We start from the raw sequence: 72,089 nt of genomic DNA, 5'->3' as shown, positions 1-72,089 counted from the left end.
CATCAGGATGTAAATATTACTACCAATTTATTTATTACTATGTATTTTTGACTTTTATAATAAAGAAGAGGGCCACAAGAGGAATTTTCTGAAACAAAAAGTGTGATTAAATATTTAGTAGTTTAAGTTGATTTCGAATTAAAGAAACTGTATAGAATAAATATAAATTAATCAACAAAATTAAATAAACTATATGTTCGTAAAAATATTTCAAATAACGATCCATTAAATAACCATGTTATTCTATTGCATTTGGTATTTATAAAAGATGTGACGTTACAGACAAAATGATAAAACTTTCTCATAAATGAATAGTTTCATTGCATTTTTCTTATTTTGTTTTATTTTTTCTGATTGTTCTTTGTTTACGTAAGAAAAACTCGTAGATTTGATGACATTTTCAACGTAAGTTTTAGCATTTTAGTCACTCAGTCGTAGGCAAGTTTAATCCGGCATTAGTAAGGTATCGAGTGAGTACCTTCAATGTTTTGCGACTTTTTTAACACAAAATTCGTTAGTAAACCTATGTAATTCGATCATTAAAAGATTAGCAGCGCCAAAATTTGCCTTCGATACTAAACTTTAAAGTAATTTTTTAACGAAAATGAAAACTGTATATTCATACCTGTATATCAACGAGATATAATTGAGATTTGTCTAAAATATCTTTCGACAGAGAAGTCTGAACTCCTACAAAGATAATCATCTAAAATCTCTTATTTGTTTTGATTTATACGAATTGCTTTTACTGATAAATTTAATTCTATTCAGTCGTGAAAGTATTTTTATTAAACAAGTGACATACATGACAGTAATATTTTTATTAAAGTTTCTAAAACCTAGTGTACATTTGAATACAGACAACCACTGCACAAACTAACAATCTCACTAGAACTAATTTCTATAATATAGATATTGTATAAAAGATAGAGGAATGTGTATGTTATACACACATTACAATGCTAACGCAAATTCTTTATTAATAAAACTGAAAAGAAGGTGTTACACATTATATTTTAGATTTAAGCTCACTGATAGAAAAATATATTAGATGAAGCATTTCCCTAACTACTTTAATTAATATGCTTATTAAGTTTCATTATGTGAATTCATTGTTTTTAATACTGTATTCCCTGTCTTTATAAATTAATGAAGATTTTATTGCTGTGTATTCAAGTCGTCTGTTACCAGTACCAAAATGAAATTTAAAATAATAATAATAATAATAATACATTTGTAAGTATGGCTTTCATAACTTAAAACTAACTTAGTTACCCTTCCGGCTGTTTTATATAACAGATGAAAACTACAGCGATCGGTCAAAAATTGACTTCTTCCTTGAAAAGTTTTACATTTACAGACGTAAGAAACCTTTGAAACGACGAGAAATGCAAAAACATACGGAGGTAATTTCTATATATATGAACGTTGTGTTTGGGAGAAAGCACGATTTTGTAGTGTACATCCTGTTTGAAGGTAAATAACTCCTGTGCTTTTCGCCGAAACTTTCTGAAATTTTGCAGGGAAATTTGCTTATTAGGAGGATTGACACAGTTAAATTTTGGTGGTTAGAGGTCGATGAGGTAAAGAGAGAATGGGAGTCGTGTGTATCTCGAGTATGGTGGGATTTAACTACGATTTTACTCGTTATCAGCATATATAATTTATTTTTGTAAAACTCATTCCTACTCTGAAAATTAAGCTTTTTGACATTATATAATAGTTAAAAATATAAAATGTTTTTAAATAAAATTAGATAACAGATGGCTCCACCAAAATTTTAAATCTGGCTGGGAAAGTTCAGCATTTCGTTGCTGTTTTTTTTTTTATGGTGATGCGAATTTGCGACCTGATGTATGATAACTTACGAAAAGCATTACTGGGATAAATTTTCAGATAAGTTTCCGTCGTCACGCGGTTAAATATATCATCAAATACAACGAATTTAAGAAGAAAATATAACAAAGGTTACACAAACATTATATTCACTTGCTGGAAAGTCATTATTTCAAAATATGTTATATACATACAGCACCAAAAGTACGATTTAATAATACAACTTACCACTGGTAGCTCTTACCAAGATAGTGCATGTACAAAAAAATTGTCAAAGATATACACTTATATAATTAAGTAACTATTACAAAATCTTGTATTAAAATACGCGTTGACTTCATAATTAATAACTTTAAGATATCAATTTTTCCTTTTCGTAGCTGTCCCAAGCTTTAGCAAACCAGAAAATACAGAATAAAGTGAACTCGCCATCTGAAAAATTTCAAACAAAAATATATTAATGGAATATTTCCATAATTATTATTATAAAATGTAAATAAATATACTTTAATGGGAAATTTCTTGGTAACGTTGAAGTAATCATTCATGGATATGCATAGAGATACTTTGCCAAATCTCTTCATAAAATTCAGCATCTGCACATAATTGATTGTAATAAGTGTATGTTAATTTTACAATAAAACTAACAGATATTTATAAAAAGAACAAATTTAAAACACTCTACCTTCAATTTCTGTTCAAAACTGAGATCGCAATCAGCAAATCTTCTTATATCTTGAAAGGATGATTGCATCTAAAAGACAAAAAGAAAGCAAAACGTTTGATTAAATCCATAAATTAAATTCTTTTCATTTTAATAAAATTTCTTTCGTTTGACGTAAAAACAGACATCAGGAATCCAAATAAAATACAGCCAAAAGTTGTTATAGCACAAACTAGAAAAATAGAGACTTTAAATGCGAATTCCACTTTGGAGAAAATGGCAATAAAATAAATTAGACACGTTTCTGTTAATAAATTAGCATACAGAATTGTTAATACATAATTGAATGGTCCGTTGAATTGATTGGTGTATGTCCAAATTTCATGGTGCTGTGTCATAATTTCTTCCAGTTCAAGTTCTAAGTTTGGATTATCTTTTCTCATTAGGTATAAATCTTCTGATACTTTTCGGAATGCATTCATTACAATAACAACAAGCAAGAAAAGAAAGTAACCGAGGTATACGAAACCGCCAATCACTACAATAATCCACATTCCAAGTTCAATAGTACAAACAAACGCTTCTAGCTGGAATAATTCCTTCTTTTTTACATTGTGATAAAAGAAAAATACGTTTAAAAACTGAAGCCATAGTGTAATAATTATTGTCGAAGTCAATGTGGTAATTCGAATGTGATTAATGATAGAAAACAACTGATTTTGGAAAAAGTAATTCGAATTTCTTACTTTAATTTTCGTCTTTAATTTTACTCTTTTGAGGATGCTGAAAATTACGGCTAACACTAAGGCAAAAATACAGACGCCCACTTTGACAAAGATATCGTTGTCGACGATCGAATACCAGGAGATGCAGGGCGTTTTACTGGACAGAGAAGGAATTATCATGCAAAAAGTGAGAAAGAAATGCATCCAGTACACAAATTCGATGAAAAATAAGTAAAACCTCTTTAAAATCTTGTGCAAATAATTGTGGTTTCGTATCACACATGAACAAGGATTGAAGAAATTCCATCCGTAAATCAGGGACATTGAGGTGAATGATGAGAGAAAATATTTTAAACATATTTCCCGCTGAACATTTATAAGTTTAGGCGTAATACTTAGTGAAATTTCCATTTTCCCTTCTCGGATAATTTAATAATCTTAGCGACGTAACAACGCGTATATTTATATCTGCGAACAATTATTAAAGGAAAAGAATTATCCGTTATAGAAAATAAGCAAACTTCCCGGTTTCCACGATGAGTTGTAGGTTGCTTTCTTGTACTCACTTATATAAACGTCATCTATCTCTATATCATTATTTGAAGTGGAATTTTAAGAATTCCATTTATAAAATCGAAAGTTTCGTGATATTATAATAGCACTATAAGTCTAATCAAGCTAATTGAACTTTAAGAAACGTCAACAGGATTAAGTTCGAGTAAACATAATAAAGTGGAATTGATTCGTTCGCTTTCAAAAGTGATGCAGCTACGTTCAGTAATAATTAAACTATAAAATACCCATTATGATATTTTACTAATTACTAAATCTACTTTACATGCATTACCATTATAGAAATCCATATTATATTAAAATTGTATTTTTATGGCAATACGAACGCTATTTTCATAAACTCATCAAACTTAAATATGGTGACTTTTGGATAAGCCTTTCGTTAGTTCTTGCAAATATAAAAATCATAAAGCACTCTTTATAAACATATTTCATATTTCAATTCAAAAAAGTATCAAAATATTATTAACAAGAGCGCATTTGTAACACAATAAAATGCATTTCTGGAAAATTGTTCAAAAACGGTTCATAGAAAAATGTACAAATACAGTTTATAACATAATTTTTCTTATTGATATGTTAAAATTTTCTACGAATTTATTAATTTGACCAAGTAGAAATTTTTGAATTTTGTCGCCTCAAAGATTCGAGGGTATAGGCACCTGCCTCCACTGACCCTTCTACCACGTCCATGAATGTTATTTTATAATTGCAGCCTAATGAGCGTCTTGTTTGCTTGTCCTATTACAATCACGTAGAGTTAAGTAGATAAGGAAGGTTAAGAAATTCTTAAAGGTGTTGACTCATTCATTCATTCATTATTCTTTATTAACACACCCATTGGTACATTCCGGGTTCCGCAGTGAACTCTATCCGGTAGTAACAAAATACAACTATAAAGATACAATTAGATAAATGGTAGTAGAAAATACAGAATTACTCCACGCATATTGGCATATATTTACATTATAAATGGTCAAACCTCTTAATCTGGTGTAAGTAGATTACTTAATGCATTCAGCAGAATAACAATACAAAAGCTAATACAAATTGGATTAGCTTTACAAATGATATTTTAAATCATCACATATTACCAAATAAATGCTGCATTTCAATAAGGTTCAAAGTACTAGTGTGTCTTTGTATTGTTACTGTACACGATGTATTAAAAAATTCTTACAAGTAATGGAATTAAATTTGTTTTAAGCAGGATAACAAACTAATTTTTTTAGGTACTACAGTACATATAAATGTTTAGTTTTATTATAAATAATACTTTTCTATAGCAATATTTTTATGTTTAAGATTTGTGACTATTTCTCTTTCATCTATATAATTTATTAGGTTAGAACAAAACTACAGTACGGCATAATTATTACAGTACTTCAGTCAGATAACCTTCTTTCGCTCGAACACTAATTTTTAAATTATTCTAACAAAAGAAACATGCAAAATATAACAATTTATGCTTAGTTAAACAAAAAAGTTTTTTTAAACATACATGCTCTTCGTGGATAGACGGTTTTCTAAGGAGCAATAATTTCAGAAAAATTACTAGAAAATTAAATTTTCGTTATATTTTGCTACCTTACACTAATTTTTGTACTTCGTTTTGTACAATACAAACAGTTTATATATATATTTTTTTCGTTTTAATAACATCGCTTAAGCGGATATCGGATCAAATGTAAACAGCTACGCTAACTATAGATTTTTTCATTTGTTGCCTTAGATTAAATCTTAAAAATGAATGTAAACATGAAAATATAGCAAATCCATGCCTATCCAGTGGTGATATTCGAAATAGTTAACAAAGGATTCGCTAGCAGAAAATTTTTTCCCTGACAATCACCGACAAACAAAATGGAAGTTTTGGCTAGAAATAAATAAATACCTTTTCTTGCGATATAGCTAATAATCTGTGGCGTATTTGGAACGTAACAAGCCCTGGGCGAAGACCAGGTAACAATAGTATATTATTGCTGTCAACCTTTTTTTTTATTATTTTTTTTGGCAGAGAAATTTTTTACCCCGAATGGCACTACTCATAGTAAACAGATGTCATCATCTCTCGTAATACAATATCCTTTTTATTTCGCTGTCCATAGTCCGACACGTGTTCCACGGCTATCTTGTATTATCTTGCGCGCGTGGGATTGTAGGATCTCTCTTATGACTGGATCTAGTTTCAAGAACTCTCTTGAATCGATCGCGATTAAACCTCGTTTCAGTCGAAATTGAAACGGTCGAGAGAGATCGCACCAAGACATAGTCCCCGACCTTGCTCACAATCTAGATTGAAATGCTCGGTGCGAACGGGGTATAAGGCTCTAGTTTAGTAGTATTACAAAGTATAATACGTATATTTTAATATATTTTTTTAAAAAAACAAAACCACTGAGAAATGTTCCGTGTGTTTAACAAGGTTCGGAAAAACTGAAAATTTTAACAACGGGTTCGGCCGAACCTGTGCGAACCCGCTGAATATCACCACTGTGCCTATCTGTTATCAAATGTGTTCGAAAACCTATAGATTTCTTTATAAACGACTATAAAGAACACTTAGCATTCAAAATATACAGAGCCACGCGCACTTTTTGACAGAACATGGCGGATTTTAACCACGTGATACAACTAACCAATAGAAAATTTGAAAACCCATTGTCGCTGCTCTAATAATCTAGGTACTCTACATTTTAGCATCTGCGTGGATGGCGGGATCGATGACTCAATTCTTAGATTATGCGATAAATCTAGTTTTGTTTGCCCCATGATTATCAGCAAACGGAAACTAACTTAAAATATACGCGTGTGCCGTAAATGGGTGCATGTTTAATGTTAATCATACGCGTCACTTTTCATTTTCCCTTCTCTCCTCTCGCATATCGATCGATATCTCACCAACAAATCGTCCACTAAGAAATTTAAAAAAGAGAATAACAGAACCAGGTCCAACTTTATCGGAAGGGTGCCAACACCTCACCTACTCTCGGATGCCATCCCACTACTGCACCACGCGGGAGCTTTTGCCTGCTACGTTTCCGTCCTGGGCCGATTCGCTCCTCCTTAGGCAACCTGGTGACCCTGGGTTCCCCCTTGGCCACCATATCCACGTGGTTCTCAATGCGGACATCCGATCGACATAGCGCAACGTGAAAGCCTTTTCCCAGCCTCAAGTCGTCCTCTGGTTCCGGCCTCCAGTAGCTTGATTACAGGAACGCGCCACCATTCCCGGCCGTCAATAAGCTTTTCGGAACCGCTCTACATGTCTACTTTTGAGTGATTTTTATCGTTTCTTCTATTTTCTACTCGAAGGTGAATGCGTTTAATAATATCTGGCAAAAGGACGGGCAGATGCTTGGCGACTGGCAATTCTAAATTTTTCTATTCGCTGAATTTTAGTAATTATTTGTGTTCCGAGATGGCGCTACGTGTTACATCTAAGAAACGAAATATATATATATATATACAGGTATACCTCACCTTACGTCGGTAATTGGTTTCAGGAGAGGCGACGTAAGTCGAATTTATTTGTCACTAGGCTAAACCACAAATCACCATTCCCAGTTCTGTATTTTATTTATAAATGCATTTTTAATAATGTATGGTTAATAGGAATCTATTTTAAGCTTACAAACAAATAAATTTTAGTTTTTAATATAGTACAGAAAAAAGTAATCTAAATTTACGGATAAATGTACGTACGGTACATACTTGTAATTGTACATGTTTACAATTTGGTGATGTTTACAGTACATCGCGGACTTTTTATTTGTGAATGTGGTTTCTGTAAGACATTATAAAATAAGATGATTTTTTAAGGTTAAATAACAAATAGAGTTATTAAAATTATTTTGCGATAGTAGAAAATAAACTAATTTATATTAAATTTACCAATATCGAGCAAGGTCTATATAAGGTTAGGATACGCGTGACCTACTTCTTGAGCCGCCATTTTGGGGTATTTTGAGTCGCATGTTTTAAGCAAATTTGTACGAGCAGTCAGTTTTATACGACATTACTTAAACTAAGATTGCATAAATCCAGTGATTTCCAGTCAAAAATACAATAATAATTTCAACCCCAATTTTATTTAACTTTTCGATCAAATAGTTTAAAAGAAACAATCATCCATATCAATTGCTGTCGTGATTGAAACTAATTCAATATGTGCTAAAACTGATGCAATTACGTATATAGGTACTACGTAAAGTATTGTAATAGCATCAAAGAAAATTTAAAGCACGATAAAGAATATACAATGAAGTTATCCTAAATTTTGTTTTAAAGCATTTACCAATACAATATTAATGCATTAAAAAATAAATACCGGACTAACGAACATTTTTGGCTTTACAAAGACTTAAACGTCATATTTTCCTAATTACATAAAATTTAATCAAAAAGGATAGTATTAAATACAATTTAATGATGTTTTTAACAGCTTATCTGAGACATAACTTCTTTCTCTGTAAACACACAAGATACAAATATAATAAAACACTATTTTTGAGGTCAGCAGAAATACGCATAAATGAGCTTTTACTTCCATACAGTTTTTTTTTACATTCAAAGTACTGTTCATATTCAAAAGTATGTAATCTCACTGACAGAAAAGTTGACATTAACAAATCCTTGATATTGTGCTGACAAAAATTTTGTATCACATGAGTTACCAACCTTGAAGTGAGTTGTAACAGATTTTCCTGTAAATTGTCTTTGTTTAGGAATGAATTAATATGCTTTCTAAATGTTTTTTTCACTTTCCAAAACAATGTTGAATGCAATCTCTATTGGATGAACCAAATTACCTTTACTTAGAGTAGTGGTCCATTCATGAGGTAATGTTATAGAAGGCTCTACGGTACAAATAGATTGTATGCAATTATTACAAGTAATTATTTTTGACTCTCTTACAAGCTTATGAATTATCCATCCTGCTAAGTAATAAAGTCCTGCCATCTGCAATTCGTTTAAAGACACATTAGAATGTTCAGTTGTCCTCCACTTATCCCGTCTGCTGTTCTGTACCATTTCGTTTTCCTCTGCTTATTTGCAGGAAATCTAAACAATCGAACGTCGGTAGAGTTACTTTTACAATTAGGTGCCACACAATAACCCATTGTTTAACGTTTTGAGTACGTATATACGTAATAATGGCGACTCACGCATGAACCACTTGTAGCGAGCTCTATGGATAAGTCCCAAAATGGTCGCTGCCGCATAGAATCACGGGAGCGTGTCCTGACCTTTTTATACAGACCTTGATATCGAGTGGCGCTGACAACAACGCCAAACGGTAGATATTGAAACTACCGTGGAAAACGCCAATAATGAGCACTTAAAGACCGCTAAATAAGACGACAACACAGAAACACAGATGTTTTCATGTTTCGTTCTCTAGGATTTACGATGATTATATGATCATTTACTGTAAATGTACATATTTTAATATGATTTTATGTGCTTTTAACGCTTTTCTAGTGATATTACGACTTCAATATTTGTGGTGGACGGATGTAAAATTGAATAAAATGACAAACTTCATTTTTATTTTTCCATATACTTTTTTGACAAACGACGTATAATCGAGAACGACGTAACTCGAGGTATACCTGTATATATACTGTACATATATGATATTTTACAAGTAAAACTTGATTATATTACAATATTTTCTTGTTTTAGTTGGAAGTTTCATGTCAACAGATACCGCATAAATTTGTGGATTTTCGAACACAAGCATGTTTATCCTTATATATAAATTCATATCCTTCCCTATGAAAAGCTATGGTTTATTATTAAATAGTTTAAATTCTAAAGTAAACAAAATTTTTCAAATATTCGTACTTAATATGAAATTATAATCTTAAAATCATATTCTAAAATAAATAAACAGACACATGATTTAGTTATTAACTTAAAAAAATCAATGAATTTTACTACTAATTTTAATTGGTTTTAATTTATTAATTATTTTCCTTTAATTCAGTCATTGAAATCTGGCAACTATAACTAGACACTATGTAATTCCAAGCGAATGCAGAGTCATTAATGCAAACCATTTAAAACTTACAGAGAAACCTCAAAATATGAAAAATACATTTTATTACATTTTTACTGTATATACTGAATTCCATGACAAAAAAATGCAGCAAAGAGTTGCTTAACTTTTCCGGCAAAAGATTTAAAATTGTAATTTTGGTGTCATCTGTTATTACAAACTCATATTGTAAACGTCATTTTGAATCAAATTTCAATTATATTAATTTTATTTGCCTTTTTTAAACCTACGAAACCTGAAAAACGTGGCACAACGAAAAAAATCAACAATTTATGTTAAAAATGTAAAGGGATTATCAAGCTGAGCTATCTGAAAGTTATATGCCATCTGATTGCAAGACTTTCCTTTGTTTCCAAACCTGGAAACCAAATGTAAAAACTAAAATTCCTTGACGACACAATCTTATTAAACTAAATAAAACAAACCTAATTAGCTTAATCACATTTAGAAAGAAAAGATAGTAAATAAAAAAAGATAAGATTTATAAGAGTCTATGTACATTTGCTACATCTCTATGAATTAAATGCCGAACTTAACTATTGGATAGAGGGGCCTACGAGGCCTGGATTCTCTTTCTTTTGTAAATAAATAAATGCAAAAAATTCAGATAAGAACAGGAAAATGCTTTGAATGTGACAAACGACGTATAAACAATGTTTAAGTGTTTACTCTTCACCCACAGCACTAGTGCCTACATCAATGTTAGTATAGGAGTTAACATAAGTTTTCACATTCAAATTTGTGCCTACAGTTTTTAAACATCTCTTAACATGAAAAAACCACGTTACTTTCGGTCAATATCGGAAGTTCGCTTACAGTTAACCGGGGAGAAAGTCCCAAAATTCTATTTAAATAAATCGCTTCTTTATAAGTTTATTGACTTTTTTCCATTAAAAAATATTTTAATCCTTTCATGATAGTTTATTCTTCGCAATATCATTTAATCGTTTTGTAAAACTGACGTTCATAGATGGAAAAAACGTCACACTAATGACATTTACACTGCTAATTTATAAAATTAATAATAATTAAAAATGTTTTTCTGGCAAAATGCTTTCTGTTTTCAGTGTAAACATTTATTAATTTAAATTTCATATATACACAGACACCCTAAGATCCGCATCTCGTTCAAAATCATTCTTAATCGCATCTGAAGATTAGAAGTATCTAGGTTCATGTAAATTGAACATTAAAGAAAGTTCCATAAAAATATGCTCAATTCATAGAGGAAGCAGTGTTATATTATAGAATAAATGTCGCTATTTTCAATTTAAACAGGTGTCCAAGATTTAGTGTTTCGGAATTTTAATGTATGGGAGCTTTCAGTAATAAAGAATCTAAACGTTCGTATACATATAAAAATTGCACATACATGTAATAAATAAGCAGTAGAAGATTATATAATGCATTTATTTTGTAATATATTTAATAATACAAACACTAATATCGAATACGTTAATCCATAATAAATTCTATTCTTACATAGAAAATGAAATAAATCATATTAATAATTTTATATTAAAACATGAAAACACGTAGGACGGTAATGTACTATCATTTATCGTTACGTCGAATCTTCATTTCTACGAATGGCAACGAATAATGCACACCTTTCCATTTGTACCATTCCACTCCGTCGCCATATGATTTATGAGGGCCGTTCAAGTACAGGCCGTTCAAATTTGAATCATAGCAGCTATTGTACCACCAAGCACCTTTGTAGTAAGCAGCGCAATTGCTCGATGAAGCCTCGTCATTGTCTTTATCAACAGTACTAAATTTTCTTCCATTATGATGCAGTATTAATGAATCACCTGGAAAAAGTGTGATATAACACTATTAAGGTAATAAAATTATACAAACAATAATACAATTTTAAACACGAATATAATCAAAGAGATATTTCAGTTTCATGAGAGGATACTTGAATGTCTGTACTTAAAATTTATTAAAAATATACCGTTACATGATAACGACTTACTAATAGTTAAAAAGTGTACTCTATAATCGAGAAAAGTATCTGAAACTCACCAGCGTCTCCGCTGTATCCCGAAACATGCAATTGAAACAGTTCTTGCTCATTTCCAATTTTGAACTGCTTATATTGAGCGTATCGACTGTTTCCTTCTTTGTCTTTCATGTCAATTCTAAGGGAATAACTACCTTGGTTGGTTAGAGCATGCAATTTCTCATTACCTAAAACCAGATTTTAAATTAAAAATTACATCGTACTCTCTTACCTTAAATATATTAAAAACTTTTTATTTAAATTTATGATATTTACCTAACCAGAAATCTTCATCCAAATTGCCAAATCCTCGCGAGTATTCCGTCCAATTTTTTAAGAAATAATTTTGAGGATGTCCAAAATCGCCTCTTCTCTGAAACACCTGCAGATTTCTTTTTATTAAACTAAAATTCATTCATAAAATATTTACATTTTTTCTTATCTTACCGTCCATCCTCCTCCGTCAGTTTCCATGTCACAATATACGTTGAAATTAAGTTGAGTTGTGCCGTTCAAAGGCCATATCTCGTAAATGCCCGATTTACTGACTCCGGTTCCTTTAATCTCGGTACAATCCTTATATTTAGCAACAACTTTTGGAATAATTTCATATTCGGGTGTGATTTTAATTTTATATTCGGGTTTCGTTTTAATTTCATATTCGGGTGTGATTTTAATACGATTTCCTTTTGATAACTGTTCTAAGACTAACAATTACATTTTCAAAGATTAATACTTTATAAAATAAATAAAAAAAACCAACAAAAACAACTTACGATTGTGGATAATTTCGTCAATTATCTTCAGTTTAAATTTAATATACGAATTAAGCTCTTCTCCTGTAACTTGTTCTGAATAAAACACAAATAAGGCGCACAAGTAGTAGTGCATTACTCTCATGTTGAGAAGTTAAATTTACACTTCCTTATTATAAAAAGTACTGCATTATTTTTATAGGAAAACGAAAGGAAAGACAAGAACAGGTGTTGATAAAGATATCAAAAGACTGAATTTTCTAAGAAATTATTACATAATAAAGTTAAGAGTTAGTTTTAAAATATATTTTAAAACTTAAATGTTTATGTTGTAATAACTAAAACCCCCACCTTTTATGTATACAAAAAACTTTCACTTTAAATTAATTTTAATATTAGATAGTGTATGTATAATGTATAATATATATTATATAATATATGCTGCGTACGTGAACACGTGTTATCAATATTACGTAAACGTTTTTTACAAAGAAACGATAAAGTTTCATCACTGGCTGAAAGGGCAAAATGATGAAATGTGTCAGCATAACTCTTCGGGGTACTCGAGACCAGCGCCGTAGCTAGCCTTTTATGCTCCCGATGCGAGCATCTGTAACTACGCCCCAAAACTATGACACAAAACTTGGTCCAGGTCATTTCTGCGCCCCTCAGGGGCTACGCCCTGTGCCTAGGCATCGACTTATCTACCGTGTTATAGGGGTCTACTGTATAAAACATTTCTCAACACTTACTTTTCTTATTGATAAAGCACGTAAATAACTATACTCCAGATTATCTTTCAGCAGAATATCTCTTACGTCTTACAAAAATTGTAAAATTTCTCAGATATAAGCATATTATTCAATCTATCAAAATTCTTTGTTGATAGATTGAATAATATTTTGACCGATGTCAATTTTTGAATTAGGTGATCGAGTTAAGCCTAACACACGACTATATCACATTAAAAATTAAAAATAAAATTTATGTGTAAAAATCTAACAGAACTATCTGTTAAATCTTGAAGAAGACATTTTAATGAGTAAAACAAAATAAAACAGTTGTCAATTAGTCGATTTGAAACTCAGAAAAAAGCATTTTTTAATAGAGCCATAAAACAATTAATGTTTATTGACTCTCGCGATAGGGGGTAACGCGAGGTCTATTATAAAAATTTTTAGCAGTAGTACTGAATTTCTACTGACTTCACACGAATGAGTGATCTTTCTTCCCCATTTGCAAACAAACCCGATGATTATCGGTGAAACGTCAGATAACTTACAGCGAGTTGAAATTTGATATGTTTATTATTTTGTGTTTTTTTCATCAAATTACGTAAAAATAAATATTGAAAAGACAATTTTGTCAATACAAAAGTAATTTATACTACTAAATAGAGAACAAAGCGTAGAATTTAACGGAAAAATTGTAGTTCTTCTACGCGATAGAAAAAATTTATTAATTTCAAAATAAAAATGGCGGGTCTGACAGACCCATGCGACCAAAGTAAGAAAACGATTCCTAGCGATTCACTCAGGGTTAAGACATTAACTTTAATTACATATATAATAAATAATTCATTATAAATATTGTAATGTTTCGAAATACAGTAGGAACTTCATTGGACTAAGTGCCTTCTGGATAAACGAATTTAACGATTTTCTATAAGCCTTCCATACTGTACATCGAGATTCTCCGTGATTCCACAGGATATGGTAAAATAGAGTATTCCAGATCGTCACATCGACATCTAGAAGAGCCTATGCCACAATTCTCACTGCTGCATTCGAACAGATGACGGGATGATGAATTTCTTCGAAAAAGAAACTGGGTCAGGCAAAAATTTTCTTTGTCTCTCTATTTTGCCAGGTAGTGCTGTGATAAACCTAGTGGAACATTTGTGCCATTAAATAAAAGTTGTAGTAATATTTCCTTTGTTGTTGTCGCTGGTAATCAATTTCGTAATGAAAAATGCTATGCTCAATACCAACCTTGGTTTTTATATTGTTTCTCCGTAGATAGAGGTAAATTATTCGGACTTTTCCAATGACGTCTCATTGATTACTGAGGAAAACGAAACCCTCCGTTGAATTACTAATTTGGGAATGAAGGCAGAAAAAGTTGGGCATGCAGTAATGAAGCGACAAAACATCCTATTGCTTATCCAGCATAGGAACAAGTACTCATTGTCATCGAAGACCGGTAAATGGAATAAATGGATTGTGCTCTGCCAAACCTGGGATCCATCACAGACAGGTAGAAAAACCTGAAGTGTACGCCTCCCCTTCCGGCAGTCCTATTGTAGACTTGTCGCACCCGCTAGAGCATTCATGGCAGGAAGATCAGGTTTAGGATTATTTGGTTACGGCAACTCGACGCATGAGCGATATGCTAAGGAGGATGCCGTGAAGACTTTTATAACAATATGGCTCCTATTTAAGTGTTAAGTAGTTTTTTTAAACTTTAATATATTTCCATTATTTTTTAGTTCGTTTCGTTTCTTATTTCTTTTTAAAATGAAAAGAACTTTAATCAAATTCTAACTTATTACAAATACGAAACGTTTAATTGTATTTCCACTTTCAACGGAAACAGTTTTCAATATCTTAATTAGTAATTTATACCGTAGAAACTCTGATATTAGTGAGCTATCGGGACCGAGGCCGTGATAGATAAGAGAATTCCGTCTTATCAGTACAGAAAAATTAATTTACGATCTACAATTAATACACAATTTTTCCTATACAATAAACCAACTGTATATTTAGCGTACAGTGCAATATTTGTATGCGGTGACGCACCTTAACTAACATACAGTATTAAAGTAGATGCATACGTAAAGTATAATTCAATAAAATACTGCACAGTGTGTATTAAATTATAGCAATAGCAGAAAGAAAAACATACAGTAACTATACTACATTCTCCAAAACTGAATTTAGAACTTTAACGGTTAAAAGAGTGACATATATACACCCTTATTAGCTATAAAGGACGAAACACAACATTTATCAAGACCGTCATAACATAATTAGCAATTTCACACTAAACATATTTAACTTATAAATAAATTGCGCTGTTTACATAACATAAAACCAATAAATTACAATGTGACAAAAAATTAAATCTGTTTGATGAAACTGTGTCTCGTTCTATAATTTAGGCTTAGTAAACACTAGTGTTGTGTGTTTTCATTTTAGTTGATAACTAAAATGAATAAAGATATTTGATGAAAACTTGCCAAGTGTCTTTGGAAAACACACAACACTAGTGTTTACTAAGTTTAAAAAATTAAATATGTACTAACGATAAAATTTTTTATTGGCAAATTGCGACAAGGAAGCGAAGTGATCGTTAAGTTGCACTGAATTCACTTCAAAGCAAAAAAAGTTCTCTTATTCTGTTTTTAGGACACACTTCATAAATTCCAGATTCCAGAACGCCTTTTTTCATTAGTTCTTGGCAGTCGATTGCTCTCACAGGTGCACCTAAAACAATTCACAGTTTATTTATTTGATTGTTCATTAGGAAAACTTAACATAACTTACCGTTGTCTCCATTATCCGAGGCATCTCTTTTCTTAGATCGCAAAGAGAAGCCAAAGATCTGTTCAGAAATAAGTAATAAAATCAAAATCAGGCTGCAGAAAACTTTCATCTTAAGACAGTTGAGTTTAAATTAGAGAAGGAAGTTGGTAAATTTTTATCTTAAAAGTTAGCAGGAAATGTTATTTGCTGTCGTAAAAAGATAAGGTAATCTAATTGCTAACATTAAATAATTAACTTGGGAGAAGTATTTGGAATTTACGATTAACTTATCGAAAAGGAAATTAAAAGCATAAGCCTTATTTTAAGCAATAAAATTATAAAAATTTATTTACAACCATACTAATTTCTTGCCTTTTCAATTTTGTATTTATTGGTTAATTTCGGGATCGTTTTAATTTATCATTTTTTAAATGAGCCTACTAATGGATAAAACCACTAAACGCTGGTAGTTAGTCGGTCGTGGGTTCGCACTTGCCCATTGGGCTGGGGTGAGATTTCACATACACTTCGAATCTCGTCAAAACGTACAAAAATTTAATTCATTTGAAAAAACATTTTGTTATAAAAAAATGTATGAAATAGATTTGTCGCGAAGGTATGAAATAAACAATACGGTCGATCCCCGTCAGGTCGCCAACTAACGGTTTGGAATGTTTACAATGTCCATCGGAAAGTCCGAGCATTGACTTCAACGGTCGTAGACTTGATAAAATTTAGAAAAAACGAGAAAATGTAACATTATTTTAATAGAAAACACCATCGCGTGAGTTACGAGCGAAAGTTGTAAAATTCGAATAACACTTGGGGATGAAGTCGAACAAAGGTGTCAAACGCGGAAAAGTTCGTTCTGCGTTAGTCAAGTCGAACAAAGGTGTCACACGCGGGAAAGTTCGTTCTGCGTTCGATCTAGTCGTCTAATTTCACTTGAAAACAGGAAACAGACCAATCGAAAGGTGAAGATAGAAGGGAACTATTCAAATTCAGAATTTCAGATAGAAATACTTTATAAACCCCGAGATTGAAGAACGAGAGTAGTCGCTTCTCTCTTTTTAACCTGTTCGTCCTCTGTGTCGGTTTCCTTGTCATCTTGGACTTAATCTTCGTACGCTGACTTCCAGCTAGTTTGGCCCTGGTCCGCCGATTGCCATCGAAACTCCTACAGATCTCTGTCAGATCGCGTGGAGAAAAGACTGTGAACAGACTGAACTTTGTATATCCGTTCAAGAGAAGAAATTCTCGAGTGGAATTGTATAAGCATTGTCTTTTCAAATAAACGGATTATGTTGTAAAGGTGACTGTCTCAGTATCGACAACCACACCCACATGACGTTGGCACCTTTCGTTCATTTGATAAAAACAGGAAAAACTGCCCTTCCTTCTTTCTATCAGCAAAACTCACACTAGCCATATAGTGTTCGTGTTTTTTCACGTGTCTAAAGGTTCGTTCAGTCACATTGTTTAATTTAAAATTGTGGGAAATACAAAAAACGAGACCTATTCACCGACAAGATTAGAAAAGTTAAAAACGAAGCATAAAAAATGAGTTAATAGACTAAATAGATTTTATACTTTTGAATATGAGTTAGAATTGTAACCTGAAAAATGCTCGGAGATGATTTGATTCGGATATATGGACTTTCACTCTTTATTACTTTTCCACTTTCATTGTAGTTTGCCACACCCACATCTGAATTTCCGGAAGACCCGGGATCATATCCAGAAATTTGAAAAATCTCAAAAAATTTTTTTGGGCAGTTTTTCCCGGATAAATCTGGTCTTATTTCTAATCCGTGGTGTGCCTACAACGGCTCTGGAAAAGACCCTCACAGTATCTTAAATAAAAACGCTCATTATGGGATATTTTAATGAATACGATTATAATAAATTAAAGGGTAATCAAAAAATGGAATTTACCAGTTCCAGAATGAATACAACTTTTACTGTTTTCCATACACAGTATCGTGATATAGATATAGAGGGAAGCGGATGGACGGTGAATTGTTTCACATAATTTATTTTTTAGATGATTACAGAAAATATATTTATAATCGCAGTAAATGTTATTTATTTTATTTACTTTTAAGTTTCTTGAGAGAAGACGTAATTTTGGATATCTTTCAGATTACTTCTATCGAAATTGGCAAGATTATTCACAAGGTTTTGGTGACTTGGATAAAGACTTTTGGTTAGGAAAATATATTACGTTAATTAAAATTATATTCCTAAAGACGTTAATGTAATTGTTAAAAATAATAAACATTTTCATTTAGGTTTTGATAAAATGCATTCTTTAACAAAAGAAGAAAATTACTATCTGAGAATTGATATGAAAATTGGGTCTGGAAGGGTGATTAAGACGTCTTATCACAATTTTAAAATAAGAAGTGAAGAGGAAAAATATCCACTAAGTTATTATGAGTATGCTTATCTCAAATATCCGGAAGGTAATTCATTCTTTTTTTTTTTTTTAAATTTAATATTGAATGTCTTGTCTTGGCAAGCTTTCAGGCTATGGTAAAGTGTGACGTAATTGTCATGATACAATAGTCTGAATGTTATCAAAATGCAATTATCGAAAATCTTAAATTCACAATTGTAATCATAATTTAGTTTTAAACGTAATCAGCCCCTATTCAAACATACAAATGTGGAGAAAACCGGAAAACTCCACGTGATCAGCCCATTGGCCAGGCGCGTACCCACGACCAACTACCAATGTTTGGTGGTTTAATCCACTTGGCTGGTGGGGGCGCGAATGTAACAAAACCAAAATGATCTTAGACTTTCGCTTTTTAACAATTATATCATGTTATAAAATAATCCGTTTATTTTCCTATATAGCATTATGATTAACTGTATTTTGTTGACTGTTTCTTTTGTGGCATGGTCATTTCGGGTGCAGCCAGATCCACAGTGGGACAGCCGTGACTTGAAGAATAAGGTCCGACATATACGAACGGACCACCCTCCAAAAATTTGATAAGAGTTTTCGGCCTGTTCCGATTTAATTCCGGATTCCACAGAAATGTTGGCTGTCGCCATAACTGATTCAAGATGAAATTATGATCTGTCTCGAGTCTTAGGAAAATAGTCGAAACTTAGTGTGTATATATATACTTATATTTCTTTTTTACACGTAATCCTTTGAATCTCGGAAAGCTTAACGAAATCCGTTGCATTTTATCAAACTTGGCACATTATTACAACAAAAAGAGAAATTTCTGGTTATATTTGGAAAAAATCCATTAAACGTTTGAGTAATTATCGCAAATAAACATCTGAAAGTCACTACAATCTATATTTATGTGAATAGATAGCGGCACAGTGCTTTGATAGTTGTGTGGATGGATACTGTCCATATCAAGTAAATGACACGCTCACAAAGGTATATATAGAAGGGTAGATACAATAGAGATAGAAAGGCTCGTGTATCGTATCGCGAGAAGAATAAGATTTTATGAAGATTTTAGCATTTACAAATTTTTATGAAACTCATCGCTACACTCAAAACTAAGCATTTTGCTATTTTATAATCATTTATAATATAAAAATTTTTATAACAAAATCTTATAACAGATGGCGTTACAAACAATTTTATGTGTCGTGATTAATAATATACAGTAGAGACTCGTTAATCGGAACCCCGGTAATCGGAATCGCCGGTAATCGAAACGATTTTCAGTCGGATTGTGTCGTGCTGAATCGAACGTTTTTGATACTAAATTTACTTCTAAAGTATAATTTTCATATTTTTATATTGTTCAATATATTTATTTTGTTTGTACAAAATGCAGAAATAATTTTTAACGATACAATAGCCTCGATTATTATTATAAAAATTTTCGTTAGACTTAAAATCGACGAAAATTCAACACGAAGCGACATGCAACGGAGAAAAATTCAACACGAAGCGACACGCAACGGAGAAAAATTTGAACATCGGACAGGTTAATATATTTATTCGTACATAATCGGTAATCGGAACAAATCACTAATCTGAACAACCCCAGTCCCCAATTGATTCCGATTTTCGGTTCTGTACTGTAATAGTTATTTATAAAATAAAATCTCATAACAGCCGGGAAAGTTACGCAACTCGTTGTTGGATGTTTTTAATTAGTAAAAAATCGAAAAACAAGTTGTGAAATTTGCGAATTTTCGACGAAAATTCGAAAGAACAATGTAACGCGAATTTTTTTGAAAGATTGTAAACATCCCCCGAGAAAAAAACTATGGAATAGTTTCCGATCTGATGTCACCCTCCGATTGTCAGCAATCAGATGGGAAAGTTGACACATGGGTGTCAGAAAATGAGCTGTCATCGTCAACATGGACGATCACGTAAACCTTTTCCCACGACAATCGAATAAAAGCGCGAGCCCCCCCCCGGAAGCTCAGGGCTATCCTAAGGAAGTTATATTTGTTAATGTGATACATTCGTCTCCCGGCTCAACGAAAGGAGAAGACTCAAGATCACGGCTTCGAACTTCCATACAGCTCGCCATATGGACTAGGACTACGATTCCTACGAACTTACCGACGCATACCGTTCGTTTCCTCATAGAGGTACAGTACTATTGTTAGGGAATTGTGAACTCTCTCTCCCCAGCTAGGAGAATAGGCTTAGCTAAGAGCTGCCCTTTTATATATATTTAGTATTTAATCACATTTAACCGAGTTTAGCCTTGTAGACCTCCTGTATGTTAACTTTACATATTAATAAATGCTTTGTTTATTTGTTAAACCTGTCTCCCGTCACTTCAAACCACCTGTCGACTTTCTCAACTCCCTTGCCACTCGATAAAAAGCCATCCAAAAGGCAAAGTGTGCGAGTTTTACCAACTCGACGTGTAAGTGGCAATTAGGGTACTGACCCTGTGCCTTCGTAATCTCACAAAGTAATTTATACGTATAATTTAGGATGAAATGTTTATTTATTGGCGGTTCTCCAAAGTCATGTATTTAAAATGGCAAAAGCAAAACAACTCACGACCATGGGCATGTTTTTTGACTTTGACATTTGCCTCAATACTTACGATATCAACGACGACTCACAGTTTATCTTCTTACAATATTTATATACTTTGAACAATTGAATATTTATTGATACGAATTGCATAATCATTTATTATAAAAGTCGTGCAAGTCCATTTCCCATAGTCTAATTAAGCACTGGGTAAGTTAAGGATTAAAACTGGTGGCTTCTTGCAATGCGACTCACAATGCAATAAAAAATCTACGTGTTTATGAGGAAAATATTTAATTTTGTATTCAAAAGTGGCGAAATTTAAAACTACAATTATCATAAATCAGACGAGGACACCACCAGCAGGTGTCCCTCGTCTGATGTTTCCGTTTGGAAACTTCAAACTTACACATATAACACCTTTATATAAAAATGCTAGTCATAAAGAATTTTACTAATTCAAATGAGTGTAAATAATATAATTTATTAACAGTATATCATGTAAAAAATTTCTAATTTATAGCAGCATTTAAATATAGTAAAGCTTACCTTTATAACTTCTCGCTTTTACACTTCTGTAAGTTTTTTCTGTTTTATTTTTTGTTCTTTCCACCTTTGAGAGTACTAAAACAGCCCTTTTAAGACCATAGTAGAGTCAGCATTAATGGGGTGGCAAGTAACGAGGTACAGGTCTGGTCGTATCCAGGATGGATCAATCGCTATAACCCCTGGAGAGGTGCCATTCCGGGTTCGATCCCGTATCCCTTAGAACAGTAGGGTGACAAATTAACAGCCTCGGTTATAGGAACAGATTTCTATTAGACCCACTAAGCGTGGGGCTAGGGGCGCAAAAAATTCAAAAATAATTTTACGTAGAAATAATTCATAAAGAAATCAGTGCAAAGTAAAGCTTATTTAGACACAAAATCAGATATATCTGTTGGTAGTAGTACTAACACATCCCGTAAAAAACTGGTGAAACCAGGTCGGAAAAATATAGCTCAGCAAAAACGTATAAACGAAGGAAACTTTTGAAAGTTGTGGTATAAGAATAGTGTAAGCAGATTTGACAGTAAGTAAGACTCAGCATGTGAATAAAGTGCATATTACACAGACTACAATTATGATATATGAAGTTTTCGATACAGCAATGTCATCGTGATAATAACACGTAAAATAAGCATTGTCACAGAAAAAGGTTTCGAGCTTTATGCCTGAGACTCGTTGCACCCACATTAATTTGGCTAAACGTTAAAACATATTGCATTCAACACAATCTAATACTTCAGAAATTATGCAGGTGAAACACATATGTTTCACCTGTATAGTTTGATATGCATAGGTCAGCGCTATCAAACACAAATATTAGTCCATATTTGTAACATTCATAATTTAATTGTCCAGCAATCGATGGTGTTTTAAACTTATAATAGGCATATAATTAGTTATCTTGGTTATACTGTTCAGTTCTTGTGGCTGATTTACAAGGCTTTGGAACAGATAGTTTAAGATGAATTTGTATTGAAAGAAATCGATAATTATGAAATATGGAATACTAGAATATAAATTTATTAATTTTAGTATATATTATCATTATTTCAATATTCGCCATATTCAAAAAGTAAAAATTCATTTAAATTTATAAGAAAAGTCGAAAGACTTCTGCCTTCAACACAGCAGCTTCTTTTTACACAGTAGCTGTTCTCTATACGCGTGACTGGTCCGCATAAGTACAGTACATTATGATGCCAACCCTGTCACCCACGCCTGTATTTGTACGGGGTTTATGTGATGGGGATTGGCGCGATGATGTCATCACTCTGGGCACTCGTTTGTGAGCGGACCCGCCTGGAGACGGATAGAGGAGCGGTGTCTCGATTCCTAAGACCACCGCAAATATGTACAAAGACCCTTTCACAGAGGTCTTAGGCGATCCCTGTGAAAGAATTTTTCGACCCCCAAAGGGATCGCGCCCCATATGATGAGAACCGCTGACTATAATATATCTAATAACAATAATAAATTAAACAATTAAAATTAATACAATAAGAACAATTGTTATTAATTTAACAATAAAATTAATAAATAAGTGACAATTCCAACCGAACAATTTACAACTTTATAATAATTTACAGGATATGCCAACTTCTACTACGGAAGGTGATTATGTTTTTCTCAAAAATATGGAGAGTGATCAAGTACGTGTATTAATCTCTGATGTGAGAATCCGGTCTCCCCTATTTAATTTGTATTTTTCAAACGATCCGCCCATAAAACCTTTTGTTATATACTTAGCAGTCTCAAGTCAGGTAATATTTACATTACAAAGGTATGTTGTTTCTTTATCCATCGATCAATTACATATTTTCATTCGTACAATATATATGTTTAGATAGTACTGAATTAGTGCAGCAAGACTTTTAAAGTAAATATTTTATTATATTTTTAAACTCTATATTTTATTTACTACAGCTTTTTATCTGGGGAAAACGTGTCATTTGCGTCGGTAGGAGTTGCAATTGAATCATATATGTTTAGCGATGTCTACAAAATGAACGATCTGAAGGAAGTTTGTAGAAATTACATCAGGTCAGAAATAAGTCTTGAAGATGTGTGTTCGGTCCACGATTTTGCGTGCGAACAGAACGACAGACTTATACAATACGAATGCTGGATACTTTTCGATCGCCATTGGAATGAAATATTTCATACTCAGGATTTCTTGCAATCCAAAGAAACAACAATTACGAGATTTCTCTCCCGTCCCATATATGATTCTTTAACTGAAGTAAATCTGTTTGAAGCCTGTTATAGTTGGGTGAAGGAGAGAGTTATGAGAGAGTTTCCTGACTTGAAATATAGAGAGTTGGAAGAAAAAATTGGCAAAGAGATACGACCATTTCTATCGAAAATTAGGTTTCGTGCCATGGCAATAGATGAAGCAGAGACTTACGTTTTCACTAAATACGTCTTGACAGAAATCGAAGTAAATTCTATTCGTAGTTGTCTCCAGAATCACACTTTCTACAACTACCCAGAGTACTTTTGCTTGTATGCAGACGAAAGAACTGAAAAAATGTATGATGCGTTGTTCACATATCAAAACCAGCTTAATCTTATAAATGAATTAGAAATCACAATCGATTTACACACCCGGTTTAAATGCGAAATATTTGTGAGAGAAGATTGCTATATAACAAGTTTTACGCTTCCAATATCACTTGATCATTCACGATGGAAAAAAGTACATTTAATTGGCTATTCGAATTCACAGGAAAATAACATTCCTTGGGATACTTTCGACTGTAGCTATCACGGAAACGTCAGCTTACCAGATCCTATATTTCTAATAAAGAATTCAACTACTTATCTAGAACTGCAAATTTTAAACAGTGATGACGTACGTATTACCAAGCCATTTAGTTATTTCTACATCGGAAACAATAGTGACATTCAACCAGAAGATATCGATCCTCGTAATAATTACTACTTTGATGTTGTCCTCTACTTCTAAAAATTGTAAACTGCATTCACAAAATTTTAACAAAATTAAAAATAAAATTTTATTAAATACTTTTATCGGATCGGTTGTTTTTAATATTATCTACTCACTAGGACAGTGGTGTTTAATTGAAGTTTAGACAAAATGCATTAGTCGTAAGTAGGTGGGCCACAAATACTTTGTATATTTTACATATACAAAAAGTGGGACTATTTCTATCATTTATAAGTGTCATGTTACGCTGTTAACCCATTATTAAAGAAAAGGTATGATGTAATGGAGCAAGCCACTACGAATTTGAGGTGGGAGCATATATTTTAAATAAAATTAATTAAAAATGTGATTAAAAATTTGCATTCCGGAATTGTGACAAACGTCACAATAAATAATTGCTTGCCTTCTGTAAGAAGTCCAATCCAGGGAAAAATCGGATGTAATCCAGTTTTATTTGCAACCAATTAGCATTTGGCTCTTTTTTCGCGTATAGCTTCTATTCTTCCTATCCCTTTATGTAATCGTAGCACACTAGTGATGGTTTCACGTTTTACAAACAGTTGCTATTTTGTATCTACAACCTACCTGCCTTTTCAAGATTAGCCGCTTAAACGTGTACTATGAGCAACCCCTACTCCTACAAGACATTAATTTTTCCACATATTACAAACATTATCGTTACTATGTTTCTAATTTACATTGCTGCTGTGCCTTGTTACATTCCTTTAGTTTCACGACATAATAATCAACGGTTACTAATTAATTATTTTTCAAATTGACTGGTATTTTATTAGCTCCATTGAGCATTAATTTTCTACTGGTACGTTATGTCTATGCATGGTTTTTGGTTTCAATGTGAACAGATGTAATAGCAACGTGACGTATGACACGGTGATTACAAGTTTGCGTGTGCACTTCAAAGTATTAAGTTTCAGAACTTGAAAGTTCTGAGATTCAGAAGACAGGAAAATACAGAATAAAAAGAGCGCATAAAAACAGGTTTGACTGTAATTAAATACATAAATTTAAGATTTCAATAACTAATTTTACACATTATATATAAGAGATTTAACAACAATTATGTTTATATCTTAATGCAATTGTAATTGAGAAAAATTATTGAAGTTAGAAAATATGTTGGCCTTACAGTTCAGTTTCTACGATGATTTTGTTGCAGTTTACCACACTCATAATTACGTAAACATTATGCAACTAACACTAATCGAATCTAAGTGATTATCTGAAATGGAATTGTCTACGAAACTAAAATATGTCTGAAATGGTAATGGATTTATTAATATAAAGAGGATAGTAATGTATAAGAGAGATGGATATGATTATATATCGCTAGGCATTATGATTGGTGTGCTTTCTATATTGATGAAATTAAGTATTGTAAATTAGTAATTTCTCTACTGGTAGTATTCACTGATTACTAAATGCAGTTCAGAAACGTTACCGTTATCAGTAAGCATATTTTCTTACAACCTGCGTTTTTAAGGCATATCTTTTTGTCTTTTTTCAATTCTAGTATATTTTATATTATCAATATTAAAACTGAATGGATACTTCTTCTCATTTAACGTGTAATGTTAGTAATGCCCGTAATGTTTTGAAAGATATTTAACTGATATTTTCTTAATAGTTTTTTTTCTAGCGGAAAATCGAAAATACTCCTCTATTTCAAAAAATAATACACATAAAGTGACTTCTACGCAGGGTCGTATTAATTAATGCGATAGCGTACTCAAAGGAACCTTACTCTCCGAGTAATGTTTTTATTGCTTATTACTGATACATACATAGAAACATATATTATATCTCTATCTGTGTAATATGTGAAAATAAAGTGATAGCTGAGTGCTTAAAATTGCGTTTTACATATGATATAATCAATTATATAAACATCATGAAAGGATGTTGTGCAATAGTGTATTTTCCATGGTGATGTTACTCTACTTCAAATTTGTTCTATATTTTATTTAATTTAACTTAAATATAAACACGACACAAATAACCCAATTCGGTAAACAAAGAGTTAGGTTTTATCAAAGGTTTATATAAATATGCTTCTTTGTCTATGCAATTTTTTTATTTATTGCAAAGATATAAATAAAAACATTTCATCACTTAACCATTGACTGTGAGCACAGTGAATGCTACGAACTTTCACAACTGAAATTATGCAAAAAATCAGGCCTTGAAATGTTCGCATATACTGAAAATCCCGCTGAATGTAAATTACAGTGACGAAAGTAAATACACAAAGTAATCAATCTGAATTCATCTTATAACATTGCGGTGTGTCCGAAGTTAAAATAATTCATGCGGGCTTTTACACGGGTTAATAGATTTTATTAATAAAATATGCCGTATGTTAAGTAATAAAGATATAGTTCTTAATAAAGATGTAGTTAAAACGCATCAATTTGAAAAGCAAACAAATGAGCTCGGCCTTATAAATCTGGTAAAATTACACGATATTTTAATTATCTTCTGTAAAACTAAATTAGTTAATGCTTTTAATTTTTCAAAACAACCATAATTTAAAACATTCCTGATTTTCAGAAGGAATTTTTAATTAAATATAATTAATCTTATATAAATACTTCATCCCAGAAACTGAACAACAGTCTTCGGTAATTTTAATCATTAGACAAATTTTCTGTACGATAATTCTTTCGCAATACAAAGATAACGGTTGTCACAATCATGCGAAAGGATTATAATGCAAACTTTGTGAAGTAATATACGTATACTATTGTGAATTTTGAATACGAAATTTGCCTGCAATGTTTTCAGATATTCTTTACCTAAATGTAAAGGATTTACAAACAGAAATTTTTCATATATAAACAAAATAACTTTTTGTTTGTATATGGACTCTTTATTAATAAAACTTATTATACTGATGTAACCGGTAAAATCCGATCTCACCTCGCAGCGCCGGCTGGATGCCCAACCGACGGGCTCCGGTCTTCAGTGACAGGAGGTGCGACACGCTGGCTAAAGTACCCATGGTCGCATCAACATGCAACTGTCTCAATCAATGATACGTCTAACTATTACGGCGTACCCCATAAATGACAAATGTGATAAGCGTCCCAGTGATTTGACAAATGCATCACGGTTACCTGCCAAGAACGGTGCAGGCTAATGAAGCAAGTCCAAAAACTACTTAAACACGAAAATTGCAACTACTGCGATTAGGAACCCTCAACATAGGATCACTCACAAGCCAGTCTCGTGAACCAGGTAGCGTACTGAAAAACCGACGGATCGATATCGCCTGTCTTCAAGAAACAAAATGGAGTGGTACAAAAGCTAGGAAAATTGGAGAACGCTATAAACTTTATTACTATGGTTCAAGCACTAGAAGAAATGTTGTAGCCATTGCTGTCAGTGAACATATACAAGCAAAAGTCACAGAAGTAAATCGATTCTTTAATCGTTTAATATCTATCAAAATCGCTTCATCTATCATTACTGTCCATGTCATCTCGTGTTATACACCGCAAACTTGATGCACAGACACAGAGAAAGACGACTTCTGAAACAAACTGACCACGTACTTGCAGTCTGTGAACCGAACTGATTATATCATAGTTAGAGGAGTTTGAATGGCCATGTATGACAACAAAGAGGTGGATATGTGCAGCAACACGTTGGAAATGGCTTTAGAACTGGAAATGCTGATGGAGTCATAACACTTGACTGTGCAGTTGCACATGATTTAGTCCTAGCAAATACCTTCTTAAAAAAATGGTTGACACACATCGCCACATATACTGGTGGTGGTTACACGACCCAGGTCGACTAGTGGATGGTGCGCAGACAAGATCTGAAACTTATCAAAAAGTGATACCTAATGAAAATATAGCTCCACAGCATCAGCCACATATCATGGATATTCAAATGAGCCAATTGAAGAAAAAGCAAATAATATTAACTGGGACTATATGCTTCAAATGGTGGAAAATCAAAGCATGCAACAGCATGCTGAGTACTGCTTTGATAAATTTCAAAGTGGATCCAGACGGACTAGTCGAAAACATGTGATAGGAGGCAGTACAGCAGATTCATCAGGCAGCAGAGAAGACAGTTGGAAAAACAAAATTTGGGCGACAGTATCTTGACAAGCAAACATGGTGGTGGAACCGAGAAGTACAAGCTGCAGTAAAGGAAAAGAAGCAAGCGTTTTTGCTGTGGAGGAAACTCAGCTTAAAACTGATCTGGATGAACGCAAACGCTTGAAATCAGCTGTAAAAAGAGCAGATGCCAACAGTGACTACTACAGGATATGTACTGTACGACCAATTAAACACACGAGGGGAAGAAAACATGATGCATCGTCTTGCCAGATTCCTTCAGAGATTGACTCAAGACTTTGGTCATGTTACCCAAGTCAAGGACGCAGAAATAAAAATGCTTAACAACCATCAAGCCATCCTCAAACGCTGGTGTGATTACTTCAAAAAACATAAGCAATAGTGAATTTAATAATCCACCAATAATATGTCACCCACCAATTCTGGGCCCAGTTCCACTGATAACAACCATCGAACTAAATACTAAAAGAAGCAATCCAGAAGATGAACAATGGGAAAGTGACAGGGCCTGAAGACATCCCAGTCAAAATCTGAAAGATGTTTGGAGAAAATGGAGCCTCATTCTTAGCCTCACTTTTCAATCACATTGTAACTGAAAACAGGCTTCTTAAGGACTGGACAACCATCACAACGATATCAGTGGAAGGGCAAAGGTGACATATGTAACTGCTCAAACTACAGACCAATTCGCCTACTTTATCAGGCTTTAAAAATATTAGAAAGAGTTCTGGACCAAAGGCTGAAAAGCCATATAACAGTCACAAGCAACCAGTGTGGATTTGTTAAAGGCTCCAGTACAACAGATGAAATACATGCTGCTAGTCTCTTTATAGAAAAACATCGTAAAAAGAATAAAGTAATACACCTGGCTGTCTTAGACCTTGAAAAAGCCTTTGACCGTGTTGCAAAACGCTGGAACCTCTCACTATTCAAAATAACTGTTGGTGTGCACCAAGGATAAGCACTCTCGCCATTGCTATTCATACTTTGCTCGGACACTGTCACAACTGACTGCAGGCAGCACACCCTTGGACATTACTGTACGCTGAGGATGTAATGCTTTCACATCAAGAAAGTACAGCTCTCCAGGAGATGGTGCAAGCATAGAGAAACTGACTTACTGAATATGGACTAAGCCTAAATTTAAAGAAAATAGAATATCTCGAGTGTGGCCCACAAACTGACATAGCAATCCAAGTGAAAGACCAGACAATAAAGAAAGTGACTTAGTTCAAATATTTGAGCTCCGTGTTATCTGCAGATAGTGAAACAGCACCTGATATCGTGACACGAATAAATGCTGCCTGGCTTAAATGGCGACAAACCACAGGCGTTCTGTGTGATAGAAAAATGCCTAAAAGCAAAAATTTATAAAACAGTGGTTCGCCCAACAGCTCTTTACGGAGCTGAATGCTGGCCCACAGCAAGAAAATATGAACACTCTCTCCAAGTAATAGAGATGAAGATGTTAAGATAGATGCCAGGCCTAACCCAATTAGACCCTGTAACAAACTACAACATTCAACAAAGATTGGGAATAAAAAAAATCGACAAGAAAATGCGACAGGCCCGCTTAGGATGGGATGGATATGTCCTAAGCAGCGAAGACACATCAATCGCAAAGACGGCCATGCAACTGAACCCAGAAAGGCGCCGCCCACGAAGGCTCAAGAAATGATGGATGGATACCATCAAGGAGGACATGCACATCGCCAACCTCAACCCAGAAGATGCCAAAGACTGTGCCAAGTGGAGACAGTTGCAACAAAGCTAACCCTTACTACGGGAAAAGGCGAAGAAAGAGAAATATATATTATACTAATGTAGTTTATGATTAGCAAAAGAGATCTTAGTTAAAAGTCAAAACAAAATATCTTTATTTTTACCTGTACACCCTTTTTGTGTGTTTTTCGTACCTGAAGGTCCCCTATTCAGCACGTTAAAACATTCTATAATAATTGTACAAAAAAGTTTTGAAACAATTATATTACACCAATAATAATATATAAGAAAATATAACATTAATTACATTTTTTTATCCTCCAATATTAATATAACACTAACAAAACGCCATTCATATGGGTACTAGATTCTAGACCAATGTTTCCCAAAGTGGTTCCTACCTACTCCTGGGAATTCTTGAAACCGCCGATGGGATTGGTAAGAAATTAAAATTAATTTGGGGTGCGAGGACAACGCCATGGGGTCTGCGAAAGGTTTAATAGAAAATAAAACGAATGTGACCCATTTTCGTTATTCTGAAAGTTAAAAATAAATAGTAATAAATAAATTTGGTAGTCATTTTTACGTCCTGACATAAATGTTTATTCTGTGATTAAAGTTGATGCTGGAAAAGTACGAGTGGTGTGCTTTTTATTTTACCGTCGAATCTCAGGTTATTTGTCCAAAAAAATTATTTAATATATTTATTTAATTTTCTTTCTAAAACAGTGATAATTATTGGTTGTCTTTCATATTTATAAAAACTAAATGTACATAAAAATTTATTTATTTTAATCAAAAATATATTTTTTCTTATGAAAATTCGATACATAAAAAACAATAATTTTATATTTTTATAATGTAATTTATAACCCAATTAGAAATAAACTATAGAGATTTTTTGTTTTCTTTACATTATACCCGTTTTTAAATGCGGGCAAGCTTTAGCAAGCCCGCTTACTTTAATATTTAAAGTAATATATATTAAAATGTTTTATTTATATTTTATTTTAGTCATATTTATATTTAAATTTAATTTTGATGTCTTAAATGATGACGTAAAAGTCATCATTTAAGACATCAAAATTAAATTTGTAATTTTGCCATTGTGTAGTTATTTTACTTGAAATTTCTGGTCAGATTTTTGCTATGAAAAGGGATTTATAGGCATAATAAGTTTAAGAACCATTGTTTTAAACAATGACGTGTTTGTTATAGTCTCTGTTTTAAGAAACATTAATGACTTTACATTCCAAATGGATAGTTGCATTCACTCAGTTTTAATCTTCATACGATATAGTTTATGCACTTCTAAGAGAACAAACAATTCAACTACGTGTCTTGGAAATCAATTTGGAGTAATGAATAAAATAACAGGAATATTTTACCATTACAGCGATAACTAAAGCACTTAACTACGTCAATTTAGAAAGTGTACCAATTTATTGATTTTACGTTAATTGCAGTGTGGTATGGTAGATGTAAATTAACTAGTTTAGATTATAAATTACTGCTGCTATGATTTCAGGCATTTATTACTTTCATTAATTAAAGTTATATAATTCCACTTAACAGAACTGATTAAAATCGCATAAATTAAGACAAGGTTTATATAAGAGATTGTGAATACAGCATAGCGCAATTCATAGTTCTAATGAAACTGAATAATAACGTCTTAGGACTTTATCCATTCTAAAATTTTTGTGTGCAATAATTCTTTTAATAAACGAAAATAACCGTTTCTACGTGAATTGTTATAATATCTGAGAAGAACAAAATGAAAACTTCATCACTTATGAGAACTACATTTGTAACTTTTGAACATGAAATATGTCTGCAATGTTTTTTGTCATCATTCACCTCTATGTCAAAGATTTACGGATGGAACTTTTTCATACCGTGTTCATGCGTTACAAGAAACTGCAATTATTTGAACAAACGTCTGAAGCGATTTTACTTGTTTTGTGTTGAGTGCATTCACTGGATACATTTCCTTCTTAGTTTTTGCATGCTGGTGCCTTTACTTTCAACTAAAACTCCGTGCATTTCATGGTACTCGATTGTTAACAATGATGTCTTTGTCAAAGTAGGGGTTACTATTTATACCTTTGTGTTAGCCGTAATATTTAGTATTGTTAAAAGAGTAAAATTAAATACAAAAATAAAAGTACGAAAATCGAATTACCTTTGGCAAAATGAGCTATTTTCTATCATTAATTACACACGAATTGCTGCTGCAATTTTGACAATAATTATTACATTATGGCTTCAGCTGTTAAATATATTTTTCTTTTATCACGATGTGAAAAGAAGAGAATTATTCAAACACGAAGCACTTTTCTGTAGCATTGAAGTTGGAATATGGATGACATTGATGAGTGGCGGTTTGGTATACCTCTGTTCCTTTCTTTTCTTGCTTACTGTTAGTTTAACAAAGGCATTTCAGAAAGTATCCGAAGATTTGTACTTATTAACAAACGATAATACAAACTTGAAATTGGAATTGGAAGAAATTATGGTACAACACCATGAAATTTGGACATACACCAATCAACTCAACGGACCATTCAATTATGTATTAAAGATTTCGTATGCTGCACTATTAACCGAAACGTGTTTACTTTATTTTTTCTCAATTTATTCGAAAATGGAATTCGCATTGAAAGTATTTATTTTTCTAATTTGTGTCGTAATAACTATTGTATGTATTTTAGTTGGATTCTCGGCGTCGATTTTTACGTCAAACGTAAGAAATTTTATTAAAATGAAAATAATTTCATTTACGAATTTAATCAAATCTTTTGCTTTCTTTTCTGTCTTTCAGATGCAAACATCCTTTCAAGATATAAGAAGGTTTGCTGATTGCGATCTCAGTTTAGAACAGAAATTAAAAGTAATGTTTGAAATTTGTTCTTTTTATAAATAACTGTTAAGTTTATGCAAAATTTACATACAGTAATGATAATCAATTATTGTACAGATGTTGAATTTTATGAAGAGATTTGGTAAAGTGTCTCTATGTTTATCCATGAATGATTACTTCAACGTTACGAAGAAATTTCCAATTAAAGTATATTTAACAAAATTTTGTAATATTGCTTGTTGAAATCGTGTTTTGATGCATTTAATTTTGAAATATTTCAGATGGCGAGTTCTCTTTACTCCGTATTTTCAGGTCTTGTGAATCTGAGGACAGCTTCGAGACATAATCCTTTGTATTTGATATGTTCAATGTAGTTTTTTCCAAATAAAGACATATTTTAATATAATAATATAATATTTATTTAATTACGTATTTTACATGCATTTTTACATGTATAAAAGATTTTCAGACCGTACGAATGCTGGACCATATCCAGATATGCTCAAGAAAAAAGTACTCACAACATATCAGATTATCCTTACTGTAATATATATAAATAGTTATTTGGGGGCTGATGTATTATTAACTAGAATCAAGAAATATATACAATTTATTGAAGTAATCTTGAAATCAGCTGAAACAAAAAGAATTATACATCATTTTACACAATTTTTACCCAATGATTCATAATTATTTTGAACATAACTTACATGTTAGTGTACAAAATGATATAAATATAAATCAATGAAGGTATACATTTCTTGATACTGACAGTTGATACTCTAAAACACTTTTCTGATCACAGTGTAGAGTTGTTGCCGTGGCTACCACATTTCTTAATCTTAAACAGGTTTAGAAAATTAAGGAGCGAAATGTTAAGTAATATGTACCGAGGTAATAGAAAGTTTGACAGTAATGCTCAAATCCAGAATGCTGTGTAATATTGTTATGAAACAATACAAACAAAGTGGTAATGTCCTCGTGAACAGCGCGATGATATTAACGCAGAGGTGTTTTGTTGCAGTTATTCAAGCGAATTGTGTCAGAATATTTTAATGAACTGTAATTTGAAAAAAATTGTAGACCTAAAAATTTCCACTGCCGTCCACGTGTCTGTTTGTCTTTTTTTAATCTCGAGAACGGACTTAGATGAAAGTCAGAACTATATATGGAAAGATTAGGGTAAGGCCTCGATTAACTATATAACCTATATATGAAATTTAAAACGCAAAGCGGAAATCAGGTTATTTCAATTCAAATATTTCCTCTGAAAGGTGTTAGCGTGAGAATCCAGTGGCTGTGTTTTTATAATTTTTAACCAAAAGGCGCGTTTTAGAATCTCTTCTTAATTCTTAATTTCCATTCCTTTTCCACGGAATTAAAAACGGGACAATATAGAATATTAACTTATCTGCCAATAAGTCGTTTTCCCTCCCATCGACCAGCGGAAACGAAAATATGTTAAAATAATCAACTGTTAAAATGTGAGAAAGTTGACACTTAACTAAGACTACGGAGAATCGAAAAACAAACGGAGAAAATAAGAAACCTTCAAGTCGAAGTTTTTTAACTTTCATCGTCCGGCGACGCCACCTTTGACGTGTCTTCACTGCCAAACAAACGATCACCTGACCAAATTCCCACACTGGATGGGGATGTAACAGCCAGCCACCTATTAGTCAGAGCCAACATCTCCAGAAGCAATGGTAATTGTAGTCCTCAACAGATTACATTGATATTTGCTTGTGCTTTGTGCAAAGTTTCTTTCCCAGTCCTCCGCGGAAAATCTACAGTGGAAGGACAGACAGAACACTTAAAGGGGTATGATAATTGACGGCTAAATGTAAACTCTTTCTTTCTTGGTTACATTAGCGTTTGCATATGGTCTAGGTCATTGACCTCCAGCTTAGTGACGCATATCTATAATTGTATCTTACGCTTATATTTTTGCTTTATTTTTTTTTATTAAAGTGAATCTGGCATGGACTCATTTTTTAAAAAACGGCCATCCTATGGGCGAATTCAGCGCGACCTCCACGCTCGAACAATGGCCCTTTTAGCCATTCAGTGACAGTGATTGGGTTTTACCAGCCCGTCGCCGATAAAAGGGGTTTAGAGTTTGACGCTCTAAACCCCGGCTTTTCACAATTGATAGATACCGGCACGACTCTATAGTTAAAGAAGAAGTGTGATATACAGGGGTAAGTTAATTTGAGGGCGGAGAGCATATATTTTAAAGTAAATAAATGTAAAATATGATTAGAAATTGCAACCCGGCATTGTGATGATGTCATAATAAATAATTGCTCGTTAGTATTACATTTCTATCTCAAATTTTACAGTTGTAATAACTGCACGTGTACTTTTTGTAAAACTCGTAACTAAAAGGTTTATAAACTATTTTTAGTTTTTGTTGTTTTGTATCTAAATAATAGTAAGAAAACATTTCTTTCAAAGTTCTAAAGTGTTCTATAGCAACAAGGTAATTTTTTAGATTTAGAATATCACGCATAAAAGCAGACCTTTAATGGAACTATCATCTTCTTACACTGTACACTTAACAAAAAAATCCATTAAAATATTTATATAATAAAATTCTATTAAAATATGAAATGCGATGGTTCAAACACTATAAATTATAAAACGAATATCTTATTGTTTGTCTAATGAGATTATTGCAAAGATTAATTATCAAATGCAATTGATTTCATTAGATAAGTGAATGGATAGAAATCGTCCTTCATCTGAGAAGTTCAGTGATTGTTTACTAGTTGATGAATATTCTAAACTTAATCAACGGAAATCGATAACTATTTTGCGTCACGACATTTATTACCAGAATATAATTACAAAGAAATGAATTTCTTTTGTTAGCCCTGTGTTTCGCATCGGAATACAAATCGGACGAAATAAAACGGTGTTCGTTGGAATAAATAAAATTTACCGATCAAGTTATATTTTTATGTTTCAAAATCTACACGAAAAGATCCAAGTGTTTGCCTAGAATATAAATGAATATTGTAAGTGAGGTTTGGCTTCACTCGGCTTTAGCGAAGAAACCAAAGCAACACTTGATTGAACGATGTGCCAAGTGAGGGTGTTTTTTTATAAGAAAATAATCCTAGCTTCTGAAGAAAACTTCTAAAATTTTAGGTGGCCAACCCGTTGGTGAAGTATAAACACAGGACAAATTGCCAAAGTTCAGTTCTTTTATCTGCTCGGCCACGGATAAGTAAGTGTGAGGTTCCTTCTTAAACTTGAACAAGATAATTATTTAAAATGGATGTAATTTGTTTAATCGAAACAATTTCGCGACTGATTGGAATCGAATTTATCAATAAAAGCGATTCCTATAAAATAAAAACAAATAACATAGTTTTACAACATTTATCAGAAAATGGTAGAAGTTTTCACATTATCGGCACTACTTTTAAGTAGTTCCGATAATGAACATTTATATGAAACTTTAGAAAAATGTAAATTTATAACAAACAGTAATTAGACGGTTAAAGATATATGCCGTATTTGATTATCTTCAGAAAATTTCATAAATTTCCATAAAAATTAATAATCGCCGTTTCTTTTCTAAAATCTAAATACTTTTAAATTACTTGTTACCATTTTACTTCTAATTTTCCAATCTACCTAGAGAGATAAAATATTACTTCACGAGCAATTAACGAAATTAGTAAACTTCATTACATTCTACTACATCGATTAAATCTAAATTTAGAAACAATGTTAAGCAGTCATTATAAAATGGATAATAATCTCGGAAACATACGGTAAGTAGGGGTTGAGAATGAGTGCAAAACAGTACAGGTACTGTCGAGAGAATCATAATACTGCAACGATCTATTGTAAATTAAATGAATAAATAAATTTAGGAATTAATTTTTAATCCATAAAATTAAAATTAGATTAAGGAATAAGGAAACACAACACTTGGGCCATCTACCAAAAGAGTACGTCCTAGAATCATTTTCAGTAAGCAAAATCCAACACCTGGGTACCGGTTGGTCAAGCACGAACCCGTGACAAATTACCAGTTTTCTACTCGTCCTCTCTCAGTGCATACGACTTTAGTTTAGAGGAAAGTTACTTCAATTCTTTCTGTAGATATATATTACCAGCGGTGCCCACAGACTATAAAAAGAACATCAAGGAGCTTCAAACTCTATGATTCATCGTCGGATCAGCACTCCTACAAGGCAGCTATGTTTCATTCGGAACTAACTTGGCCTTGGAAATAAAAAATAGGATTTTAGTCAACATATGAAGAATTCGCATGGGTGAGTGGACAAATGTTGAATAGTTACTTCTATATTTGCAAAATAGGCAAGAAGTCACAAATTTTCTGTTGTTTGGAGATTAGGAAAAGGGCAACAATGACAAAAGAGAGACACGTGTCACAACATACGGCTGCCGCTGAATATTATTCACGTCAATAGATCTAAAACTTCATTAAATATCATTGTCATGGAATTTATTTTCTTTGTCGAAACTATTTCTCAACTAACTGGAATCAGCTTCGTTCACAAAGATTGTCTTATTGAAGTCAAATTAATAAAGAAATTTTACACTTTCTATCGGAATATAATTGAAGCATTTCTTTATTTTAATTCATTTTTTTATGTTTTTAATAATAATTGATACTGTTGTTTACTGTAAACAAAGTAAAAACTTATTTCCAAAACAAGAAATGTCTGTAATGTTATTACTATTGGCAAATCTCATCTTTATTTCTTTTCCGTTCAGCTTCTTCAAACGTAAACAATTGCCATGCCCTCATATCCTCATACGTGGAAATAGTAATTTTTCATACAAAGTTATCAATTTTTGTATAATAACATTTATTGTAAACGCCACTTTGATAATCGGTGAATTGTTGTACATCGACTTGTTTCTTTTTCCATATTTTTCAAATTTATCCACATTCGAGATTATTGTTTGCCATATAGACTTTACATTGTTGATTATATACCATATTACGTTTTACTTTACTTTCATCCTCATTAACATTATTCTGTATATTTTGCTAATGCTTTATTTAACAGAGAAAACTGTGCACTAATTGCAATCACCAAAGACACAAGAAATGTTCACTGTAAAACCATTCGGAAATATGGAAATATATTCAAGAATTAAATTCCAGCCCAGAAATTCTGTATCCGGTGTGTTATAGTTTCTTCATATATTATACGTGTTTTACTACATCGATTGCGATTTTCTTCGATATAAATCCGGTTTTTAGAATGTTATGTTCAATATTTTCACTCATTTTTCTGCTGGGATGTGTTTTGGTGTCGTATGGATTATCGAGGGTTTCTTCTGCGGTTAAAACATATAACCTACATACAGAATGTATTATAAGTCTGGATCCATAGAACTTATGTCGGTCGTTATTATTTTACATAGAAAACTTGTTACTAATGAGGAATAAATTCAAATTATTTATATGCGCTGAGACTCGTAGTCAGAGTGAAGTCTTCGAAGAGTTTCTAGTTCATCAGTGACCGAGTAGAAGAAAAGAAAAAAACACTTAACACTGGTCATGCATGTGTTAGCGCCTTTCCAACGGGCTGGCCAAGTAAAGTTTTCTGGGTGTTTTTACGTTAGTAAACTAAATTGAGGCACGTTTTCTGATAAAAGTACTACCGGAGGCATTTCCTTTACGCAGATCGCCCATATTTCGCGTTGTGGAATACGGATAGAACTATACGAAGACTTTAAAAGATTGCATCCAGTGTGCTTATCTATAACATACAGCGATCTTGGTGCAGACTGTCAAACCCTTCGGCAACTTCACGAGGGCTACGGGTTCTTACAATCAAAATAATTTCAATTTGTCTCTTTTCACTCAGTACCATGTTTTTACTTGTACAACATTACACAACGATGAACATAACTCCTATGGTTTTAGACTTATAGAAAACCCTATATAAAATAATTTTGAAAATTTTTAAATTTCAGATATATAGTAATTGTAATTTTAACGAATGCAATTTCTTGTCGTCCGTACAACTCGGTGTTGCTTATAATTTGAAGGTATTCGTTTTGTCCTCTTTCTCTGTTTGCTTTAGTGATTATGTTTGAAATCATGCTATTTTTTAGATCCTTAATTTCATGAAGGGATTTGGGAAAACTCCAATTGGTATATCTGTTGGGGGACTGTTCTACATCAAAAAGACTTTCGTAATTAGAGTACGTAGCCATTTATTGTACTGTATTAGTAACTGTTTAAATACTATTCTTACCAATTTCTTCTAATTTTATTTCTTGTTTTTTGTAAGGTGATTAGTGCAATCTACTCATTGCTGTCTTCACTTATTGAACTTGGAAAAACACGAAGTGTTGCTTGTGAGAAGATGTTTGATAAAAATTTCACTTTATTTACTAATATAAAACATTAACATATGAGGAAAATAGAGATTGCCATGTTTCTTTAAGCGTGTTATTATAGTGTATATTGATAATATGAAATAGATGTTCAGTGATAATAAACTAATTAAAAGATGAAGCAATTTTTCGTTTCTTAAATTTAAAGTCTTAAATTTTCGTTTTTTTTGTTCGATATGTAAAACTGTCAAAAACGACCCTCTAGTTGAAATACTATTTAAAACATACAGAATTAATAAACCCTCGGTTAAAATATTGTAATTTATTATTGGATATTACTTTTAAAAATGTAAGTTATTACAAAACATGTAATAATTGTATTTAGAAAAGCTGGGCTACTCTTTGGGCTGAAGGTTGAAAAAATTGTAGATCTGTTAATTCCTATTGTCGTCTGTCTGTTAGTCTGTCTTCCCTTAATCTCTCTAACGGGATTAGATAGACGTTTGAAAGTCCTGAGGTTTGAAAGTCTTATCACTGATAAGACTTTCAAACCTCCAAACCCTCAGGTATTTGTATCCGATAAGTTATCAGGTACAAATACCTGAGGGTTTGGAAGCTTCGATTAACTATAAAAGTATAGTACGTTCGATTCGAATGGAACTTGCGTTCAATTCAAAATTTGCCCTGAAAGGGGTTAAGTAAATGACCGGCACGACTCTATTGTAAAAGGAAAAGCGTGATATACAAAGGCAAGCCACTACTGATTTGAGGTGGAAAGCATACATTTTAAATTAAATAAATTAGAAATACTACTAATAATTGCAGACGACATTGTGAAGATGCCACAATAAATAATTGCTCGTATGTATTAATATGTTAATATGCATTTTTATGCTTTTATTAGTAATTTCATAATTAATTCGAGCATGCAGTGAACATTTAGGCCACTCTAAAGCGATCCGTGTAAATATCTGGATTGTGTGAAAGCAGTCATAATTATTCTTACAGTCGTCGTCTTAAAACCGCGAGTTGTACCTATTACGTTAAGATTTAAAAAATAACACGTGTTCATGTATTTAAAGCTTTATATAATACTTGATAACTTGTATGGGGGTGTATGTCTGTATGTCTGGTGTATTGTGTGATCGCAGTAATTTTCCTGTATAGATGAGTAACCTAAACGAACAGTCAATGACGTCGTGAAAACAAATGAAAAGTAATTATGCTACATTTTACAAATTTTCCTTAATTTTTTTTTTACCAAACTCATTGTTGTTTTTAAGCTTTTGTATTCATTTTTTGGACATTTTAATTCTTAAAAAATTTCAACTAGCTTTTAATTTCTTACTGATAAATATGGATGAGATATCTATCAGTGTATCTTGTTATTATTCTCTTGTCACGATTTCAACTGTAAGCGCAACTTTCGTCATATCAATTTTTAGAACGAGTTCTATTTGACCTTTAAGACACACGACGAGTTCGCGATGACGTACAATATCATCTATAAATTACGTCATTTCCTGTAAACAAGTATTCTTTGTCAAATGTATATCTATAAATTTTTAGGATATGAATAAATTTTAAAAAGGAAATTATTTTTGTAAATTACACTAAAAATCAATATAAATATTATTTTCTATTTTTAATTATTTATATTTATTCGTTACCTGCCTAATTATTGTAAGTATTATTATAACGCTCATCCTTACTTTTAAAATTTTATAATAATCAATAATATAAAAATATTTTTAATAAAATGTGTTAACAGATGGCTCCGAAGCAGTCTTACATGTTGTAGCCGGGAAAGTTAATCAATTCGTAGCTGGATTTTCAAATAAAGATCTATTTAATAGGTAATGTATTATAATTATAATTTATTGCAATATACAAGTAGAGAATCTTGCTTGGGTATATTTACTTTAAAAATCTGCTTTGAATTTTTAAATATCGAATTAAGTTTCCTCAGGGAATTCCCCAACATGGCGGATAGTCCAGACGTTTAAGGCGTCAGTTTACCGCTCTCAGGAACCCCTGATTATATTTTTGGGTGGTTTTTCTAGATATGTCGTGACTCTTGTTACTTAGTCTCCCCCATTTGAAACCTGAACAAAACCATAAAAGATACGATTAAATAAAGTCACATTCGTTCTGAAAGGGTAAAAAGTGTTGATAAAATAAAATACGGGCACACGGTCAAAAACAATACATTTGTTGCAAAGTAATTTCTCTTTTAATCATCATAAATTAATAAATTGTAAAAATTAATTTCTATTATTGGAACATTTTAATTATTTATGGCGACAGGTACTCTATTATATAATTATATTGTTATATATAATGTAAACCGTTGACTGATAATCAGTATTATTTAATTTTTTTTTCTGTTAAAAAGAATATTTAAAAAAATAATTTTCAAATCGTGACACTCGTCATCGTATCCATAATATAAAATTATTAATAGATTTACCAGTATGTTGTCACGAAAACAATTATTAAAGAAAACCTAATTAATGGCTAAATTTTTATATCATTACTTCAAAATTTTAAGGCTAAATAGTAATATTTGTTAAAATTGAAGAAAATTTAAATATTTACTTGAATGAATGGCGCATTTTTCTACTTTATTTAGTTAAAATTTTAATAAGCCGCCTACTGATGTAAGTGACCATCACGAAGGTGAATTGTTGGCTGCAAGCCATTTCTCGGAAGCAATTATTATATCCAGCATATAAATTTCCCTGATTTTTTCACTATAAAAGTGAACAAGTTTTACTTATTCCTTCACTTCATATCTCACCCGGTCGTTAGTGAAAGATGCAACTATCATTTATCTTCTACGTTATATCATTCCTTACTTATTCCAAGCAGATTTTCTGCAATGATTTATCTCAAAGTTATTCCATTTTTCCTTCAAAACTTAGAGAAATCGATAATATTGTTCATCAACGTAAGTCTTTACTTTTTAATTTTTATAAAATATATTTTTAAAACAACATTTCATCAAAAATCCATAAAAATTAATTATTTCAATGATTAGTTTTAGAAATGCTCCCCGAACAGAAGTCCAAATATTCCCTAGAAAATCCTATCGACTGTACGGATATATTCAAAAATGGAGTTAATCAATCTGGAATTTATGAAATTTGGCCTCGTAACAGGACAAAGGAACCTTTTAGCTTTCCAGTGTATTGCGATATGGAAACTGATGGAGGAGGATGGACAGTTAGTTTTCATTTCTATTCATTAATAATAACTTTATAGAAATTAATTAAAATTAATATTTTATATAAAGTCTTGATTAAATTCTAATTAAAAAAAATATGTAGGTATTTCACAGAAGAGGAAATTTCAATAACCCGAAAGATTATTTCTACAGAAATTGGAGAAGTTATTCCGAGGGATTTGGTCAATTAGATAATGAATTCTGGCTCGGTAATTACCTTTAATATATGTTTAGCATTGTTTTTGCATGAAAATTTAAAAGTAATTAAGAAAATTTATTACTAGGAAATGACAAGTTGCATTCCCTAACTCAGAACGGAGAATATGTACTCAGATACGACATGAAAGATAAAAATGGCGACCATCATTACGCTCAATATAAGAAATTCGAAATCGGCAACAATGACGAGTCGTATCAATTACGTGTATCCGGGTGTAACGGAGATGCGTGTAAGTTGATTTAAGTTTAAATTTTAATAAGATTTTCTCACTATAAGTTAGCTAATACTAATACTGTAATTTCGTGCGTATAATTCCGAAAAAAAATTGCTGATTACGAAAATAAAACCTTTGCATAACCCCGCCCAACCGCGAATATGGAGCAGGCGTTGCTGCATATGCTCGAGTTTTCTAATTTCAATTTAAAATCACCATCATGCCATAACTCTCATCTCTATCGACTTATGTTTTAAATCCATAATTTGAAGTTGATACTGAGGAGAATACAATAAAGTGATTTTTAACACTAACAATTTACAGGTGATCCTCTTACGCATTATCACGACGGAATGAGGTTCAGTACTTACGACAAAGACAACGATCTCGTACCGCCGAACTGTGCCGATCTGTATAAAGTTGGATGGTGGTTTGGTGCTTGTTTGTATTCCAACGTCAGTGGAATTTATAAAAGTGATTTCTTACGTTCGGGCACGTATGGAGTTGCGTGGTTCCATTGGGAAGGTTCGTATTACTCATTGCCAGAAGTTGAGCTGAAAATACGTCGTATTAGGAAATAATTGTATCAATATAGCTGTGTGAAAATAAACATGTCTTTACTCTTTCAACTGCTCCATTCTTAATTTTGATATTTATGTTAGCCTTATCTTAAAGAAAACAAAATTTATATTTATTTGAATTTTCCGGATTGTATAAATGTATATTACATTTAATCGTTTACAGCTAAAACAATAACATAAATATTTGAATGCCCGATGTTATTAATCAAATCCAAACGATCGCCGTAATTATTCGGCCTATTTTTCTGTTAATCTTAATAATTAAATTTTAATTAATTTCGTACTAGGCGCCATCTTTTATTAAATTTAATAAGAATAATTAATTTAATAAAGTAAAAATTACATTATAGATACTAAACATATCTTCACTACTCGCCATGTTTAATCACCAGGAACAACTGCAGAGATGATTTTTCTTTGTAGGCAACTATCCCGCAGAAATATGTAAAACAGTCTGAAATGTCCACAGGTGATAATCCCAACACAATAATTAAGGATAATTAAATTATTTAAGAAATACTGCGGCTAAAACGATTTGCAGTGGTTTTTTTTTGAATGCCTATCTGCTTCCTCCCTTATAAAAGTCATATTAAAATTATGATTTCACAGAAACGTTATGAAAAAATTTTCTATATATTATTTGCAATTAGAATTTAGAATAATAGACAAAAATGCAGCCTATATTAAATTTTGAAGTTTATGCTTTAATTATTTGAAGACAAAGTCCTTCCCAAAATAAGGAACCACCATTTATTGTGTTTTGGACATTACATTTTTGGCGACTGACCTTTCCTTTGAGGCTACTGGCCGACAAACATTCCTTTAAAAAACACAAATATAAAGTAATTAAAAATATAAACATTTTTAAAAAAACTTTTTTTAAAAAAAGCATTAACTTTTTATTTCATTAGAAGAATTATATCTCGGGGAAGTTTTTATAATGTTCTTTTGTAAAATTATATTTGTCTTACTGTAATATATTTTTTGACTACTTTCTATCAACGCATTATTTCCTCTAAACTCACTGAAACTAATTTAAAATTTTAAAAAGTAGGTATAATTTCTCTTGTGTTTTTATTAAATTTTCAGACCAATTAATCTGTGGTAGGATCTCACCAACAAAGAGTTGCTTATCTTTCACGGTAACATTTGGTTGCGTCATCTGTTAAGATATTTTATTTAAAATACTTTTTATATTTTTAATTATTATAAAAGGGCAAGGCGTATCGAAAACTACAAAAATTTTAGGTCGTCATTTTCTGACCCATCGCCATACTTTCCTTCTGTTAGATATAACAGCCGGAAAGTAAAAGGAGGCACAAGCAATAAAAAATGGCATCTATATTAAGCAAAAAGCTTCAAACCCTGTGACCGAACGTCTGATCAGCGCTGCCACAAGATTGCACGTGTTGCATTCAGTATTAACTTGAAAACAAGAAATGTAGTTTAGTCAACATACGACAAACAAATGACTGTTTAAGAATACATGCATGGGGCATTAGACAAGTATCGTTCTTTCAGTTCTTTTATATTTGCAGAAAAAGCTAGAAGTCATAAATTTTTTGTTGTTTGTTCGTCATGGAATTTGAGGAACTTTAGAAACTAGGACAAGGGCGTCCAAGGGGACACATGCCCCAATATATTGGCGCTTCTGCTTCCCACTTTCCGTTGTCAATAAATGGAATATCTTGTTTATAATTTTCCAAATAAAGTAAAAAATAATTAATTTTGCGTGAAGTATTTTCCTCTCATAATTATAGATACCGTGCTTCTAAATTACGAATATGAAAACTTTTCAAAGGCACAAGCACAAAATAGATACAAAACACATTTGTTCGTTGCCGAGATATATTTAATTCAGAGACAAACATTTTCGGCCTGATCCGTAGGCCATCATCAGGTCGAAAGACGAAATTGGAACGCTTACGTTCCATGAATGGAATACAAAAATCAAATTAAACGTTTTACAACAGAACAAAATAACGGAAAATAAACTTAGAGTAAGATAATAGAAAAATAAACAAAGATAACAGTAACAAATTAATAAAATAACATAAATCCTCCAATAACACTAATATAAATAAAAGTGATAAGTCCCATTAGTTCAAGTTTCTTGCATACTTCTTAACAATGAACTTTTATGCAAATGACAGGCTTTCAGCATCCCTTGCATTCAAACACCCTTCTTCCAGCCTGCTCCTATATATCTCAATCTTCTCTGCAGTTATTGCCAATGTTGGAGAAGTGATAGGTTTGATAATAGATGTTTCATCCCAGTTTACTACAGAGCCTTGGGTCTGCGCCATTTGGGACAACATGGTTGCATTAGACTCCTTTCTGATACTATACTTATGTTTCTCGAGCCTTAGCCCCAAACTACTGGTTGTAACACCGATGTAGTCCTTTCAATACCTAGTTGCATATTTTTGTAGGGAATTCTATACACCCCTGCCTTCTCTTCTCCCTGAATACTATCTTTATCATTTCTTAAGAGCTTGTTCAAACTTGGGGCTTTTTTTACTTGACTCTTTTCTGTTAGCAATCTCTTTCATAACTCTATTCATACTATCGTTGTAAGTAAATTTCGTGATCGTAGTGGGAACATACCTTATGGCCGTTTTTCCGATGTTAATTTCGTATTTCTTAACGATTCCTAGAACTGTGCTCTTTTTGTAACCTAGGACCTCTGTCTCATGCAGCACCCTACCGACTTCTTTTACTCTGTCCTCAACCCTGTCACAATACAAATAGGCCCTTCTTACTAAAGCTCAGAAGGCCGCCATCTTATAGCGATAAGGATCATTCGATTGGGACGGTATGTATGTACAGTGGGCCGTGGGTTGGTTTAATATAAACGCTAGTAGATAAATGTCCTTTTTGGAAAAAAATATTAATATCCAAAAAATGTATATATTAGGTGGCTAGAACGAAGGGTCTTTCATAATTTCAACAATGATATTGTATATTTTAGGAGGTATGTGGATGACGTCTTTGTCTTATAGAAACATAACAGTAGGACAAATGATTTTGTGGTTATGATCAATAGTAACAGCGATGGTCTTAAATTCAAGTTAGAGCAAAAGAGTTCTTTGGATATACATTTTTTGGATATTAATATCCTTTTCAAAAAAGGACATTTATCCACTAGCGTTTATATTAAACCAACTCACGGCCCACTGTACATACCGTCTCAATCGAATGACTCTTATCGTTATAAGATGGCCTATGGATCAGGCCGAAAACGTTTGTTTCTGAATTAAATATATCTCGGCTACGAAAAAAGTGTTTTGTATCTATTTAATGGTTTGCTGAGCACTCTCTGTTATTGCCACAAGCATATTTAAAACAAATATAGATTTATCGAAAAAAAGGTTTATTTTAGTGACTGTGGAGCTACAGTACATTCTGTTGATTTTCACGAACTTTAATTTAAAATGCATTTAATTTAGTTTTCCCACATTTCTGAAGTTGTTTTTGTATATTTTTGTTTTTAGTTTCTAGTAAATCTTTTAGAATAGATTAATTCTTCAATTCATGCATTGATACGCGTAAATAATGCACTTGATATACGAGTGTGGCGATCTTTGATCAGTTAGGTGACTAACTGTTACGTCAAAACACTCAATTATTAAGCATTCAACGATCGCTTCACTATGTGAAGATAAATTATTGAACTGAATATACTAAAAATAAAAAGAATTTCATATTTATCTGATAAAAACGTAAAGAGTAAACAGGTTTTCCTTATCAAAACCCGTTGAAGTACTTAAATACACATTACTACTACTGCGATGTTTCCACACGGCACTAACAACTTTCTATACTAGAGATAATCGCTTCATATTGTATATGCTAGCTCTACCAAACACGATCACTCCTAGTTTTGTACTGCTATACAGCTATATTTGCACCACTACAATACCATCTTGTTACATACGACCTATTAAATAAATCATCACTTCTCGTAGGTAAGTAACGTCAAACGAAATTTAATTTTAAATTCAACGAATGAAATAAACTGACTCGAAATTTCGATAAATCTGTAATTATTTCAGGCAAAAAAGGTAACGTTTGTTAAACATGACTATTGCAATTTGGGTGTGGGGAATTTTTTTCCTTTTCTCCCAACTTCGGATATCTTGGACAGAAAATTACTATATGTGTGAATAACGATGTGTTCACAAAACTCAAAGAAATAGACAAACTCATCCATCAGAGTAAGTTTTCTAAGCTGTTTTCTATTTTAATTAATTAATTTTATAAATTAATTTGATACATTTATCAGTCATAGGATTTCCTCCGGAAATAAGGCAAATACCGACAGATTGTACCGATATCAAAAAGCAAGGTGTACAAAAGTCTGGCATTTATGAAATACGAGTTATGAAAAATCAAACAACACCTTTTTGTTTCAAAGTGTATTGCGATATGAAAACAGACGGCGGTGGATGGACGGTGAGTACAAATAAACTCGTGTGTTATCATCAGTTTGTTTAATAGCAATAAACAGTTTAATTTCGCAATTACTGTATATTTTCGATTATTCGGGTTAACGACAGGGTAAAAACATACGCAAAATCGAAAACTTATTTCTTGTAAGGAAATAGTTTGGACACTGTCCATCAGACCCTGTATTTCACGATTTTTACTTTTCTGCTCTGTTTTATACAACAGAGGAAAAGTATGGCGATCGGTAAAAAAATATGACCTCCTAGAGTTTTACATTTTTGAACCTATGACACCTTTAAACGTCAAAAAATGCAAAAAAATTCGAGCATTTTTCTGTATATATGGAATGTTAGTACAGTCATACCTCGGTACCCGAACGTTTCGGAGCCCGAACAAATCGGTACTCGACCAAAAATTTCGAAAAAAAATGCCCCTGTTCCCGAACAAAATTTTGGTACTCGAACGGGAAAGCCCGCCAAGTCGACGTGTGGTGATTTCTTATAACCGTGAACGAATCAAAAAGGGGCGATACAAAATTAACGAGAACATTTATTAACTCACATACATCCAACTTGGATCTTACACAAAAAACGCCTCCTATCGTGAACAATTGACGAAACGAAAGCGTACATTTGTCAGACAATGAACAAAGACTTAGCTTGTAAACAATTTACCTTTTGTATACATATAACTGACAAGATTAAGGTTCAAATTATGAAACTCGATCCCGAACGGTCCCTTGACGGTCGGACACACAAAAAGAACGGATAGCGCCTAACTAAAGCGCGGTTTACAATGACGAATATGATGAACCTTAACACGACAGACAGTTACGAGACAGTCATTGTTTCGCATGCACATTAACTTAACTTACGCTGTGCTATATTTTTTGGATTCCTTTTCTTTTGATTTATTATCCCTTAAACATGGGTCCCAAGAAGTATAAAAGTGAAAGTGGTCAAGTGAAAAGAAAAACAGTGAGAACAACAATCGAACTGAAAAAAGAAATCATTGCTAAACACGAAAATGGAGTGCGTGTTTCGGATCTTGCTGTCCAATATTCTATGGCTAAGTCGACGATATCGACTATTTTAAAGAATAAAGAAACAATAAAAAGAGCTAATGTTGCAAAAGGAGTGACTACGTTGACAAAGCAAAGGCCTCAGATACTTGAAGAAGTGGAGAAGTTGCTACTTATTTTTATAAATGAGAAACAGTTACGAGGTGATAGCATTAGTGAGACATTTATTTGTGAAAAGGCGCTAGAAATCTATGACGATTTAGTGAAGAAAACCCCTGGTACAAGTACGAGTGCTTTTGTATTCAAGGCTAGTAGAGGGTGGTTTGAAAATTTTAAGAACCGAAGTGGAATACATAACGTAGTAAGGCATGGAGAGGGAGCTAGTTCAGACAAGGAAGGGGCTGAGAAATTTGTCGCCGAGTTTAGTAAACTTATAATGGAAGAAGGTTATGCACCTCAACAGGTGTTCAATGCAGACGAAACTGGGCTATTTTGGAAGAAAATGCCGAAGAGAACCTATATTACAAAGGAAGAAAAAGCACTACCAGGGCACAAGCCAATGAAAGATAGGCTTACTCTTTTGCTGTGTGGTAACGCAAGTGGAGATTTTAAGGTTAAGCCATTGTTGGTTTATCACTCCGACAATCCAAGGGTGTTCAAAAGGAACAATATTATGAAGAGTAAATTGCCTGTTATGTGGCGTGCTAATTCAAAGGCCTGGGTGACTCGGCAATTTTTTGTTGAGTGGGTGCATGAAGTTTTTGCACCAAGTGTGAAAGAATATTTGCAAGAAAAGAACTTGCCAATAAAATGCCTTCTCCTATTAGATAATGCTCCTGCTCACCCTCCAGGCTTGGAGGAGGATTTAGTCGAAGAATTCGACTTTATTCGGGTTAAATATCTGCCACCTAACACAACCGCTTTGCTACAACCAATGGATCAACAGGTCATTTCTAATTTCAAGAAATTGTACACTAAATCCTTGTTTCGGAAGTGTTTTGAAGTCACTAATGACACTCGGTTAACTTTGAAAGAATTTTGGAAAAATCATTTCCATATTCTTAATTGCGTTCATCTTATTGACAATGCATGGAACCAAGTGACATACCGTACCATGAATTCAGCATGGAGGAAACTCTGGCCCGACTGTGTACCAGAGCGAGATTTTGAGGGCTTTAATGAAGAAATTGTGGATGACATTGTTTCTATTGGACAAAGCATAGGCTTGGAGGTCGACAATGAGGATATTGAAGAGCTCGTGGAAGACCACAGTACCGAGCTTACTACAGAAGAGTTGGAGCACCTTCAAAATGAGCAACAAAGGATTTTGGCTGAGGATATGTCTTCGGGAGAGGAGGAAGGGAAAGGAGGATATCCCAAGTTCAGTGATTAAAGAAATTTGTGCTAAGTGGGGGGATGTGCAAGCTTTTGTTGAAAAATCTCATCCTGATACCATGGTAGCCAATAGGGCTGTACACCTTTTCAATGAAAATGTCATGTCTCATTTCCGTAAAATTCTGCAAAAAAGGCAGAAGCAACAGACAATGGATAAGTTTTTAATTAAAGATTTACCTGCCCAAAAGCGACAGAAAAGGGAAGCAACCCCCGAAGTTCCATTACCAGATGTTTTTATGGAAGGGGATTCCCCTTCTCGGCAGTAACTCCCGCTCTTCCTCCTCACACCTCCATCCACTTACGCCATCATATCGCAATCAAAAAGATAAGTTTTCGTATGTTAAAATGACTTCTTTAATGTTTTTACTATTTATTGAGAGTTATATATGTGTTATTTACTGCTTACCTAAAAACTAAATATCATTTATACTCTAATCTGTTATGTTACTAGCGAATCAACTGGGGATTGGAACGCATTAATCCATTTTACATTATTTGTAATGGGAAAAAATGATTTGGAGTCCGAACATATTGGTACTCGAACCTCTTTCTGGAACGGATTATGTTCGCGTACCAAGGTACCACTGTATGTGAGTGGGATTTTATTCATCCTGTTTGAAGCTTAATAAGTTTCGTGCTTTATGTTGAAAATGTCTGAAAGTTTGTATGATGTTTGCGCATTAGGCAATTGACGTTATTAAATGTTTGTGGGCAAAGTTTGACGCGATGAGGAGATAAAGGGAGGCCGTATATCATATCTCCAGCTAGGTCAGACTTAATGACATCTTTACTCGTTATTAGCATTTATGTGTAAATGTGTAAAATTTATTGTAAATAATGGATGCTGCGTAATTAATCCGCGCACGAATAATTCGCATTGCACTGTATTTTCCGAAAAAAATTCCCTTTTTATATTCAAGTTAAGTGATTGAACCTAGATCAGAGTCCATCCCGCGTTATGATGAAGGCCTTTCCTGTTTTATCATTGTAATACATATCTGAAACTCGATTACGTTAACTATATTCGACTCGAATGCAATATTTTAAAAAAATCTCATGGAAGAAAAACCTCAATATCTTATAGAAATGTTTAGAATCTGTTAATAAATATTGTTCGTTACTTAATTAATTCGACATTACGTTTAAACCAGGGGTGTCCGACCTTTTCGTTTCTCTGGTCCACATTGGAAAATATCATGGAGTTTTGACCCATATATATATTATATATACTTGTGGGTCAAAACTCTATGATATCTTTCAATATATCCATGCCATCCAATCTTTATATTATATATACTTGTGGGCCAAAATCGTTAAATATACTTGTATATTTCAGAATTAACATGTCTAGATTATAGTAATAAGTATTATAACTTTATCACGAAAAAAAATATTTTAAAAATTTACTTTTACAGTCAATTTCAATTTTTTACTTAGAAATAGATAAATTCATTTATCATAAAGGAGACAAACAAAAATTTATTTGAAAAACACAAATATTTTTCTTTGGGTCTCTGATTAATAAAAATAAAAAAAAACGACAAAACACCATTTTAAAATGCATTTTTATTTGATTAATATATTTACGAAAAATATATAGCCTAAAAAGTAGCGAATGCGCCAAATGATATATTTTACGCCAAACTAAACAAAAGGTAGCCAAATTCATCGTAAAGTAGTTAAATCTTGTAACGCTGGAAGAAATACTAAATAAAGCTGGAGTTGGGACTCAAAGAATTATAGACCCAAATGCGGGGAAAGGAGAGAAAGGACTAAAGATAAAGAAGTGAAAAAGATTGGAAGATTAGGATCAATATTTGCATAACAGAAGGTCTATTTAACCTACCTCACTACTTTTTATCTTTTGGCCTTTTTCTCCTTTTCTCAAATTTGCATCTATAATCTTTTGAGTTACAATTCCAGCTTTATTTAGTATTCTTTCTTCATTTACACATTTCCAAGTATTTGAAAATATTTGATATCCACTCAAACCTAAAATATGTATAAAGGCTTTGTGACTTCCTTTTGAGTTTATGACGTAGAAATAAATAAATAAATAAAAATTTTAAAAATTGTCAATTTTGTATCAACGTTTATTGGGCCGCATTTAAACTTGCTTCGGGCGCGGGTTGGACATCCCTGGTTTAAAATAATTATATTTTAAAGGTGTTCCAAAGAAGAGGAGATTTTAAACAACCTGTTTCCTATTTCTATAAAGATTGGAAAAGTTATGCGGAAGGATTCGGAAAATTGGACGAAGACTTTTGGTTAGGTAATCAATTCTAATTACACAAGTTTATCCGTGATTTATTCAATTTTTAGCTGGTGAAGCAAACTTACTGAATACACGAATGCATATTTTAGGCAATGAAAAATTAAATTATTTAACAAATCAAGGAAACTATTCTCTCAGTATAGATATGAAAGACAAAGAAAATAAGACTTCATACGCCCAATATAGAGAATTGAAAATTGGTAACGAAGAAAATTTGTATAAGTTACATGTAAGCGGTTATAGTGGTGAAGCTGGTAAGTTAAAGTTTACTTAACTCTTTATTGCAAGTTAATTAATAATTTAAAAAATTTTTTGTCGCGCAAACACTATTAAGTGTAACAAATATAAACACTTGGCATTTAAATTTGTCACACTTAATACTGTTTGCGCAACAAAGCGATTACAAAACACGGTTTTCGATTATAAATACAGAAAATAATAATAATAATAAAATAAATTTTTTTTTAATTATTCAAAATATATTTCGTATTTGTAATAAATTAAATTTGATATATCATTATGTCAGTACTAATACATACATTTATCAAACGTGAAATAGCAACACCAGGAAAGACTGCACGTAACCCAACGAGCTATCATAGAATATACAACATACAGTGGCTGTGACTATTGTTACAGCGCTTTATGTGCCAACGACGGGTACTATCACTTTTACACACCGAGTTAGAATATTCTAGCTCGTTGCCTTTATACAACACGAATGCCACACTTTGTTGATTGAAAAGAAAATGGCGCGTTTATTTAATTATTTTCATACATGGCCACTCTATGTAGTATATTCTAGCTCGTTGACATAGTGACATGCACATTGCAGAACCGGTAGGAGTGACAGAGATATGAAATGATTAAAAGAACAAAGAAAGGTATGCAATGGACACCTGCATATTCAGTAACGAATATGGTCCCGACGAGCAGTATAAAAGACGCTACACGGCAAGACATATTATCAATGAATCGATTAACGTTCGCCTCAGAAATCCATTTTCAAGCTGCGTACACAGCCGAATTACAGTTTCATGATTAGCGTGAAAGACAGGAAAATACACCAGCCATAAACTTTCGAACGTCGAAAATGATGTAAGCCTAACAGTTTAAACGAGTAAAAAATCCGGAAACGAGTTAACTAACTTTCTCAGCGACATTTGGTGGCGTCATCTGTTACGATATATAATTACAAAGAACTTTTTATACATTTAATTATCATAAAATGGCAAAAAAACTTAATTTTGAGAGTACGGACGTGTTTTATAAAAAATGTAAATGAATATGACAATTTTACTCGTTATTAAGTCAGACACTACTCTAGATATGACACACGACTCCCTTTCTCTGTTCACCCCGTGTTCCAAAAATATGATAATCTTGGGGATCATTTTTTGACAGATCGCAATACTTTCTTTTGTTATACATAATAGCTGAGAAAGTAAAACCGACTTTTTCGAAAGGACAGAAAAATTGGGATTGGATTGATTGTGTGTAGCAGCACGACACATTTGTGGTGTGCCAAAAAGGGATCTCTCTCTCATGAGAACATTCTATGTGAAAATGACTCGTATTTAAATATTACTAACGTCAAGAAAATGCAGAATACTGACCAGTTCGTTAGCGAAACGCCATATGATGCCAGTGATCTCTGGATTTATCTACTTGGCCTCTGGTGAGCAAGACATAAAGCACTTCAAAAGAATGCGGCATCTAGTTACCAAAAGACATAGATTGTGTACTGTACATCCGAATCCGAGAATTCACTGTATTATATAGAAGAAAGTTCGAGGTTTGTATAAAGGGAAAAATAAATACATTGTGCAACAAAAGCTATTAATTAATTTTCTAAGAAATAGATTAAGGTCATTCAGTAGATTGCGGTATATTTGCTAAATAGAAATCCGTTTGTTGAAGGACATTTTGTTACTAAGACATGTGATTATAAAAGTTTAAAATAAATTTCTTATTACAAGTGGATTAAATAAATATGATTTTGGGGTCATGATTACAGTTCGATAGTTAGAAGTGTTAATATAAAATGTAATTCTTATTTTGAAAACTAAAAAAATCATCATGTTTATATCAATCTCGAGAATATTTTTAATTTATTCTTCAATATTTGTCTAATTTTTAACAATTTATTCTGGGTATTGTCATATATCAGTGTAATATGTTTCAATGTTTTTACATGTCTAAAATTAAAATAATTTTGATTTACTTTTAAAAAAGTTTTTTTATAATTAAATTTACATAATTTTAAGACACTTTCTTGCTGTTAATGTCAGGAAGTTGTAAATGATATAAATTATCTTCTTAAGCACTTCGAATCTCTCTCTTCCATTCTGTGCTGTTCAAAGTAAGTTCAGCAGAGACATTGCGTTCCACTATGTCACAATTAAGGGCCTCATTCCAGTTCTTTTACTTCTTGCTCCTTCCACTAAAATTACTAGAACTCTTCGTACTGGGGCTGTTTCTGATTGGCGTTGCACGTGCCCAAACCATCTTAGTCGATTTTCCCTCAAATTTTCTCTTATGTCCGTTATTCCTAAGATTCTCCTGATTACCTATTCCTCACGTTATCTTTAATTGTGATATCACTCATCCATCTCAGCATCTGTAATTCTCAACATTCATTCTCTGTAACGCACTTTCTTCGTAGCCCAGCATACTGAACCGTACAACATTTCGAGCTTCTTAACCATTTTACAAAATTTTCTTTTTAATTTTGGAGGCATTCTTCTGTCACAAGTATTTCACCAGCCCTCATCATTTAGTCCAACAAGTACTTTATACACACATTCCAAAATATATTAAATGACAAAAATTTATTAATATAACTAGCGGATGGGCCCGGCGTTGCTCGGGCAAAATTAACGATAGTGAAGATTAAGAAAGTTGAAGATTGAAGATTAAAGGTTGACTATAATGTAATAACATTATAGTCAACCTTACCCGTTTTCACAGAATGCAAGAATTGGGATCCCTTGTTTCCAGACTAATTAGAGAATTTTTAGATGGGTCTAAAAATATGTTCGATTTCCCGCAAAAACGAAAAAAACGGCATCTGCGTCTTGCACGTCGCTTTCTCTTAACAATTTCATTGTTACACAACACTTTTATTGTTGACAATTCCATTGTTACGTAACACTTCATTGCTGTTAGTTCCATTGTAATAACACTTCCATTGTTGATGGAAGTGTTAAACCTTATCCCTGTAACTCTCTCCCGTGGGGAGGAATTTCGAAAAATTCCTTCTTAGTGTGCGTTCTCGTGACGTACCCTAACTGTGTACCAAATTTCAACTTTTAACTCCTAACCGTTTGGGCTGTTCGCTGATTATTGTTGTTATTATTATTATTATTATCAACTCGTCTCGATTATATATACAGATAACTCAATCATATTTAAACACAAATTTTTGAATGTCATTTATATTACATAAATGCCAATTAACGCGATTTTTATTAATTATTTTGAATTTAATTCGACTGCGGCGCGTACCGGAAAACAAAAATAGTATCTTATCCGCATGCGCATTGAATCGTAATTTAAATAGCAACGTCATCGATGATGCGTGTTGTGACGTCTAAATGACGCGAAATAATCTCTACGCCACTAACTTATGAATCGGTTCTGTCGTTGATTGGTCGGGCTGTTGATTTTCTTTAACATATGTGAAATGTGAAAATTTTGATTTAATAAACCTTACTTAATAGATGCAATAAAATGGTAGGTTATGACATAGACCAAGATTTAAAATTTAATACAACGTAAGACATCGGGATCAATATTCACCTCATGTTAAGCAAATACGAAACTTTTGCATTGTAAAAACGTAAAGAATTCAGTGCACGATACCTGACAATCGGAATACGGCAAAACCCTTGCCAAATTACTGTACTCACTTCTTCCATTTAGAAGACTGAAGAAAATGTCTAAGAAAGGTGGGTTACAGAGGAAAAGAAGCGAGATGCGAAAAAACTTGGTAAGATTTTTATGCTTCTGTTAAACATTGAAATGGTAAGTATAAAAAAGCTTTATTACCAATTTCACAAACCTTATTATGTAAGAAATAAGTTTTAGAAGGAAGGTGAGAGTCGACTGCATATGTAATGTGTATGTAAGTCACTTTAATTTAGCGCACATGTGATCTAACCTGAGTTCACAAACTTTCGCTGCAGTCTGAGACGAAGTTCTCTTAGCATAAAATCACCTTCTTCAACGTCATGATTGATACTGTAGTAGTACGTTACGAATTATTGTGTTGCACATTTCCTAAATTATAAATGCTAATCATGGTTATGCTATTAAATATTTTATAAAAGTTATGTTTTTTCAAATATTACAATGCAAATTAAGTGATTGATAAAAATTGAAACTCTTGCTCGTATCTTACAGGAGATTCTCTTATTCAGAGTCACACCAACATGTTTTTCAGTACATTTGACAGAGATAACGATAAAGCAAATATTACTAATTGCGCCCAAAAGTACGAAGGTGCATGGTGGTATAACAGATGTCACCATTCGAACTTAAACGGATTATATTTGAACGGCACGAACGAACTAAAAGGCAAAGGCATAGTATGGGGCAGTTGGAGAAATTCATATTATTCATTACCCGTTGTTGAAATGAAGATTCGTCGTATATAAAATCAAATATGTTTATATAAAGATTTCAAATATGAACATAAGAAATACATGTTGTAGTTACACATCCTTTTACTGTAATAAATAATTCAATTACATACATACATACATATAAATATGTAGTTTTTCCTTTTTTCCCTTTTTTTTTTTTTTTTTTTTTTTTTTTTAACTCTTTCGCCCTGTGGCACTAAGAGGGCCTCTTTTAGTAGGCCCATTATGGGTTCGGCCAGGCCCACAATGGGGCGACCGGGTGGTGAGGGACGGGGCCCGACATAATCAAACGGACCACCCCCGAAAAATTCCTGGGATTATTCGACCCGTTCGGATTCGATCCCGGGTCCCCCAGAGCGAGTGGGCTGCCACCTTACCGCTCGGCCATCCGGCCGTCTCCTTTTTCCCTTTTCGTCCAGAAGGCAACAAGAGCACTTTTTAACCTTACATATCCAGAACTAAATTAGGTCACGCTATGAGAGCAGGCGGTAAAGAATGGACTTGTTTCGTAACCATTACACAACAACCAAAAAAAAAATAATAATTTTCGGAATTCGATTACGGGTCCTCCTCCAGAGCAACAAATTGACCTCTCACTTGTCATGGCCATTCGAGCGCCCGTATATCAAAGCGTTGTCAAATTTTATGTTTTTGTTTTGTAAGCACGATATAGTGCAGTTAAACTAAGAAGAGCAAATAAACAGATGAAATGATGCCCAGTGTTCGTTTAACTGCAGTATATCGTGCTTACGAAAACAAAAACCTACAACATGGTTTCAAATTGGTACAGAAATTTTTATGTATTAATTTTATAACGCAGGAAGTATTATTAAGATTAATTAAGTTCTGGCATATATTTTCATTTATTTACATTATTCAATAATAATAAATAAGTACAAGTACACGAAGAAAAATCTCCCCGAAAATAGCAGTACAAACAGAATCCTCAAACGTAAAAATTATTTATATCTTTTAATTTATTATTAATACAATTTTTTTTATAAGACTTCAGGTATTATACATTTTTGCTATTTTATACAGTACATTTTTCAGAGCTCGATATAAAATCGTGGAATCTCTAAAGACAAAACGAACAAAATAGAGTCGGTGGTATCAAAAGCTTGCAGAAATTCACCAATGAAAAATTTCTAACACACTATTTATGTATACAGTCAAACCTGTTTTGTGCGGGGGAAAAGGACCGCATAAAAAAATGCATTAAAAAATCGCGCGAAACTCCACGAGTGGCTATAAAAAATAGTTTTCGCAACACAATTAAAAAATATTTTTTTTGTGCGGTGAATAGGGACCGCATAAAAAAAGTCTCACGTAGAAAATAACTCGAAACCGTACGAAATAACTAGGAATTGCTTTTTTAACTCCTTGGGCCTTTTTCTGCAACACCTAATGGGAAAAATATCCTCTAAGAATTTTAATTTTTATATTAATTAATTATTTCCACTTAAATAGGAATCTAACATTAAAAAGTTAAAAATAATCGTTAAATAATTTTTTATTTGATAAATATAGCTGCAGGAAGTGTTATTTCATTTAACAAGGCGTGAAATTTCACACCCGCAGTCTAAAGCTGGAGGGGAGCTAACTTACCGCATCTGTTCAAATATAACATAATATTTATGGTTTTTATGCTATTAAATTAAGAGGAGACCGAAATAAAACGTATGAGAAAAAAATTTTTCTGAATAAAAAATGAAAAAATCTGCTGATGTCATAGAAAACAACCAATAGAGTTTTTAAAAATTTTACAGGAGTCAATTATGTTCCAATTTGATTGAAATTTTCATATACCGCACAAAAAAAATCGCATAAAACAAATCGCACAAATAAAAATCGCACAGAAAAAGACCGAACAAAAACAGGTTTGACTGTACTTACTGAATAAAAACACATGCGCACGTATATTTTCGTTATAAGTTTGAAATTTTGAATACACTATTAAAGGTGTCTGCCAATGCGAAATGCGCTTTTGGTCGAAATATTTTTATTACAGCAGAGAAGAGTGATATTTATTTGCTTAATTCAGTAAAATTTCTTATTCTTGCACTCATTCCTGCACGAAAACTCTTTTCAGAGTAGTAACCTTACTAGAATAGTACATCTAATGTACAAAGTACTCATTAAACTAAATTAATTGTCATCAAAACTCCAACTATTATTACTGTTATATTCAAATAAACGGTTACAATTAAGCTTCGTTTTTGTGCAATTGTCTTAGAATTGTGACTTGTAACGTGCAATTGTTATGCGCCTTAAGCAGGGATTAAAACGTTAATCTTATCATATTCATATTATTAATATTATAGACGAGTCTGGGTTACCATAATAATTTAATAAATTTTAATAATTTAAATTTGGTTGCAATAAGCAGATTCTGTTATATTTGAGAAACGGTACTGTTTACTGAAAATACGCGAATACTTTATATTATTTCAACATTAAGCCATATATGCATATACACTATTGATATAACATGTGTTTAATTCGTATAAACAGATTTTAGCTGATTTCGATTGTATTAGAGTAAATTATATGTTTACTTTAAATGTTTAAGTGTTGGAAATATTACATTTCTGTATCGAAACGATAAATTGCCCAGCATTATTGCTGTGGAATTTATTATATTCGATACTTTCAGGAAGAAACGGTTACAATAAACGGTTACAATTAATATTCGATCAGCAAGATAGAAAATGTTGAAAAATTCATTAATAAATACTCTGAACACAAAACGTAAATCTAGCATTGTGCATGTATTTTTGTTAGATTCTCTATTTTCATTTCTACTGTAAATACAGAACGAAACAATTACCAAATGAATTTATAGTAGGAAACATCACATAGTAAAAATTATTTTAATTAAACAGAACAGATTGGTTAAAGTGTGCTTGATTAAAACACACAATGATATATATGCAACTTCAAAAAAATGAACAATAACAACAAAGACATTGATAATTGTTGTCTTTTGTCTGTTTGTCCACTATTGTCTGTTATAAAAGTCTTTGTCATTGATGTATTTTATCCATGCATGAAGAACCGCGAAGTATATTCTTCATCGAAATATTTTAAACCATACACGAACACAGTCGAAGTATTTCTTTGGCTGAATCCATGAAAATTTCTTATAGAAATTTTCAAACCAGATTTGTTCTGCGTACAAGTGATGAAGCCTTTAAAGAACACTCGTTCCATGCTTCCATCATTTTTCTGTTTGTTTCTATATACATCCCTCTGCAGTTCAGAATTTTGAAGAGGAACAAATTCAAATCTCATTACAACAGATATCGTTACGACGTAGATCGAAAAATTGCAAATGCAATGGAAAAGTACCTCGTCGCTTACTTAGCGGGTTTCCTCTTAGTCTTCATGTTACTCTCTTTTGATCCGTCGTTGATATTTTATCCTGAGATAAAACGTCAGAAGGGAAGAGATGACCTGTTCATTTAACAAAACAATGTGGCTTCTGTATTTAGACGCACACATTGCATGTGTTCTAATCTGGGGACCTATTCTGAGTAGTATCGTTAAGCTAACGAATACGATAAAAACCAGTTTCTGTCGGAACCACGTGAATGCGTTTAATCAATCGTGAAAATGCTATTCCGAGCCGTACGTTTCGTTTTCGGCGCCGATAGCCACGTGCGTTAACTAAGCTTATGTTATCGGTCACGCTCGAGCTGCCGTTAGGAACGTAACGAAAGAGAAAACAACATGGCGGCTTTTGGTGGAATAATGATTTTACTTCACGAACAATTGGAGAGAGAGAGTTAATAAACTATGTTGTTGTATTGATTAAAAATAATTACCTTAACTGTTTATGAATATTGTATGAATAATGTATTTTTTCTTGTTAAAATTTAAAGTAGCTATAGCACGAATATTATTTCTGAAATAGGTTTCATTCGCATATGTGTAAATTAAAATGATAGCTTTGAATATAAATATATGACTATCAGTTACTTTTCGCCATCTTTCTGGATCTTTTTGTAAGCCGACTCCATCGGAATTCAGACGGTCGGCTATTTCTTGCCACAATTTCTGGCGATCATTTACGGTGAAGGAAGCATCTAACTTCCTTGACTTTAATTTAGGGTTGTCTTCCATAAAATTAACGAACAACTCGAACTGGCGACTTGTAGTTTGCTGGCTTCGTTGTCTTTTTTTCGACATTTTAAAACAAAACTATTTCACTAGCGCTGATAGACGACAATGCTAAAACCACGTGCTTCGCTTAGAAAATGGCGGGTTGCAGTCACGTGACAAAAATACAGTGTTAACTAAACTGTGATTGGTTAAAGCGTAATAGCTATCGATAGCATGGAACCCAGACGCATCTCGACCGACTACCCGTAGCGAAACCCACTTAACGTGGAGCACAGAATAGCGATTTGTCTAAGGTTCGTTAACTGCCTTTCGCTAAGGGGACTTATCGAATGTCACGTGTATCGCTCTCGTTGAGTTATCGGAAGGGCTCAGAATAGGTCCCCTGTTTCGGACTGATCGAGTTTGTCTTCTTAAAGAAAGCTGAAAATTTATCCAAATAATTAATTAAAGGAAACACAAATTGGAATACGCGACATAACAAATCGATTGCAAACCATTATGGAAAAGCATGCAGAATTACGCGAAGGATACGAGAACACTAACAAAGCATTTTATTGACTAATTCCTCTGATATACAAGCATTTTCTGTATCTCACGTGTTTTATTACATATGCGGCTACATTTGTTCACGTGAATCCAAAACATCGAGCAATGTTAGGAACGTTTGCTGTGTTTTTTTGATTTTAGAATTATTTTTTTATGCTGGTTAATAACTTATTGTGTCATGTCAGTGAGTATCGAGAGCTTGTTTTCATCAAATTGTCATTAAAATTTTTGTGTAATTTAATTTCACTGGAATTTTTAATTCTTCATGAAATTATGTTAATTTCATCACAATAATATCAACGGCAGAGTTGTAGTAAAAATAATCTTGTGTAAGATATGTAACGTATAATATGTTTTAATATAGTCTTAAATTCTGAAATAAAATATTCTTTATATTATACTGTAGTTAAATGTAATTTAAAAAAAATGTTTATATTATGTAGAATCTAAATATTTTATAAATGTAATTTCTTGAGAATTCCAAGAACTTGAAAGTACGTTTCGCATACAAAAATGGAAATTTGAATTGAATTTCAAATTTCGAATTCTATATTTTTCAGGAAAAATACTTAAAACGCGATTTAAAATAATATATTAATAACAATTAGTAGATATAATAAATTAATATTAAAGTAAAAATATAGTGTTATGAATTACTATTAATCAATAATATTTATAAATATGTAATTTAAAATATAACATTCATTTCATTAACGATTTAGTCATGGTTTACACAATAGAAAAAGTTTAATAGAATATTATGCAAAATAAATAATAATCTCTCGTTTATAAACATTAAACAACACCTAAATATAACTTTACACATGGATGAAAAACTTTGTTAAAACACAAAAAATAACCAACGATTATTTATTGTGACATTGTCACAATACCGACCTGCAATTTTTAATCCAATTTATTTAATTTAAAATATATGCTCTCCACCTGAAATTAGTAGTGGCTTGCTCCTGTACATAGTACTTACCGAGTGGTGCCAGACATCTATTTAACTCTGTTCTAAGGAAAATTTTTCAATTAAAATCACAGCCAACCTGGTTTTTCGACTTTCCTCTATCTAACACTTATCTTCAGAGTAAGGATACAAGGACGAGAGTAAGAATGTATTAAACTACGATTTTTTGAAATTGCAGCTTAATAACGATGTTAGCTGTACATGAAGTTTCACTTAATTCCTTTTTACAAAGACAATACGAAAAATAACTGGTAATGTACATAGAGACAGATGCATTGATAAAAACAATCATATAGGTTATTTTTCTACCTTACAGCACGCAAGAAAATTGTGGAAAATATTAATTATTAAAATAAAAATTATTATATTTTTAACTTAGGAACAAGTAATTAACTTATTATATATATTCAAATTCGTTTAAATAAATAGTGAATTGTAGTTGTTAATATTTCAGCTATATGACGATTTCTGTTCAATTGTAAAGATGTATCCTGCAAACTTAGAAATTAAAATGAAATTTAAGGTAAGAACATGTAAAATTTTATAATAAGAGGGATAATGGAGAATTATATAATGTGAAGATTTTGTTGAAAGTAAATTACCAGTTTATAAAATTTTCGAGTTCTCTGTTACAAATTCAGATGATGTAATTTGAAATTTAAAAAAGCAAATACTGTGTTTTTGAAAAATATAAAATAGTAAGATTATATTTTTTGTGAAATTCACCCATCTCAGGCTTATAAAGAACACTAGGTCCATGCTTCCATCATCTTTCTGTTTGTTTCTATTTACTTCGGTCTACAGTTCAGTATTTTGAAGAGGAACAAATTCAAATCCCATTACAACAGATATTATTACGATGTTTAATAGAACAATTACAACTTTTAGAAGTACAAGATTGGATAATAGATATTTATAGACAAACATAGACTTTGCAAACACAATGATTTTTTACACAGGATTTTGATATCAGAGTATCGTTATAGGTCCAAACGTATAAGCAGTGATAATGATAAATATAGATAATACAATGAATATGAAGGTCATTAATTTTATGATATATTGATGGCATTCATCTTGTAGTTGATAATGTTCTTATTAGCATAGATTTAATAATGTTATACATAATAATAATAATAATATAATGTTTAAAACAGAAGAGGAAAAAACATAATGATAAATTATTTGAATATAACAATAATAAGAAAGAGTGCTGGGTTAGAATTGAAAATCTTCGTATATACAAAGACAGAATTTGGGTTTAACGTTCCGTCTCATATATGTATATAAATATATAAATCCAGAAATGAGTTGAATAACTTTCAGGACATTTCAAACTGCGTGGATCTCCATCTGGCATTACCAGTACATTTTATTTAAATACTTTTTATTCTTATTTAATTAAAAATGGCAAAGACCTGAATTTTGAAAGCAGTTTATGTGTATTATAAAAAGTTGTAAATGCTGAGAACGACAAAATTCTTCGTAAAGTCGGATCTTACTCGTGATATGAGACATGACCCTCTATATTTTCATATTATCGACCTTTAACTATCAAAATTTAATAGCATCAATCCCCTAATACGCAAACCGCCTTAAAAGGTTTCAAAATTTTTCGGTAAAATCTACAGGAAGTATTAAGTTTCAAAGAGCGTGAACAAAATCTTGCCACACATACACACACAAACATGCATACATTCAGAAAAAACCGTTGAATTTTTTCTTGTAGTTTTCGACGATTCAAGTACCCCGAGTCAAAATATGTAAATATCATGGAAGAAATTTCTGACCGATCACCATATTTTTTTAAAATCTCTTATAATAGATTGAACTCAACCTTTCACGTGTATTGTATGACACATAATTGTGGTAGTAACAGATATATAGCAAAAGTTTTGCGTTATGAGCCAGATAGATATTGTAGAAAATTTAAAGAATCTGTTGACACAATAAAAACGGAATGAAATTGATAAAAATCTCCTTATAAAACTAAATAAACATTCAATAAATTTATTATAATAATAGATAATAGTATCTGAATTTGAATTAGAACTATAATACGTAACGGTCTGGTTACACCAGTATTATGTAAATATCAGGAGATAAATGGAATATAATTGTTAATTTAGAGTAATGTAAAATTTAACATGAAATTTTAATATTAGAACTGTTCTGGCCGCCTTTTCCTTTTGGAATGTTAACGTCAGATAGTAAATATCAGAATCTTACATGTTTGTTAACAAATGTATTTAAATTTAAATGTAAAATTAATTATATATGGCTAAATAGCGATTTAGTTTATAGTGCCAAATGAAAAGATGCTACGCTCAAAACGTGTTTTGGAAAATGTAACAAATTGTAGAAAAAAAGTCGTCGTGTAATCACGTGTATGTTACGTATAGACTACTACATACTGGTTATAAGCATGGTAGAAATTTGTTAATTGAATCATGATCTCACTTGTGAAGCGCGTGCACAACACGTTTTTACATTCCAAAAGAAACTTTAATAAATAAATTACATGGAAAGGTATCAATGGAGCGAAATATGGGCCCTGCAACAACATTAACTAAAGCAGAGGAAGAGAGATTGGAAAAAGGAATTATTGGAAAGCCAAATTGACTTTTTCCATGCATTCTGATGAAGTAAAAGACGCAATTCAGGAAGTTATGAAAGATATTTTAATTTCTAATCTGAAATTACATGACTGCATCACATAAAAGTGCTTATACATATATACGTGGTACTATACAATGGTATAAAATTGCATATAGTATCCTAAAACTCTAATTATTCATTATTAATCATTTGCGGTCATTAATACCCCTCAACTGGTCAACTAACAGAGCCATATTGTCATTCACTGGTGATTTTTAAATTTTAAAATCATCATGTCATTGATGTAATCAATATTACAGGAAATTAAAAATTCACTTTTCGAATGAGTTCTTTATAACCAGTAATGACTATACTTCTGTTAAATGTCTGATTGTTAAGTGATTATATTGAAATCTCTTTATCAAGGTGCAAATACCCTATTATTTCATTAAATATGTTTATTTTATAATTAAAATTAACAAAGAAAATATATCAATTTCTAAATCTTGAAGATGTTCTGAGGTTCAGAAAACCAGAAAATACGGAATAAAGGGACCTCGCCATCTGAAAAATTTTAAAAATTAAATATATCAATATAAGGTTTCCATAATTAATATTATAAAATGTAGATAAATATACTTTAATCGGAAATTTCTTGGTAACGTTGAAGTAATCATTCATGGATATGCACAGAGATACTCTACCGAATCTCTTCATAAAGTTCAACATCTGTATAATGTTTGATTGCCATTACTTGTCTAAATTTTACAAAAAATGAAGATTTATTTATAAAAACGAATCTAAAATACATTACCCTTAATTTCTGTTCTAAACTGAGATCGCAGTCAACAAATCTTCTTATATCCTGAAAGGATGTTTGCATCTGAAAGGCAGAAAACAAAGCAAGAGATTTGATTAAATTCGTAAATAAAATTTTTTTTATTTTTTAAAAAAAATCCCTACGTTTGATGTAAAAACAGACATCAAGAATCCAAATAAAATACAGAAAAAACTTATTACAGCGCAAATCAGGAATATAAAGACTTTTAATGCAAATTTAACTTTCGAGAAGATGGTAATAAAATAAAGTAGACATGTTTCTGTTAATAAAGTAGAGTAAAAAATCGTTAATACATAATTGAATGTCCCATTGAGTTGTTTAGTATAAGTCCAAATTTCATGGTGTTGGGTCATAATTTCTTCTAATTCAAGTCTCAAGTTTGGATTGTCTTTTCTCAATAGGTACAAATCTTTTGATACACTCTGGAATATTATCGTTAAAGTAATAATAATCAAGATAATAAAGAAACCGAGGTACAGTAACCCTCCACTTATTACAGTCATCCATATTCCAACTTCAATGCTACAAACAAGGGCTTCCAGCTGGAATAATTCTCTTTTCTTCAAATCGTGATAAAAGAAAAATACGTTTAACAGTTGAAGCCATGATGTAATAATTATTGTCAAAATCATCGTGGCAATTTCTATGTGATTAATAATAGACAACAGCTGATTTTGGCAAAAGTAATTCAAATTTCTTACTTTTATTTTTGTATTTAATTTTACTCTTCTGACGATGCTGAATATTACAGCAAACACTAAGGCAAGAAAACACACGCCTACTTTGACAAAAATGTCGTTGTCGACAATCGAATACCACGATATACAGGGCATATTACTTGACACTAACGGAATTGTCATGCAAAAAGTAAGAAAGAAATGCATCCAGTACATACATTCGATCAAAGATAAGTAAAGTCGCTTCGGAAGTTTGTGCAAATAATTGTGGTTTCGTATGACACATAAACAGGGTTTGAAGAAATTCCATCCGTATATCATTGACATTGAGGTGAATGACGACAGAAAACATTGTAGACATATTTCCTGCTTAAAACTTACAATATTCGAGCTAATGCTCGATGATGTTTGTATCATGTCTTCTCGTATAATTGTCATGTTTTTCGATGTAGCTTTGTCTGTAAAGCGAAAAATTACGGCAAAGAAGAATTGTCTGCTGTATAGTGTCAGATGAAGTTGCGGTTCAGCTTCAAAGATAAAGTGAATATGGTTCACCTTTATATAAGCAAAATAATGAAAATTTTTAATATAAATCATAAATATTATGAATTATTATACCATTAAAAGTTAAGTATGGTAATCGATAAAGACAGTAAATATAATGGTCTGTAAGTTTATAGGATTTATAAAATTTAATGGATTTGTTCTCTTTCTAAATTGATTCAATTAATTATATTAGGAATTCTTTCGAATAACTTACATATTTTATTAGTGATATTTATTAACTCGTGTCACGTACTGTACAGTATCGTGTAATTATCTTACCTAGAATGTCCCTCCAGTGCTATAATATGGAAACGGTAAATTGTCTAGGTTTATATTTTCCACTATAATTTATATTACTTATATAAAAGGCTTCGTCTAATTCCTTATAACTGCTGCAATTTTTGACCAATTTAGATGAAATTTTTGTTATATTTTTTTAATGTTCTGACTGAAAGTATAGGCTACTTATTTTGCGAAGATATTAGCTATAGAATAAATCGTTTAATCGATTTCGGATCGGTGATCGAACTTACGTCGTAGTGACGTCAGTGATAACGTGATGGTCAAGCTCTACGAGGAATTTTCCTTAAGTGTGCAGACTGCTCACTTTAGTGCCTTAGATATTTTTTACTAGTTTAAATTTCGAACTATTGCTTCGTTTAATATTTGTTCTCTGTTTATTTACAGTACGAAATAACTTGGAATCCTAACAGCTACACAATGCTATATTTATTTTTAATATTCAATACATTTATTGTTTATTCTTCCAATAATTCCTTTGCTGTTAGTTTTAAAATATTCGTTTCATTCGTTTTAGAAGATTTTCCACTATGGATTTAATGTATATTTTGAAAATATCGAATAACAATAAATTATACAGAAAATGTATTGTTTCCATTTCTTAAATGTTCAAATATATTTTGTACTGTTTTAAACAAAATCAGCTAGAACGTAATTATACGAAGTACATTTTAATAAAACCTATGTAATATAAATATTCTGAATAACAATATAGTTGAATTTAAAGATTAATATAATTAATACTACTATTATAATTATTATTATAAAAAATCAATACAAAAATTCTTATATATAAGTAGATAGGAATGTTTCTCGATTACGTTACACATTATTATACATAAAGGTTTAAAATTTATACAGTAATACCTCGGGTTTCGTTGATCATTCGTACCAAAACAATCGACAAAAATCGAAGTATTACTGTACGGTACAGTACATTTATAGTAGAGTTCATATTAGCACAAATAACAGATAAGATTATTAAGACGTGTGTCTGGTAGACTATTACGCTGGAAAGATAAATTAGTATTATTCGAGTCATTTATTCAATTAGTAATGCTATTTGGCTCCGAAATTTTGGGCCTTGATTGGAGAAGAAAAGATTGCAATTTACACATTAATTATATTAAACTGTTATATTCTTTAAAAAAAGGATTGCATCGTACAATATATGTTAGCAGTATAAAATAGTCCCTTATTATTTTAATATAATAAAAAAAATAAGTTAAGATGGTTAATTTGCAAACTCACCAGTCAGCAAATTACACTTAATTTCTCAAAGAGTAGCGTGGAGAGATAGAATTGTGTATTTCTTGTGAAATTTTGGCTGTCCAGATTATCGTATAATGTTAAATAAAACGGGTGTTTCTGATATTTTAACGAAATTAACAAATAAATATTTAATTAAGTATAAAAATAGAGCTGCTAAATATAAATATAATCAATGGTATTTGGATATTTTTAATGAATGAGGCTCGGTGACCTATTTAAATATAAAGAGACTATCTTGTATTATACAGTGTTAAATGTGCGATGCAATGTATTTAATAGAATGATAACTCTGTGTTTAAATTACTGTGAATTCTGTTACTATATTGTTTCGATGCTATTTAGTAACTGAATGTAAGGTCTCTTGTAGCATTTGTAACTTTAATCTTTTTATTCATTGTTGATATAATGTTTAAAAATTTTTTAAGTTATACAATATCCATAAGTCAGAACTGAAAGAAAAATATAATTTTTTCATGTATTTTACAATTAAGAAGTAAGAAGAACTGATAAATGATGTTAAAACACCTGAAATTTTGTTTTTCACTATTTATAATGCTCGTATCAATCACTTAGTTCGTAACATATCTAATAACAATAATGAAGTAGAATGCAACAACAACAATTATTTATTAATTTTATTGTTGAATTAATAAATAAGTGAAAATTGCAACCGAGCAAATTACAACTTTATAATAATTCAGAAAATATGCCAACTTCTACTTCGAAAGATGATTATGTGTTTCTAAAAAATATGAAAGGTGATCAAGTACGCATATTAATCTCTGCTTTAAGAAACCGTTGTCCCCTACTTGATTCGTGTTTTTCAAAAGATCCTCTCGTAAATTATTATGCCATATACTTACCAGTCTCAAAGCAGTTATTGTTTGTATTCAAAAAGTATGTTTTTTCTTCATCCATCGAACAATTACATATTTTCATTCGTACAATATATATTTTTAGATAGTGCTGAATTAGTGCCATAAGACTTTTAAAGTGGGCATTTTATTATATTTTTAAACTATATTTTATTTTCTACAGCTACTTATTTAAGGGACACGTGTCATTTACGTCGGTAAGAGTTGCGATGGAAATGTATCGCTTTTGCAATGCGTACAAAATGAAATATCTGAAGCTAGTTTGTAAATTTTACATCACTTCAAAAATAAATGTTGAGAATGTGTGTTCGGTCCACGATTTTGCGTGTGAACAGAACGACAGACATATACAGTATAGAATGCTGGAGACATTTCGATCGCCATTGGAATGAAATATTTCATACTCAGGATTTCTTGCAATCCAAAGAAACAACAATTACGAGATTTCTCTCCCGTCCCATATACGATTCATTAAATGAAGTAAGTCTGTTTGAAGCCTGTTATAGTTGGGTGAAAGAGAGAGTCGCGAGAGAGTTTCCTGGCGTAGAAAATAGAGAATTGGAAGAAAAAATTCGCACAAAGATACGACCGTTTCTTTCGAAAATTAGGTTTCGTGCCATGACAATAGATGAAACAGAGACTTATGTTTTTAATAAACACGTTTTGACAGAAATCGAAGTAAATTCTATTCGTAGTTGTATCCAGAATCACACTGTCTACAACTACCCAGAGTACTTTTGCCATATATACACGCAAGAACTGAAAAAATGTATGATGCGTTGTTTACATATTTAAACCAGTTTACTTCTAGCAACGAATTAAGAACCACAATCGATGTAAACACCCAGTTCAAATGCGAAATATTTGTGAGAGAAGATTGCTATATAACAAGTTTAACGCTTCCAATAACATTTGATCATTCACGAACGGTTAATAGTAAAACTAGATGGCAATTGGAATTCGCAGGACAATTACATTCTCACCAGTTGTTTCCCCTGTAGCTATGACGGAAAGGTCAATTTGCAAGTACCTATATTTCTAATAAAGAATTCGACTACTCTTCTAGAACTCCGAATTTTAAATCTTGATGACTTTACGCGTTACGTATTTATTACAGAGCCATTTACTTATTTCTACGTTGCAAGCAATAGTGACATTCAACAAGAAGACATCGATCCGGGTAATAATTACTACTTTGAACTTGACCTCTTCTTCTAAAAATTGTAAACTGCATTCACAAAATTTTAACGAAAACGAAAATTAAAAATAAGATTTTGTTGAATACTTTTATTGGATCGGTTGTTTTTGATATTTTCTACTCAACTAGGAGCTCCTTAGTGGGCGTTCTAGAAGTAGCGGTGTCATTTCGTGGTATAAATACCGTATTTTACGGACTATAAGACGCACCTGAATTTTGGAGGCAATTTTTCGAAGAAAAAAGTGCGTCTTATAGTCCGTAAAATACGGTAATATTCATATCAATAATAAATTTCTATTACAAATAAACATTATAATATACTGGATATCTCATGGCGTTCCCTACTAAAACGCATTCAAAAACTCAAAACACCGCATCTATATATACAATCGAGACGAGTTGATAATAATAATAATATTAATAATAATAATAATCAGCGCAGA

General features: G+C 32.0%; 3 protein-coding genes and 1 long non-coding RNA gene across 4 annotated transcripts; 3 read left to right on the top strand and 1 right to left on the bottom strand.

Moving 5' to 3' along the window:
• Positions 1 to 11,254: 11,254 nt before the first annotated feature.
• On the bottom strand, positions 11,255 to 12,818 carry LOC136972529 (techylectin-5A-like). The gene is made up of 6 exons (XM_067267116.1): positions 12,647 to 12,818; positions 12,549 to 12,577; positions 12,318 to 12,500; positions 12,147 to 12,252; positions 11,894 to 12,058; positions 11,255 to 11,676 (listed from the first exon to the last, which is right to left on the bottom strand). Exons 1-6 carry the CDS (start codon positions 12,768 to 12,770, stop codon positions 11,417 to 11,419), a joined length of 867 nt encoding a protein of 288 aa, XP_067123217.1. The 5' UTR covers positions 12,771 to 12,818; the 3' UTR covers positions 11,255 to 11,416.
• A 10,366-nt stretch (positions 12,819 to 23,184) lies between these two features.
• LOC136972528 (uncharacterized) lies at positions 23,185 to 24,747 on the top strand. The gene is made up of 2 exons (XM_067267115.1): positions 23,185 to 23,468; positions 23,612 to 24,747. Exons 1-2 carry the CDS (start codon positions 23,278 to 23,280, stop codon positions 24,651 to 24,653), a joined length of 1,233 nt encoding a protein of 410 aa, XP_067123216.1. The 5' UTR covers positions 23,185 to 23,277; the 3' UTR covers positions 24,654 to 24,747.
• An 8,490-nt stretch (positions 24,748 to 33,237) lies between these two features.
• LOC136972527 (uncharacterized) lies at positions 33,238 to 33,671 on the top strand. Its single transcript, XR_010880347.1, has 3 exons — positions 33,238 to 33,359; positions 33,447 to 33,536; positions 33,611 to 33,671. It is a non-coding gene; the product is annotated as an uncharacterized lncRNA (long non-coding RNA).
• An 8,771-nt stretch (positions 33,672 to 42,442) lies between these two features.
• Positions 42,443 to 57,767, top strand: LOC136972530 (uncharacterized). Its single transcript, XM_067267117.1, has 10 exons — positions 42,443 to 42,618; positions 42,709 to 42,893; positions 42,998 to 43,103; positions 43,179 to 43,343; positions 43,653 to 43,907; positions 48,025 to 48,126; positions 48,195 to 48,364; positions 52,941 to 53,046; positions 53,139 to 53,303; positions 57,454 to 57,767. The coding sequence occupies exons 1-10, from the start codon at positions 42,486 to 42,488 to the stop codon at positions 57,705 to 57,707; spliced, it is 1,641 nt and encodes a 546-aa protein (XP_067123218.1). The 5' UTR covers positions 42,443 to 42,485; the 3' UTR covers positions 57,708 to 57,767.
• The last annotated feature ends 14,322 nt before the right edge of the window (positions 57,768 to 72,089 follow it).

This window comes from Centruroides vittatus, unplaced genomic scaffold (assembly GCF_030686945.1).
Source record: "Centruroides vittatus isolate TY-2023 unplaced genomic scaffold, ASM3068694v2 contig_2954, whole genome shotgun sequence".
NCBI classification, from domain to species: Eukaryota; Metazoa; Arthropoda; class Arachnida; order Scorpiones; family Buthidae; genus Centruroides; species Centruroides vittatus.
The sequence above is the reverse complement of the archived record's forward strand: the minus strand, read 5'-3'. Positions and strand labels throughout refer to the sequence as shown.

Excerpts from the sequence above, each read along its gene's own strand:
- LOC136972529 (XM_067267116.1), bottom strand. The coding sequence starts at position 12,770 with ATGAGAGTAATGCACTACTACTTGTGCGCCTTATTTGTGTTTTATTCA. Across the intron at positions 12,578-12,646 it reads TGACGAAATTATCCACAATC|TCTTAGAACAGTTATCAAAA; the intron begins GTAAGTTGTTTT and ends TGTAATTGTTAG. Across the intron at positions 12,253-12,317 it reads CTGACGGAGGAGGATGGACG|GTGTTTCAGAGAAGAGGCGA; the intron begins GTAAGATAAGAA and ends AGAAATCTGCAG.
- LOC136972528 (XM_067267115.1), top strand. The coding sequence starts at position 23,278 with ATGCCAACTTCTACTACGGAAGGTGATTATGTTTTTCTCAAAAATATG. Across the intron at positions 23,469-23,611 it reads GTAATATTTACATTACAAAG|CTTTTTATCTGGGGAAAACG; the intron begins GTATGTTGTTTC and ends TATTTACTACAG.
- LOC136972530 (XM_067267117.1), top strand. The coding sequence starts at position 42,486 with ATGCAACTATCATTTATCTTCTACGTTATATCATTCCTTACTTATTCC. Across the intron at positions 42,619-42,708 it reads CGATAATATTGTTCATCAAC|TTTTAGAAATGCTCCCCGAA; the intron begins GTAAGTCTTTAC and ends TTCAATGATTAG. Across the intron at positions 42,894-42,997 it reads CTGATGGAGGAGGATGGACA|GTATTTCACAGAAGAGGAAA; the intron begins GTTAGTTTTCAT and ends AAAAATATGTAG.